This window comes from Heteronotia binoei, chromosome 10, assembly GCF_032191835.1.
Source record: "Heteronotia binoei isolate CCM8104 ecotype False Entrance Well chromosome 10, APGP_CSIRO_Hbin_v1, whole genome shotgun sequence".
In the NCBI taxonomy this organism is placed as follows: Eukaryota; Metazoa; Chordata; class Lepidosauria; order Squamata; family Gekkonidae; genus Heteronotia; species Heteronotia binoei.
This window is the reverse complement of record NC_083232.1, coordinates 9,298,623-9,370,711: the sequence shown is the minus strand read 5'-3', so window position 1 is coordinate 9,370,711 and position 72,089 is coordinate 9,298,623.

The window sequence follows — 72,089 nt, the reverse complement described above, 5'->3', positions numbered from 1 at the left end:
ATCTCCATAGGGAATAACAGAGCTCCCAGCAGACATTTCCCTCCCCTCCCCCTGCTTTCTGACGACCCTGAAGCGGGGGGAGGGCCTCCAAACCGGGGGATCCCCTGCCCCACCTGGGGATTGGCAACCCTACCCTATAAGAAGAGCCCAATAAGCTCTTGGAGGATTGGCTCCATCAGGGATGCGTGGCCTAATATGCAAAGGCGTTCCTGCTACAAAAAAAAGCCCTGCTGAGATGTGTTCGCAAAAGTCAAGGAACGACTTCCCCTTTCCCCAACTCTCTGCTAATCTGACATGCAAAACGTCACTGGAATGCACATTTTGTTCCGCTCCAGCTAGGTGCTCTGGGGTTGATTTTTGGCTAATTTTGTAATTAACTCCAGCGGATTTCTGCCACAGGTTTCTGCTTAAGAAGATGGATTGTGTTTGTTGACGGAAGCAGATTAATGGTGCTCTCTGAGCGCTGGCCGTTCATTTTCTGAGAGGACAATGTGAATGAAGGATCCCTCCCTTATGTTGCAAGCCTCCGTTAATCGGCTTAAACTCAGTTCCTTCAAGACGCGGTGGATGTTAAAGAGATTTAAATCTAAAGTGCACCAGAGAATCGTACTCATGCCTGCGCAAAGAAAGATGCTGATGTAAATGTTGAGCTATTTTGCTCCTGGGTCCTTCAGAAATGGCCTTTTCCTAATTTTTTTTTAGGATCTTCAGGCTTTAAAAAAAGCTACTATGTGTCGGCTGCTGTCAATCATGTCGTGTGGGGGTAGACTTGCCAACCTCCAGGTGGGACCTGGAGATATTCCAAAATTACAGTTGATCTCCAGTGGACAGAGGTCAGTTCCCCCTGAAGAAAATGGCTAGCTTTGGTGGAGAAATCTACAGACTGTACTCCGCTGACATCTCTCCCCTTCCCCACATTCTGCCTTTCCCAGGCTCCACCCACAAATCTCCAGGAATTTCCTAACCTAGACTTGGCAACCATAAGTCGTGCGGAGATCTGGATTCAAAACTCAGCTCAGCTGCGATGGCCACAGGAAAAAACAGCTTTAATTGGGGATTAGATTCTTGAAGGATAAGTCTGTAAATGGCTACTGGCCGTGGTGATTGAGGGGGGATCTCCAAATTCAGAGGCACTAATCGTCGGAATCCTCAGAGGCAACATCAGATGAAGCCCTCAGCCTCTCTGACCTGTCGTTGGTCATCCAGAGGAACTAGTTGGCCACTGTGTGAGATCGGATGCTGGACTAGATGGACCCTCACTGGTCTGATCCAGCAGGGCTCTTCTGAGGTTCTTCTCAGGGAAGGGCCTCAGCCTCTCTGTCCTGTTGTTAGCCTTCCAGAAGAACTGGTCAGCCACTGTATGAGACAGGACACTGGACTAAATGGACCACTGATCAGATTCAGAAGGGCTCTTCTGCTGTTCTTCTCAGGGGAAGACCTCGGCTTCTCTGCCCCGCTGGTGGCCATTGATAGGAACTGGTTGGTCTCTATGTGAGACAGGAGGCTGGACTAGATGGACCCTCTCTACTCTGATCCAGAAGGGCTCTTCTGATGTTCTTCTCAAGGGAAGGCCTTGGCCTCTCTGCCCTGTTGTTGGCCCTCCAGAGGAACTAATTGGCCACTGCATGAAACAAGATGCTGGACTAGATATAGCTATATAGCTTCCCCCATCAAGGAGGAAAATGGGGTAATTAATTGCCTAACCTGATCTTGTCAGAAGCTAAGCAAGGTTGGCCATGGTTGGTATATGGATGGGATAATCAACAAGGAAGTCCAGAGTTGTTAGAAGTCAGGGAATGGCCAACCCAGTCATAAGAACATAAGAGAAGTCATGTTGAATCAGGCCAATGGCCCATCCAGTCCGTGTCACACAGTGGCCAATATACACACACACACACACACACACACACACACACTGTGGCTAATAGCCACTGATGGACCTGTGCTCCATATTTTTATCCAATCCCCTCTTGAAGCTGGCTACGCTTGTAGCCGCCACCACCTCCTGTGGCAGTGAATTCCACATGTTAATCACCCTTTGGGTGAAGAAGGACTTCCTTTTATCAGCTTTAACCCGACTGCTCAGCAATTTCATTGAATGCCCACGAGTTCTTCTATTGTGAGAAAGGGAGAAAAGTACTTCTTTCTCTACTTTCTCCATCTCATGCATAATCATGTAAACCTCTATCATGTCACCCCGCAGTCGACGTTTCTCCAAGCTAAAGAGCCCCAAGCGTTTTAACCTTTCTTCATAGGGAAAGCGTTCCAAACCTTTAATAATTTTAGTTGCCCTTTTCTGGACTTTTTCCAATGCTATAATGTCCTAGAGAGCCAGTTTGGTGTAGTGGTTAAGTGTGCGGACTCTTATCTGGGAGAACTAGGTTTGATTCCCCGCTACTCCACTTGCACCTGCTAGCATGGCCTTGGGTCAGCCATAGCCCTGGCAGAGGTTGTCCTTGAAAGGGCAGCTGCTGTGAGAGCCCTCTCCAGCCCCACCCACCTCACAGGGTGTCTGTTGTGGGGAGGAAGGTAAAGGAGATTGTGAGCCGCTCTGAGACTCTTCGGAGTGGAGGGCGGGATATAAATTCAATATCATCATCTTCTTCTTCTTCTTCTTCTTCTTCTTCTTCTTCTTCTTCTTCTTCTTCTTCTTCTTCTTCTTCTTCTTCTTCTTCTTTTTGAGGTGCGGTGACCAGAATTGTACACAGTATTCCAAATGAGACCGCACCATCGATTTATACAGGGGCATTATGATACTGGCTGATTTGTTTTCAATTTCCTTCCGAATAATTCCCAGCATGGTGTTGGCCTTTTTTATTGCAATCGCACACTGTCTTGACATTTTCAGTGAGTTATCTACCACGACCCCAAGATTTCTCTCTTGGTCAGTCTCTGCCAGTTCACAATCCATCAACTTGTATTTGTAGCTGGCATTCTTGGCCCCAATCTGCATTACTTTGCACTTGGCCACACTGAACCTCATCTGCCATGTTGACGCCCACTCACATAGCCTCAACAGCTCCCTTTGGAATGCCTCACAATCCTCTCTGGTTCTCGCCACCCTGAACAATTTAGTGTCATCTGCAAACTTGGCCACTTCACAGCTTACTCCCAACTCCAAATCATTAACGAACAAGTTAAAGAGCATGGGACCCAAGTTAAAGCGCATGGGTCTCATCAGATCTCAAGAGCTAATCAAGATTAGCCCTGGTTAGTACTTGGAAGGGAGACCATCAAGGAAGATGAGGGTCACCACAAAGAGACTGGCAATGTTAAACCACCTCTGGATGTCTCTTGCCTTGTCTTGGGTAGCCCAGGAGAACCCAACTTCATCAAAACAGGAATAGCCCTGGTTACTACTTGGATTTGAGACCACCAAGGAAGTCCTGGGTCACTATTTCTGAACCATTTCTGAACATCTCTTGCCTTGAAAACCCTACAAGGTCACTATCAATCGTCTGCAACTAGACAGCGGCTTCCATCACCAAACAAGGACAAAAACATCCCAGCTCAGGGGTGGCCAAACTTGCTGTAATGCTGTAGACCAAATTAAAATGGCTCCTCTTAGTTTTAATTTGGGCAGGCTTGAGGCCTGCTTGTAAATTTTTAAACATTTTCTTCTGCAAGTAGGCTTCCCAATCCCCAGGTCCCAGAGGGGGATCCCCCGGTTTTACAGGCTTCCCCCCTCCCCCAGCCAGCTGGCTGGCAGGGGGAAGCCCCGCCCCGAGAGCCATCATGTACCTCCATGAACGATTCCCATAGGGAATGATGGGGAATTGATCCACGGGTATCGGGAGCTCTGGGGGGGCTGTTTTTTGAGATAAAGGCACCAAATTTTCAGTATAGCATCTAGTGCCTCTCCCCAAAATACCTCTAAAGTTTCAAAAAGATTGGACCAGGGGGTCCAATTCTATGAGCCCCAAAGGAAGGTGCCCCTACCCTTCATTATTTCCTATGGAAGGAAGGCATTTAAAAAATTGTGCAGTCCCTTTAAATGTGATGGCCAGAACTCCCTTGAAGTTCAATTATGCTTGTCACACCCTTGCTCTCGGCTCCGCCCCCAATGTCTCCTGGTTCCACCCCCAAAGACTCCTGGCTCCACCCCCAAAGTCCCCAGATATTTCTTAAATTGGACTTGGCAACCCTATCTGCAAGGCCCATAGAAAAGGTCAGGCCTATTAGTGTGGGCCTTGAGCTCAGTGCACCTGTGGATTTTTGCCTAGGAAACAAAAGGGAGTCACCTGTTGCTGCCTCCCTTATCTGTGTCTCATTAGTGCTATTCTGTTGAGTTTGGGTTTTGATTGGGTTATTTGAATTTACCCACGAGGGTTTCCTAGGAATAAAGGATTCCCTTTTTCTATTCTCTGAGCCCTCATTTTGGGACAACCTGACTGAACTCTGAGACCCACTCCACCCTGGGCTCTTCCTTTATGGACTGTTGATGGACTTTGTTGCTTTGATTACCTTGGAACTAATTAGTATGTTTAGATAAGTATATTTTACAACGTTCTTATTTTTGGTTCACAGCTCCTAATGTAAATTTTTATGCTTATTTCAAATAAACTCTTTTTGTTTTAAAAAGGAGATTTTTTTTGTTGCTTTGTTGGAGGGTCGTAACAACTGAATGCCAAAAGCTTATCTAATCGCCTCGAAGTTTGCCTAAACTACCATAAAGAAAAGTATTTTGTCCTGGGGAACTCCTGGCCACATCTGCTGTGGTTTGGCTTTCCCTGGTTTAGGATTAAAAAACCCTGAGGTTTAACTGGGGCCTCAGTGTGTGAAAGTATCCAGTCTGGTGGCAGCTCTACTCCAGGACCCTGTTTTGGGCCTGTTTTTTTGTGTTAGCCACCATCCTAACGGCCCGCCCAATCTCAGTCACAAGGCGACGGACCGTTACACTTGCTTAATGTAAGAGCCACATAGAATAAATGTCAGATATTTGAGAGTCGTAAGACATGAACATCAGATGTTTGAGAGCAGGAAGGAAGGAAGGAAGGAAGGAAGGAAGGAAGGAAGGAAGGAAGGAAGGAAGGAAGGAAGGAAGGAAGGAAGGAAGGAAGGAAGGAAGGAAGATGGGGAGGGAGGAGGGAGGAAGAGGTAGAAAGAAAACAACTTTAACTTTGAATTCATTCTTCAAGCTGCTGGCTGGCTTGGTTTGGAGAAATGATTGAAATACCTTCTCCAGGCTGGCTGACAAGGTGATTGGGGCTTTGCGATCCATACAATAACTGTGAAAGAGCCACAGAGCTCCCAAGCCACAGTTTGGCCACCCCTGTCCTGGTTTCACACCAACACGTTACTCTTGGTCTCCAAAACTTTCATGGTCAAGATGTTGCAAGGGTCCTTCAAGTTATTAAGCATTTAAGAGCTATAAAATTAGAGTGTTTTGTTGGGGAACGAGCCCTTGAGAATGCCAGCCTCCAATCCGTCTGGACCCTAATTCCATGAACAATTTGAGTCGGCTGTCCTCACCCTCCTACCCACCAGCCTCTAGGTTATCCAGCGTCCTTCTTTAGCCCTGTAGACACTTTGTGCATTCAGGGTAATCAAGCGAAGGCTAATGTTGAAAATTATAAAATTATAAAATTAGAGTGTTTTGTTGGGGAACAAGCCCTTGAAAATGCCAGCTTCCAATCCGTCTGGACCCTAATTCCATGAACAATTTGAGTCGGCTGTCCTCACCCTCCTACCCACCACCCTCTAGGTTATCCAGCGTCCTTCTTTAGCCCTGTAGACACTTTGTGCATTCAGGGTAATCAAGCGAAGGCTAATGTTGAAAATTTCATGAATGCCTTCCAGGTTCCTCAAAGCGGCCCTGCGCTGACTCACTGTAATCACATGTTCCTCTTGGGGCTATAAATAATGACTCAGCAAAGTGGGGCCAAAGGCTTCTGTTCTGTGCCTCTCTGGCCAATTTCGATAGCTTTGGACTCCCAGGAGGAGAAGAGTTGCTGTGCTGGAGAAGAAAAACCGCTGTGCCAAAAGATGAGCAAAAACAACAAGAAGACATGCACGTATCTTATGACAGAGAACTGCAAGAAGGTAGAACGGTATCATCGCAGTCACATCACAAAACCTTTGCCGGCATAACAAGACAATATTATATGGATAACAATAGAGTCTGTGGTCAAAAAAGGACATCGCGTCAAGTTTAAAAGAACCCGGTCTCTTATTTTAAATTATTTGACAAACAGAGAAATTACAAAAGAACTTTATACGTGTTATATTTGATTTAAGCTCCTTTTCTGCTTTATCGGTGTTGTCACACCACTGTTTTAATTTTTGAGCACATAAGAACATAAGAGAAGCCATGTTGGATCAGGCCAACGGCCCATCCAGTCCAATCCAAGTGCTTCGATTGTATAATTCAACCGTGTGCAAATAACAGAATGCCCAACAAACCCAGACCGGAAGGTGTCATATAAAGCAGACAAATGGAAATCCTCATGCCCCTGTGACCACACAGGAAAAAGTAATTTGAAAGGTCTGATGGGAGGAAGGTTTTATGATGACAATTAGAATTCAAGAAGCATTTGAAGGCGGATCCTGAGCTGATCTAATGGAATTCACCTTCTGGGGTGCAGATGCAAATGAGTTGTGCTAATGAGCTCCAGCAACTCTTTTTCTGCCAAATGACCCCTGAGTATAACTGCTCTCCGTGCAACAGAGGTCACTTCTCCTGGAGGAGATGGCAGCTTCGGTGGGTGAAGAAGACGACGACATTGGATTTATACTCTGCCCTCCACTCAGAGTCTCAGAGCGGATCGCAATCTCCTTTCCCTTCCGCCCCCACAACCATCACCCTGTGAGGTAGATGAAGATATCGGATTTATATCCTGCCCTCCACTCCGAAGAGTCTCAGAGTGGCTCACAGTCTCCTTTACCTTCCTCCCCCACTGTGAGGTGGGTGGAGCTAAGACGGCTCTCACAGCAGCCGCCCTTTTGAGGACAACTACTATGAAAGCTATGGCTGACCCAAGGCCATTCCAGAAGCTGCAAGTGGAAGAGTGGGGAATCCAACCCGGATCTCCCAGATAAGAGTCGGCACACATCACCACTATGGCTGACCCAAGGCCATTCCAGCAGATGCAAGTGGAGGAGTGGGGAATCCAAGCCGGTTCTCCCAGGTAAGAGTCCGCACACTTCACCACTATTGCTGACCCAAGGCCATTCCAGCAGCTGCAAGTGGAGGAGTGGGCAATCCAACTCGGTTCTCCCAGATAAGAGTCCACACACTTCACCACTATGTCTGACCCAAGGCTATTCCAGCAGCTGCAAGTGGAGGACTGGGGAATCCAACCCGGTTCTCCCAGATAAGAGTCCGCACACTTCACCACTATGGCTGACCCAAGGCCATTCCAGCAGTTGCAAGTGGAGGAGTGGGGAATCCAATTCGGTTCTCCCAGATAAGAGTCCGTGCACTTCACCACTATGGCTGACCCAAGGCCATTCCAGCAGCTGCAAGTGGGGAATCCAACCCGGTTCTCTTAGATAAGAGTCTGCACACTTAACCACTATGGCTGACATGAGGCCATTCCAGCAGCTGCAAGTGGAGGAGTGGGGAATCCAACCCGGTTCTCCCAGATAAGAGTCCGCACATTTCACCGCTATGACGCACCCAAGGCCATTCCAGCAGTTGTAAGTGGAGGAGTGGGGAATCCAATTCGGTTCTCCCAGATAAGAGTCCGTGCACTTCACCACTATGGCTGACCCAAGGCCATTCCAGCAGATGCAAGTGGAGGAGTGGGGAATCCAAGCCGGTTCTCCCAGGTAAGAGTCCGCACACTTCACCACTATTGCTGACCCAAGGCCATTCCAGCAGCTGCAAGTGGAGGAGTGGGCAATCCAACTCGGTTCTCCCAGATAAGAGTCCACACACTTCACCACTATGTCTGACCCAAGGCTATTCCAGCAGCTGCAAGTGGAGGACTGGGGAATCCAACCCGGTTCTCCCAGATAAGAGTCCGCACACTTCACCACTATGGCTGACCCAAGGCCATTCCAGCAGTTGCAAGTGGAGGAGTGGGGAATCCAATTCGGTTCTCCCAGATAAGAGTCCGTGCACTTCACCACTATGGCTGACCCAAGGCCATTCCAGCAGCTGCAAGTGGGGAATCCAACCCGGTTCTCTTAGATAAGAGTCTGCACACTTAACCACTATGGCTGACGTGAGGCCATTCCAGCAGCTGCAAGTGGAGGAGTGGGGAATCCAACCCGGTTCTCCCAGATAAGAGTCCGCACACTTCACCGCTATGACGCACCCAAGGCCATTCCAGAAGCTGCAAGTGTAGAAGTGGGAAATCCAATTCGGTTCTCCCCGATAAGAGTCCGCTCACTTAACCATTATGGCTGGCCCAAGGCCATTCCAGCAGCTGCAAGTGGAGGAATGGGGAATCCAACCCAGTTCTCCCAGATAAGAGTCCACACACTTCACCGCTATGGCTGACCCAAGCCATTCCAGCGGCTGCAAGTGGAGGAGTGGGGAATCCAACTCGGTTCTCCCAGATAAAAGTCCGCTCACTTAACCACTATGGCTGACCCAAGACCATTTCCAGCAGCTGCAAGTGGAGGAATGGAGAATCCAACTTGTTTCTTCCAGATAAGAGTCCGCTCACTTCACTACTATGGCTGACCCAAGACCATTCCAGCAGTTGCAAGTGTAGAAGTGGGAAATCCAACTCGGTTCTCCCCGATAAGAGTCCGCTCACTTAAACATTATGGCTGGCCCAAGGCCATTCTTGCAGCTGCAAGTGGAGGAGTGGGGGCATCCAACTCAGTTCTCCCAGATTAAGAGTCCGCTCACTTAACCATTATGGCTGGCCCAAGGCCATTCTAGCAGCTGCAAGTGGAGGAGTGGGGAATCCAACTTGGTTCTCCCCAGATAAGAATCCGCTCACTTCACTACTATGGCTGACCCGAGGCCATTCCAGCCTTTGCAAGTGGAGGAAGTTGGGGGAATCCAACTCGATTCTCCCAGATAAGAGTCCGCTCGCTTAACCACTATGGCTGACCCAAGGGCCATTCCAGCAGTTGCAAGTGGAGGAGTGGGGGAATCCCACCCGGTTCTCCCAGATAAGAGTACACACACTTAACCACTATGTCTGACCCAAGGCTATTCCAGCAGCTGCAAGTGGAGGAGTGGGGAATCCAACCGGTTCTCCCAGATAAGAGTCCGCACACTTCACCACTATGGCTGACCCAAGGCCATTCCAGCAGCTGCAAGTGGAGGAGTGGGGAATCCAACCCAGTTCTCTCAGATAAGATTCCACGCACTTTTCCGCGACGACCAAACTGGCTCAGAGTTCCACCATCCCCAAGCTCTTCTTGCAATATCTCCTGGAAATTTCTCACACCCCTGCTGGGAGCCGTAGCCCGTTGGTCTGCTCTTGCCAGGTTATTCAAGTTACACTTGCAATGAGTTTGTGAGATCCTTCAGCAAGGCCCATGCCTATTTGTTGTCAGTATCATGGACTAGTTAAAGAATAAAGCACTCTGAGAAACTCTGTCAAAAGAGCCATCCACTCTCCAGACGCAGCCCAGCTTCTTTACCATAAAAAGCTCTGCCATTAATACTCCTCCCTTAAGACCGTGGCCCATCACTTAGCCATTAGGCAAATCAGACGCCTTAATAGCTGCATAACTCACCCTGAAGAGTGCAAACAATGAGACCATAATCGCTGCCTTATTATGTTATTAAATTGCAATGCCTCTTTTATAGGACCATGAACCTTGCTGGCCCAGACAGCGCGCTCTGTTTCCCCGTGAGACAAATTGGAGCTCAGCCTGTCTCTTTTTTTTCCCAGCAGCATTTTTCTGGATTGCTCTGCGCCGAGACTGTGGTTGCCAGCATGGTTGCCTTCCTTTCCTCTCCCCGCAATAGACATCATCTGAGTAGGTGTAGCCAGGGTGCTTTTTTTGTAGCAGGAACTCCTTTGCATATTAGGCCACACACCCCTGATGTAGCCCATCCTCCTGGAGCTTGCACGGCTCTTCGTACGGGGGCTACCTGTAAGCTCCAGGAGGATTGGCTACTTCAGGGTGCAGCTGAGAGAGTTCTACAAGAATCACAAGGTATAGATCGAACACTGTCTGAGGCAATAGTGTTCTGTCTTCTTGGTGCTCGTGGGGCATTAGGTGGGAGGGCTTCTGAAGTTCTGGCCCTGCTGGTGGACCTCCTGATGGCACCTGAGGTTTTGGCCACTGTGTGACATAGAGAGTTGGACTGGATGAGCCATTCTCCTGATCCAACATGACTTCTCTTACATTCTTATGTCTGGGGGCAGTGATGTTCTGTATTCTAGGTGCTTTAGGGGCAAGTTTGGGGGAGGGCTTCTGGAGTTTTGGCCCCACTGGTGGACCTCCTGATGTCACCTGGGCTTTGTCACTTCACTATAAGTAATTAATTCCAAATATTATCCCTTAAATAGCATGAAAAAATATTTTTACAAATGTATAATTTTTCTCTTTTATATTACAGAAATTTCCTTGTGGTTCAGCATTGTTCTATTTTTTTATTCTGTTCTGTATGTGTCCTTAGCTTTCTGATCTCTGAAGAAGACCAATTTAGGTCGAAACGCGTCAGGTCAAGTTGAGTGGGTTCCCCATTGAGGTTTTATGATTTTTACATAGGAAAGAGGCTTATGATGGGCCCTTAAGTGGTTTTAGCTTTCAATAATAAATACATGTACGTTGATGATTTTTTTTTACACTTCAATCAGCTGGTTCTGGCCCCAGCTTTCTAGGGCAACAGAAAACAGTTCTGCTCTGTCCTCTATAAACATTTGAAGGTGGCAATCATATCACCTCTAAGTCATCTCCTCTCCAGGTTAAACATACCAGTGCCTTCAACCTTTCCTCATAGGACTTTGTCTCCAGACCTCTTACCAGAGCAAGCGATGCCCTCACTTTGCTTGATCTGGACACTATACTTCCATTGATGCAACCGAAAATCCTGTTGATGCAGCCGAAAATCTTCAGCTGGGTTTGCTGATCTCCAGATGCTAAAGACAGCACAGCTGAAGTTATAGTGACTGTGGAGAAACACCATCTTAGAGTGTTGGTGCTTCATTGGCAGGGATCAGTAAATTCCCCAGCAGGCTTTGTAGCCTCCCTCCAACCTCCCCTCCCTTCCAGAGCCAAACCCAACAACTCTAGGGGGAAAGCCTCCTAGAGAGGCAGGAAGTTCTTTTGTTCTCTGCATGTGAGTTAGGAGGAAGAGTTTTTCAGTTTGCAGCTTGCGCTCTGGAAGAGAGGTTGCTTGCCTGTGAGCTCCTGCCTGTGGGGGAGGCCTGCTCAGGAAAATGAGGCTCCAGGCAGTAAGACAAAGTAAGTCATCCAAAAGGGCAGGGCATGTTTAGATCAGGGCCAGCAGGATGCGTTTATAATCAACTTTTCTTTGTTATGCTGTGTGCTGTGCGGGTGCTGTGCTAACCTTTTAAATGCAACTGTTTTTGTTTTGTTTTTCTTTCCCTTTCTTTTTCTCTTTTAAATAAATATTTTTTTGCTGTTTTAAATGCTGGCAGTCAAACTCTGTACCACATAGATCCCCAAACCGCTTTAGACCACGCTGTGTTAAGAAGGGGGCCCCAGGTGAAGGGGGGAAGGCATGCAGTTGGATACGGTGCCAATCCTCCAGGGGTGCCCCAAAGAAGTGCTGAGGTCTCTGTGAAACCCAAGTGCAGGGTGGCAGAGGACCTTGAGGCTGGGCCTCATAGCTGGAGAGGGGGATTGGGAGTCCTGTTCCTCTCAATCTGAACCCCTAGACTGAGCAGGTGGTGGCAGCGAGCCCAAGGGGCAGGAGGAGAAATAGCTCCCTCCAGGAGTTGGCGACTCCATAGGGAGCAGACAGGACCGGGTCTGAAGGCAGAATCGGGCCGGTTCCGCCACAGTGACCAATTAACTTAAAATGTATTGAAACATAATCATACAAATATGTTCAATAGAAGACTAAATAGCAATAACAATTTCCCCAAAAGTTTCACAGGTTTGTTTCAATACATTTGTCGTTATTTGGTCACTATAACTTCGGTTGTGCCTTCTTGAGCCTACAAGTGACCTCTCTCCCTTTACCGATCTCCAGATGTTGCCTGGGGAATCTCCCGGAATTACAATTCATCTTCAGACTATGAAGTAAATGACTTCTTTGGAGGATACACAGTGGTATTATATCAGGAGCGGTTAAACTGTGGCTCTTTCACACATATTGTGTGGCTCTTGAAACTCCCATTGCCCTGTCAGTTGGCATTTCTCTCTTTAAATCAGCTGGTGGCTTGGAGAATGCATTTAAAATTAAAGTTGCCTTTCTTTCCACCCATCTATTTTCCTTCCTTCCCTTCCTTCCTTCCTTCCTTCCTTCCTTCCTTCCTTACTTCCTTCCTTCCTTCCTTCCTTCCTTCCTTCCTTCCTTCCTTCCTTCCTTCCTTCCTTCCTTCCTTCCTTCCTTCCTTCCTCTCAAACATCTGACATTCATGTCTTGCAGCTCTCAAACGTCTGATGTTCATTCTGTGTGGCTCTTACATTAAGCAAGTTTGGCCACCCCTGTTTTATAACCTTGCTGAGGTCTCATCCCTCTCTTAAGCCTTCCCTCTCCAGGTTCTGCTCCCCAAATCTCCAGCAATTTCCTAATCTGGAGTTGGCAACTCTACGGCTGATGCTTCGTTTCTTCTTCCTCGACAGAAGCGGCAGTTCCAAAAGACAAGAGACGGCTTTCATTTCATGTTCATTGTAGGCAGGCTGACTTATGCCAACTCGGGGGGTGGAAGGAAAAATAGAGCTACTTAGAACAAAATTACAGGTTATGAGCAGGATAATGAAAGCCTACAAAAAAGGAATTAATCTGGAGAAAAATGAAAACGGTTCAGCTGCGATTGGAACGGGAGACAGCAAAGGGAAAACCGCTTTTGGTATTACTGAAGGTCAATGCATTGTTTTCCTCTTTTTTATTCAGAGCATGACCTGGATTCTGAGCGCTTTTTGTAACGCCGTTGCCTTTTTATGTTTCAAACGAAAATAAGCAGGAAATGTCAACGGCAACACGATGCCCGTAAGCCATGTGGGAAATGTTTTTCTGTATACTAATCCCATACTACTGGTAGGACGGCCAATCTCCAGGGGGTTGCTGGAGATCTCCTGGTGGTGACTGGAGATCTTCAAGCAACAGAGATCAGTTTCTCATAGATAAAATCGCCACTTTGGGAGGTGGATGATCTCTCCCCGCTCTCAAGCACTGTTCCCTATAAGCTGAGTTAGCGTGAGCTAGCCCACAGGTTTTTTTTAGCCTCTGGCTCACACGTTTTTGTCTTAGCTCCAGAAAAATGGTCCCAGAGCAAGCTAATTAATGCAGTCGCTCACAACTTTAATGCCAGTAGCTCACAAAATAGAATTTTTGTTCACGAGACTCCATAACTTAGAGGGAATATTGGCCCCAACCCCATCTTCCTCAGCCTTCACCTCCCCACCCAGAACTCCAGGTATTTCCCAGATCTTCTCCTTCTCCTCCTTCTTCTCCTTCTCCTTCTCCTCCTTCTCCTCCTTCTCCTCCTTCTCCTTCTCCTCCTTCTCCTTCTCCTCCTTCTCCTCCTTCTTCTCCTTCTCCTCCTTCTCCTTCTCCTCCTTCTCCTCCTCCTTCTTCTCCTTCTCCTCCTTCTTCTCCTTCTCCTCCTCCTTCTCCTGCTCCTCCTTCTCCTCCTTCTCCTTCTCCTCCTCCTTCTCCTTCTCCTCCTTCTTCTCCTTCTCCTCCTCCTTCTCCTCCTCCTCCTTCTTCTCCTTCTTCTCCTTCTCCTCCTTCTCTTCCTTCTTCTCCTTCTCCTCCTTTTTCTCCTTCTCCTTCTCCTTCTTCTCCTTCTCCTCCTTCTCCTCCTTCTTCTTCTAGATGACCCTGGCAATCCCTTCCAACTCTATGATAGTAACTATGATTGTACCAGGCTGTGCATCATTTTGAAAAATGAGCAAGGGGGAACTGTCTTGACTTTTCACCTTAGGTACAAACGTTTCCAAGACTGTTGTGGTGCCTTGTGGCTTTGCATGGAAAACGAAGAACTTCGGAAGAAATGCACTACCAAATTTTGTTCAGTGTTTCCTTTGACAGGGGAAAGGAGGAAATGGGCTCCTTTTGGAGTTCCATTTGGAGAGTGCACCTTTTGATGAAGTATAGTCCCCGAAAGAGCCATCACAGTATATTTTAGCTATAAAACATCACTGAGTAAACGCCGCATGAAAATGTGTGTAGATCACAGAAAGCTCAGGCTTCTTTTTAAATAAAAGACACTGAGAGGTCCTGTAAACAGAATGTAATTTATAAATGTGAAGTGAAGTGGCAAGATTTCCTGCAAAGAAAAAAAAATGCTCAGAGGCTAAGGGCTGCAGGGAAGCCACACAGAGACCCAACGATTCACAGGGCTCATCCATCTCTTAAGGGGAAGGTTAGATGCAGAAGAGGCAAAAAGTAGGATTGCCAACTTCTGGTTAGGGACTCAAATGCTTTGGCTACCAAAGGAGAAGGGAGCACTTCCTGGAGAAGATCCCGATGCTGGGAAAGACAGAAGGCAAAAGAAAAAGGAGACGGCAAAAGATGAGACGGCTGGGACAGCGTTACTAGCTCCACCCCCGATGTCTCCCTGGCTCCACCCCCCAAAGTCTCCAGATATTTCTTGAATTGGATTTGGCAACCCTATTCCTCTCCCATATTGCCAGGAATTTCCCAACCTGGAGTTAGCAAATTTAAGGAAAACTCCACCATTCATACGCTGAGCATGGTGGGTAGCTCAATATGGTAGAGCTGAATGCCCTTTCTAGAATGTTTTTTAGTTTCAAATTGGCGGTCAGGAGAGGAGGTGCGGCAGATTTTCACAGGTCGTAGAACATAAGAGCTGGTCACCAGCAACACAGCTTACGGTTGCCAGGTCTGTGTTGAAAAAAGACCTGGAGACTTTGGGGGGTGGATCCAGGAGAGGGAAGAGCCCCGTGGCGCAGAGTGGTAAAGCTGCAGCACTGCAGTTGGAGCCCTCTGCTCACGACCTGAGTTCGATCCCAGAGGAAGCTGGGTTCAGGTCGCCGGTGCCAGGTCGACTCAGCCTTCCATCCTTCCGAGGTCGGAAAAATGAGTCCCCAGCTTGCTGGGGGAGAAGTGTAGATGACTGGGGAAGGCAATGGCAAAGCACCCCGTAAAAAGTCTGCCGTGAAAATATGAAAGCAACGTCACCCCAGAGTCGAAAACGACTGGTGCTTGCACAGGGGACTACCTTGACCTTTACCGGGAGAGGATGGCTTTGGGGAGGGGAGGGGCCTCAGCATAACACATGGCCATAGAGTCTACTCTTTTAAGCAGCTGTTTTCTCCAGGGGAGCGGATCTTTGCCAGCTGGAGATCAGTTGTGACAGGCCCCACCTGGAGAGTGGGAACCGTAACAAAGCTTTATCCTTAAGAATCTTTTTGGTTCCTTCATAGCTGCCCCCCCCCCCCCCGGTTTCCATCTTCTGATTTCTTGTGTGCATTCTCCCTTTGGGCTGATGACAGAGCCAAGGAATAGAAAACTGTGAACCATGTGAATGTCTCAAATTGTTAATATTCCTTCCACTGGTTTCCACTCCACCTTCATCTAAATCTAATCCAGTTTTCCTCATGATGTGAAAATGATTCAACTGATACAAGTCTGGCAAGACTCTGACTCTCTCTCTCTCCCCCCCCCCTCTCTCTCTGTGTCTCTTTCTCTCTGTCTCTCTTTCTCTCAGTCTCTGTCTCTCTCTTTCTCTCTGTCTCTCACTTTCTCTCTCTGTCTCCTTGTCTCTCTTTCTCTGTCTCTCTCTTGGTCTCTCTCTCTGTCTCTCTTTCTCTGTCTCCTTGTCTCTCTTTCTCTCTCTCTCTCTTGGTCTCTCTCTCTGTCTCTCGCTTTCTCTCTCTGTCTCCTTGTCTCTCTTTCTCTGTCTCTCTCTTGGTCTCTCTCTCTGTCTCTCTTTCTCTTTCTCTGTCTCCTTGTCTCTCTTTCTCTCTCTCTCTCTTGGTCTCTCTCTCTGTCTCTCTTTCTCTTTCTCTGTCTCCTTGTCTCTCTTTCTCTCTCTCTCTCTTGGTCTCTCTCTCTGTCTCTCACTTTCTCTCTCTGTCTCCTTGTCTCTCTTTCTCTGTCTCTCTCTTGGTCTCTCTCTCTGTCTCTCTTTCTCTTTCTCTGTCTCCTTGTCTCTCTTTCTCTCTCTCTCTCTTGGTCTCTCTCTCTGTCTCTCGCTTTCTCTCTCTGTCTCCTTGTCTCTCTTTCTCTGTCTCTCTCTCGGTTTCTCTCTTGGTCTCTCTCTCTGTCTCTCTCTGTGTCTCTGTCTCCCCCCCCCCCATTCATTCTACCAAACTGTTGGCTACAAATACCAAGGACTTTATCATGGTAGATGAAGCTTTCATAACATGTTTGGGTCCAAGGTGAATTTCTTTGCAATGGTGCTTGAATTGTGGGCGCCACAAATTCCTTGGCACGCATAGTCATCCTTGCAAGTGCGTTATTTTAAACCTGGTTCTAAATCTGCTGTAATTCATACATTTTTTTTTTTACTGTCAAGTTTCAGTCAACTTATAACAACCCTGTAGGGCAGGGGTGTCGAACTCATTTGTTATGAGGGCCGTGTGTGTCATGAAATGTAACGCCAGGTAGCAGAGATATAAACTTTATAAAGGACACAGACAAACACAATTGAAGGTTTTTCAAAACTTAAAATATTTGCACCCTTGCACTATTTCGTATCTCTGATAACTGACACCTCTTGCTCTGAATTATTGCATCAGAATCTGGAGACCATGTCTGTGCTGTAGCAATCTTGAGCATGCTGTTCAGGGGTATTATCTGTAAGTTGAAAACTTACTTTTGATTTACTGATGTTCATTACAGAAATATCAGGGTCAATGCTTTGAGCCTAAGACCTAGGGGGAAACATGAAATGGCTGGGCACTGCGAGTTTTTGTCCGTGGGTTGCTTCATGAGCTGGCCAGCTGAGGGAGAAAATAGAGGCTTTGCTCTGTAGCTCCTGTGCGATTGGGCAAGCCTGACAAAGCAAGCTGTGATGCAGAAGGAAGCAAGATGGAAAGATGGAAGCAGATGACAGTGAGTTGCTTGTAGGCCTGATAGGAGCCCTCTGGGGGTCTGTCCGGCCCTCAGGCCACATGTTTGACACCTTTGCCCTATGAGGTCACCATAAGCCAGCTTTCAAACCACTACACCAAACAGGAAGGGTGGATGTAATTCTCATTATGAATCAGCCCCAATGAAATGAATGCCCTACATTCAGAGAGGCCAATTTAGGATATGCAGGTCTGTGTTGGAAAATACCTGAAGACTTTGGGGGTGGATATGAGAGAGGGTGGGGTTTGGCGAGGGGAGGGGAGGGGTCTCAGCATGGCACAATACCCTAGAGTCCACTCTTCCAATCAGCCATTTTCTCCAGGGGATGTGTACACCAAAAGGGAAGAACACCAGAAAGTTACAAGCCAAGAGACAACGTGTTCTTGAAATACTGTAAGATTAATCAAAACCTCTTCAAGGAAATTTACAAACATTCATTATTTTTACAGAATGAATTTACTTAGAAACTAACCCACATTCTCAGTGGAGCACTGAGAGTTTTTAAACTCGCAAATAAAAATAACATTGCTAACAAAGACAAACTAACAAATAGTAAACCAATGTAGAAGAAGAAGAAGATGAAGATATTGGATTTATATCCCGCCCTCCACTCCGAAGAGTCTCAGAGCGGCTCACAATCTCCTTTACCTTCCTCCCCCACAACAGACACCCTGTGAGGTGGGTGGGGCTGGAGAGGGCTCTCACAGCAGCTGCCCTTTCAAGGACAACCTCTGCCAGAGCTATGGCTGACCCAAGGCCATTCCAGCAGGTGCAAGTGGAGGAGTGGGGAATCAAACCCGGTTCTCCCAGATAAGAGTCCGCACACTTAACCACTACACCAAACTGGCTCTCTCTCTCTGTCTCTCTCTGTGTCTCTGTAAGGTTTGAGAGTCCCATCACATAAGAGTCCACAAGTGTCAGAACTTGTAACTGTGATCTCTTAGCTTAGCCGAACTGTCTCCATGTTGTAACTCAGGATATTGATAGCGGTCATTGACCCAAGCCTCTTTGCTATGCTAAATATTTAGGGCGGTAAGACAGGCGGCAGAAAGTCTCTGCTTAACATCCACAGGTGCTCTTTGAAGCCGGGCCGTTTGGCCTTCACAATAGGGGGGCATCCCTCTTAGCTGATAACGAAGGCTGGGAAAGAGACAACCGCTCGAAACCGTGTGAATCACTGTGACTTATTGTTTTATTATGCTTTGCTGTGGGCATAAAATGTAACCAACTGCCCAGAATCGCCATTACTGTTATTTCGTTTCTATAGTACTGAAGTTCTTCCAATAAAGATTCCTAACTTGCTACAAGTATTGGACTCTGTTGAAGTTCATCCAAGTTCTGACAACAAGGACGTGCTACTCAAGTGTAGCAATGTTTGTGTAAAAACAATTTTATTGTGCTGTAATATGCTGTATCCACATATCAACATTTATCATTAAACGTTAGTACACATATACAACTTTTTCGCCACCCCACCCCCTCCCCTTTTGTGACCCCCAGCAGCGCACACCTCTTAATAATCGTCCCCATATTATTATTTAATCTTATTGGTTATAAGGTAATAAACTCTATCTATTAAAGAATCTTTTTTCCAAAAAATCTAAAAGTTATAATAATAATCCATCATCATGTTATTTCTTCTTAATTGTTAGGAAGTAAGAAAAATATATATATAAAAAACCAGTTATTATCCATTAATCCAATAATCCAAAAAACTGTAATCCATATATTGTTTCTTTAAAAGTTAACCATTGTCGAAGATCACCAGATGTCCTTTAGCATTCCATTGTTTTTCAATATATTTTTTGAAATTTTCTCCAGTCATTCTTAAAATTCTCTAAATCTTATTCTTTAAAGATTCTTGTAAGTTTGTCCATTTCATTCCAATGCATAACTTTCGGAGTCCATTCCCATACTTCTGGTATTTTATCTTGTTTCCACATTTGTGCATATAAAGTCCGTGCAGCTGAAAGCATGTACCACATTATTGTTCTATCTTTCTTCTGGAATTTTTCCATTTGTAATCCCAACAGGAAAATATCTGGTGCCTTCTGGATATCATATCCCAAGGCTTTCGAAATCTCCTGCTTGATCATTTGCCAAAATTGTTTCGCCTTTTCACAAGTCCACCACATATGGTCGAAAGATCAAGTGTAGCGATGTCGACACGCAGACCTCTTCGTGAGGGAACAAGGTAAATGATGAAGAAAAATTTCAAAAATGATTTGAAGGATGGATTTAGATGCTGAAGAGAAGTACAATTGACAAGACGGGTCCCAGGTGAAATCACATGCTTCGATTCAAACGTCCTCTGATCAATTTACTTCCATCGTCTGGAACCGATGCTCAAAAGCAATTTATATGCAGTTAGTCCATTTCTTCAAGCGGCATTAGCGCTTCTCAGGCTTCCTATTTGTCAGTTTGTCTTTGTTAGCAGCATTCTTTTTGAGTGTTTAAAAACTCTGCGCTCCATTGAGAGTGTGGATTAACTTCTTAGTAAATTAGTTCTGCGAAGAGCCCCGTGGTGCAGAGTGCTAAAGCTGCAGTACTGCAGTCTGAGCTCTCTGCTCACAACCTGAGTTCGATCCCAGCAGAAGCTGGTTCAGGTAGCCAGCTCCAGGTTGACTCAGCCTTCCATCCTTCCGAGGTTGGTCAAATGAGTCCCCAGCTTGCTGGGGGGGAAGTGGAGATGACTGGGGAAGGCAATGGCAAACCACCCCGTCAAAAGTCTGCCGTGAAAACGTTGTGAAACGTCACCCCAGAGTCGGAAGCGACTGGTGCTTACACAGGGGACTCCCTTGACCTTTTTAAATTCATTCTGTAAAAATAATGAATGTTTGTAAATTTCCTTGAAGAGGTTTTGATTAATCTTAAAGTATTTCAAGAACACGTTGTCTCTTGGCTTGTAACTTTCTCCAGGGGAGCTGATCTCTGCCAGTAGGAGATCAGTTGCAAAAATGGGAGATCTCCAGGTCTCACCTGGGGGCTGGCAACCCTAGGGGGTTCCTCTCAGTCTCCACAGCTACTAGCCATTGATAGACTTATCCTCTGACCTCGTGAATCTATCTGATCCCCTTGGAAATCGGATTATTCTGGTGGCCATCGCCACATCCTCTGCCAGCAAATTCCACTTTTTAATCACTCTCTGTGTAAAGCAGGATTTCCTTTTGTCCGTCCTGAACCTACTGCGCATCGGCTTCATGGGATGCCCTGGAGATCTAGTCTTTTGGGAGAGGGAGAAAAGTTTTTCTTGGTCAACTGTGTCCATCCCATGCATCATTTTATAAACTTCTATCAATCCCCCCCAACCCCGAAGGAAACGCCCAGGGATGTCAGTGAGTTAATGCATAGCATGATAAGCTGCAGTCCCGCAGTCCAAGCTCTGCTCACGACCTGTTCGATCCCTACGGAAGCTGGGTTCAGGTAGCCGGCTCCAGGTTGACTCAGCCTTCCATCCTTCCACGGTCGGTCAAACGAAGACCCAGCTTGCTGGGGGGGAAAGTGTCGATAACTGGGGAAGACAATGGCAAACCATCTCATAAAAAGTCTGCCGTGAAAACGCTCCGATGCGACATCATCCCTGTGGGTTGGTAACGACTTGGTGTTTGCACAGAGGGCTACCTTGATCCTTTTTTACTGATAATATACTTCTCTATGTTGGCCCAGGAAGTTATTTCCTGCCCTGAGAATCTCAATGAAATAAAGTGACTTTAAAACGACTCTGGTTGTAATAGCTAGTAATTGAAAATCAGCCAGTATCATAATGCCCCTGTATAAATCGATGGTGCGGTCTCATTTGGAGTACTGTGTGCAGTTCTGGTCACCGCACCTCAAAAAGGATATTATAGCACTGGAAAAAGTGCAGAAAAGGGCAACTAGAATGATTACAGGTTTGGAACACTTTCCCTATGAAGAAAGGTTAAAACGCTTGGGGCTCTTTAGCTTGGAGAAACGTCGACTGTGGGGTGACATGATAGAGGTTTACAAGATTATGCCTGGGATGGAGAAGTCCTTTTCTCCCTTTCTCACAATACAAGAACTCGTGGGCATTCAATGAAATTGCTGAGCAGTCGGGTTAGAACGGATAAAAGGAGGTACTTCTTCACCCAACGGGTGATTAACATGTGGAATTCACTGCCACAGGAGGTGGTGGTGGCTACAAGCCTAGCCAGCTTCAAGAGGGTGTTAGATAAAAATAGGTCCATCAGTAGCTATTAGCCACAGTGTGTGTGTGTGTATATATATATATACATTTTTGGCCACTGTGTGATACAGAGTGTTGGACTGGATGGGCCCATTGGCCTGATCCAACATGGCTTCTCTTATGTTCTTAAAGTGTAGCGGCCTTCCATAACTGGTATGGTAGTTAATTGAATTGACTGAGAAATTCATTTACTTCTGAGCAGCCTCATGAATATTGATGACTAAGGAGGGGGAAAAAAATTAAAAGCGCTCTGAGGAACTGCAAACATTTTAATGTTCATTATCACCTGAGAACAACCCTTCAAAGCTTTTACAAATTTTGGGTACCCCAAAAAATCTTATGTACACAGGTTAATATATTTCTTTTGCTTTGTCGAAATCAAAACGCAAGTTGTACTAGATCTGTACATTTTGGCTTAGTTATCAGCAAGGGTGGAATTCTAGCAGGAGCTCCTTTGCATATTAGGCCACACGCCCCCTGATGTAGCCAATCCTCCGAGAGCTTACAAGGCTCTTTTTTGTAAGCTCTCAGAGGATTGGCTACATCAGGGGTGTGTGGCCTAATATGCAAAGGAGCTCCTGCTAGAATTCCACCCCTGGTTGTCAGCTCTCTCTGGCATGTAAATATGGTTGCCAGCTCCAGGTTGGGAAATTCTTGAAGATTTGTGGGGCGGGGGGGGGGGGGGGGGGTGGGTGGAGATTTGGGAGGACAAAGTTTGGCCGGGGTAGGGACCTCAGTTCAAATGTAACATCCTAGAGCTACCCTCCACTACTACCGTTTTCTCTGGAGGAGCTCATCTGGAGATGAGTTGTAATTCCCAGAGATCTCCAGGCCCCACCTGGAGAATGGCATGCTAGTACGGTAGCCAGACCCCCGTAGGAATGGGGGGGGAGACCCCATTGTCAGCTCCTGCACCTCAGCTGCTGACCAGCTGGCTAGTGGGGGGGGGACTTACCAGTAGAAAGGAGAAGGTTTAGACCACATTTCTGGTATTGCACCGGAAGTGACATCATCACGACAGCATCTTCTGGGTGACACTCTGGTATTTGGGCAAAAGTTCTGTGGTAGAAGCCAGTTTTTACTGTCGAGTTTTTGCCCAAATACCAGAGGGTCATCAGAAGTTGCTGACATGCTAACGTAATTTCCTATGTGACCCTGGCGATACAGCCCCTAGGGCCTTCTTCTTTGTACTGGTAAGTCTCACTGTCACCCACTAGTGGCCAGGAGGGGCCTGACAACTCTACATATAAGCACCAAACAGAAAGGCTTGAAAGCAAAACTAGTTGAGTTGATTATAGGGCTGTCAAGCTCCCGCTGAGGTTGGGGGATCCCCCCGGTTTGGGGGGCCACAACCCACCAGCACGGAGCAGAACACCAGGGGATCACCACTCCCCAAAGAGCCCCATTGTCGTATGACGTGTCCTGCATTACAAGGTCACCTGGAAGTGATGTCATCATGCTGGGCACATCACACTGGGGATGCTCTAGAAGAAGAAGAAGATATTGGATTTACATCCCGCCCTCCACTCCGAAGAGTCTCAGAGCGGCTCACAATCTCCTTTCCCTTCCTCCCCCACAACAGACACCCTGTGAGGTAGATGAAGATATTGGATTTACATCCCGCCCCTCCACTCCGAAGAGTCTCAGAGCGGCTCACAATCTCCTTTCCCTTCCTCCTCCACAACGGACACCCTGTGAGGTAGATGAAGATATTGGATTTATATCCCGCCCTCCACTCCAAAGAGTCTCAGAGCGGCTCACAATCTCCTTTCCCTTCCTCCCCCGCAACAGACACCCTGTGAGGTGGGTGGGGCTGGAGAGGACTCTCCCAGCAGCTGCCCTTTCAAGGACAACCTCTGCCAGAGCTATGACAGACCCAAGGCCATTCCAGCAGCTGCAAGTGGAGGAGTGGGGAATCAAACCCGGTTTCTCCCAGATAAGAGTCCGCTCACTTAACCACTGTGGCTGACCCAAGGCCATGCCAGCAGGTGCAAGTGGAGGAGTGGGGAATCAAACCCGGTTCTCCCAGATAAGAGTCCGCTCACTTAACCACTGTGGCTGACCCAAGGCCATGCCAGCAGGTGCAAGTGGAGGAGTGGGGATCAAACCCGGTTCTCCCAGATAAGAGTCCGCTCACTTAACCACTGTGGCTGACCCAAGGCCATGCCAGCAGGTGCAAGTGGAGGAGTGGGGAATCAAACCCGGTTCTCCCAGATAAGAGTCTGCACACTTAACAACTACACCAAACTGGCTCTCTAGAGCAGAGGTGGCCAACGGTAGCTCTCCGGATGTTTATTGCCTACAACTCCCATCAGCCCCAGCCAGCATGGCCAATGGCTGGGGCTGACGGGAGTTGTAGCCAAAAAACGTCTGGAGAGCTACCGTTGGTGTCAAACTTATTTGTTATGAGGGGCCAGATCTGACCTAAATGAGAATTTGCTGGCTGGCCATGTTGGGCTGTGCCATGTTTGTACGTATTTAAGATTAGGAAGCAGAGATATACACTTTTTAAAGGACACAGACAAACATGACTAAAGATTTTTTTTATTATTTTTTTAAAAACACACCTTAAAATAAAGCATGCTTAAAACCTTAGCGCTTGTTGGTCTTAAAGGTGCTTTCTTTGTATCTCTCCCATGGGATCCAGGGAACTGGGCAAAGGAAGCTCCGGCTCTTTCCTTCCTTCCCCAGGGGACCAGGAGGGGAGGAGATTCAGCCGATTGAAGGAAGAGAGGCTTGGCTCGGTAGCTCTGCTGTGCAACTGAGAGAACCTGGCAAAGCAAGTTATTCCTCTCCCACTTCCTCCCCAAGGGAGGAGCCTCAGCCAATGGTGAAAATAGAGGTTTTGTTCTGTAGCTCCTGTGCAATTGAGCAAGCCTGGCAAAGCAAGCTGTGATGCAGAAGGAAGCAAGAGAGAGGGAGAAGGAAGCAGATGACAGCCAGCTGATCGAGGGGCCTGATGGGAGCTCTGGCTCTTTCCCTTCCTCCCCAGGGAACAGGAGGGGGAGGAGCCTCAGCCAATGGAGAAAATTGAGGTTTTGCTCTGTAGCTTGCCTTGCAAAGCAAGCTGAGATGCGGAAGGAAGGAAGCAGACAAGAGCCAGTTGTGCAGGGGCCCGATAGGAGCCTTCCGGGGGCCTGATTCAGCCCCCCCGGCTGCATGTTTGACATCCCCTGCTCTAGAGTCCATAGAGTCCACCCACCAAAGCAGCCATTTTCTCCAGTATAACTGATATATGTAGCATGGAGATGTTGCAATTCCAGGAGATCTGCAGGCCTCACCTAGAGCAGGGTTGTAAACTTTGGGTTGGGAAATACCTGGAGGTTTGGGGGACAGAGCCTGAGGAGGCCGGGGCTTGGTATGGGGAGGAACTTCAGTGGGGTATAATGCTATTGAGTTTACCATTTTCTCCAGGGGAGATTTCCTGCTCATGCCCTGAGAAATTTCTGCACATGCCCTGAGAATTGACTGCACTATGAAGCATTCTTGCCATGTTTTGAATGGATGAACGTTAAGGAGACCGTAGATTTAGACCCCGCCCATCTCTCTGAATCAGAGTCTCAGAGCGGCTCACGATCTCCTTTATCTTCTTCCTCCACAACAGATGCCCTGTGAGGTGGGTGGGGCTGAGCGAGCTCTCCCAGAAGGTGCCCTTTCAAGGACAACTCCTACAAGAGCTACAAGGCCATTCCCGCAGGTGCAAGTGGAAGAGTGGGGAATCAAACCAGTTCTCCCAGATAAGAGTCCGCGCACTTAACCACTACGCCAAACTTCAAAGCTAGATAAAGCTTCTGTGTGAAATAGTAGTAATAATAATAATAATAATAATAATAATAATAATAATAATAATAATAATAATAATAATAATAATAATAAATTTTATTTATACCCCGCCCTCCCCACCAAGGGCAGGCTCAGGGCAGCTTACAAGACATGGCAAAAGCCATATTAGAACAATAAAACAAGATTATACAGTTCAATACAGTTAACAATTAAATATTAAATAATCTAAAAACAGTCTAAAAAATATAATCTAATAGTGCTACTATCTCAGTTATGTTAATGATGGCGTGATGTTTATTTCAAGGTCCATCTTAGTAGGCTAGCCGGAAGAGGGCGGTTTTGCAGGCCCTACGGAATTGGCCAAGATCCTGCAGGGCCCGCACCTCTTCCGGCAGCTGGTTCCACCATTGGGGTGCTTTTATAGAGAAGGCCTGTTCTCTAGTTGTTTTTAATTTGGCCTCTTTTGGCCCAGGTACTTCCAGAAGGTTTTGTGAACTGGATCGTAGTGCTCTCTGGGGAACATATGGAGAGAGGCGGTCCCTAAGGTAGGCAGGTCCTCGGCCATATAGGGCTTTAAAGGTAATAACCAGCACCTTGTAACGAACTCGGTAAACAATTGGCAGCCAATACAGCTTCTGCAGCCTAGGCTGCACATGTTCCCACCAAGGTAGGGCCCAATAGCAGTCTGGCTGCTGCATTCTGCACTAGCTGCAGTTTCCGAGTTCAGCACAGGGGCAGCCCCATGTAGAGGGCATTACAGTAATCCAGCCTCGAGGTGACCGTTGCATGGATCACTGTTGCCAGGTCATTGCGTTCCAGGAAGGGAGCCAACTGCCTCGCCCGCCTAAGATGAAAGAAGGCGGATTTGGCAGTGGCTGCTATCTGGGCCTCCATTGTCAAGGAAGACTCCAGTAGCACTCCCAAGCTCCTGACCCTGCGCACTGGTACCAGTGATGCACCGTCAAAAGCTGGAAGGGAGATCCCTCCCTCCGGACCACCGCGCCCTAGGCAAAGGACCTCTGTCTTCGCTGGATTCAATTTCAGCCCACTCGACCTAATCCAATCTGCCACAGCTTGCAACGCCCGGTCCAAGTTTATAGGGATATCAGCAGCCCGGCCGCCAATCAGTAGATAGAGCTGGGTGTCATCCGCATACTGGTGACAACCCAGCCCTTATCTCCGGGCAATCTGGGCAAGGGGGCGCATGTAGATGTTAAATAACGTCGGGGAGAGAACTGCCCCCTGAGGCACCCCACAGTTAAGTAGGTGTCTCCGGGACAGCTCTCCCCCAATTGCCACCCTTTGTCCCCGACCCTCCAGCAAAGAGGAAAGCCACTGCAAGGCTAGTCCCTGAATCCCAGCGTTGGCGAGGCGGCCATATCGAACGCGGCCGAAAGGTCTAACAACAGCAATACCGCTGCACCGCCTCGGTCCAGATGTCGCCGGAGATCATCCAAGAGGGCGACCAATACTGTCTCTGTCCCATGGCCCAGGCGGAAGCCGGACTGGAATGGATCTAAATGAGGACAAGTGAGTATTACCTCATCGCACCAAGACATTATTCGTGCATAGCTCCATGCCAAGAAGTTGTGCTTTGCTTTGTGTCTGAAGAATCAGAAGAACTGGACTGGATTTACTTAATGCGTATTTATTGACTTATGACATTTCTGTTTGGTATTTGAATGCGAAATGGGTTTTTGACCCATCGTCTGGAACCCTTGCTCACTTTGAACCTATTGTTGTTATTTAATTATATTTGATTGTATTTTTGGCTTTAGGAATTATATCCACGTTTCCAGTATCTTTGAGTGTGCATGAGGCTGGTCACCACAGAACCTTGGGGTTACCTAATTACTACCTTGAGTTCGACTACCCTAACCTGGAGCCCAGCAACGACACCTTTACTAGCAAAACCTAACAGCAAAATGTCCTGTTCTTTCAGGAAAGGATATTGGAAATAAGATGCGGCTAGGGTTGCCAATCCCCAGGTGGGGGCAGGGGATCCCCGGTTTGGAGGCCCTGCCCCCCACTTCAGGGTCATCGGAAAGCGGGGGGAGGGGAGGGAAATGTCTGCTGGGAACTCTATTATTCCCTATGGAGACTTATTCCCATAGGAAATCATGGAGAATTGATTCGTGGGTATTTGGGGCTCTGGGGGGGGCTGTTTTTTGAGGTAGAAAGACCAAATTATCAGTATAGCATCCAGTGCCTCCCCCCAAATACCCCCCCCCCCCCCAGGTTTCAAAAAGATTGGACCAGGAGGTCCAATTCTATGAGCCCCAAAGGAAGGTGCCCATCTTCATTATTTCCTATGGAAAGAAGGCATTTAAAAAGGTGTGCCGTCCCTTTAAATGTGATGGCCAGAACTCCCTTGGGAGTTCAATGATGCTTGTCACACCCTTGCTCCTGACTCCACCCTCAATGTCTCCCGGTTCCACCCCCAAAGTCTCCTGGCTCCATCCCCAAATATTTCTAGAATTGGACTCGCCAACCCTAGATGTGGCCTGAATAAGAACTGTACAATTCAGACTGGAAGGAGAAGAAGAAGATAGAAGAAGATATTGGATTTATATCCCGCCCTCCACTCCGAAGAGTCTCAGAGCGGCTCACAATCTCCTTTACCTTCCTCCCCCACAACAGTCACCCTGTGAGGTGGGTAGGGCTGGAGAGGGCTCTCACAGCAGCTGCCCTTTCAAGGACAACCTCTGCCAGAGCTATGGCTGACCCAAGGCCATGCTAGCAGGTGCAAGTGGAGGAGTGGGGAATCAAACCCGGCTCTCCCAGATAAGAGTCCGCACACTTAACCACTACACCAAACCACTACACCAAACCAGCTCTCCAGAAGAAAGCAAGAGTCTGTTTCTCGGCAATCATCCTCTGCGGAGAAGGCCGAAGCAGGTCTGCAATGCTTCACCCCCAGGCAAAAGGCGTGAGAACGGCTGAATGCCTGAAGAGAGTAAAATATTAACTCCGACTTGCACGATTTCTGCCGCTGGAAGCAGGGCCAAGTCAACGCAGCCAATCAGGGGAGGGCAATTAATAAATTCTCCAGGATGGAAAGATTTTCAAGGATTAAGCCAGAAAAAAATTGTGCTGTTATCAACGCAATTAGTTCCGGCAGGCGATTGCCAACTCAGTAATTAGCTGGGTGTCTCTTTGCTTGGCCACACTTAATTGGACAACGCTCTCTGTCTGTGACCTCCTCCCTTCCCTCCCTTCGGTTGTTTGAAGAAATATTGACATCTAGATTTCCCCCCAAGAGACTGGAGAAATCACTGTTGGGGTCCCTTTCTGACTGAATTCAAGCCTATTGAAGAAGAAGATATTGGATTTATATCCCGCCCTCCATTCCGAAGAGTCTCAGAGCGGCTCACAATCTCCTTTACCTTCCTCCCCGACAACAGACACCCTGTGAGGTAGATGAAGATATTGGATTTATATCCCGCCCTCCACTCCGAAGAGTCTCAGAGCAGCTCACAATCTCCTTTACCTTCGTCCCCCACAACAGACACCCTGTGAGGTAGATGATGATATTGGATTTATATCCCACCCTCCACTCTGAAGAGTCTCAGAGAGGCTCACAATCTCCTTTACCTTCCCCCCTTCCCCACAACAGACACCCTGTGAGGTAGATGAAGATATTGGATTTATATCCCGCCCTCCACTCTGAAGAGTCTAAGAGGGGCTCACAATCTCCTTTACCTCCCCCCCACACACACAACAGACACCCTGTGAGGTAGATGAAGACATTGGATTTATATCCCTCCACTCCGAAGTGTCTCAGAGCGGCTCACAATCTCCTTTACCTTCCTCCCCCACTACAGACACCCTGTGAGGTGGGTGGGGCTGGAGAGGGCTCTCACAGCAGCCGCCCTTTCAAGGACAACCTCTGCCAGAGCTATGGCTGACCCAAGGCCATGCTAACAGGTGCAAGTGGAGGAGTGGGGAATCAAACCCATTTCTCCCAGATAAGAGTCCACGCAGTTAACCACTACACCAAACAGACTGATGAAACCATCTGTTTGTCCCCCCCACAGTGACTATCATTTTACCATTCTGACTATCACATCTTGGGCCGATAGATACGTTTTAATCTGTGAAACATGCCCCCACCACCTAGGCTTTGTTCTTATCTTATTGGCTTTGTTTTGATGTTGTTTTATTATTGTTGTATTGTTGGGTTTTAATTGTTATCTATTTATATCTGTAAGAGCCCTGTGCACAGAGTGGTAAAGCTGCAGTACTGCAGTCGGAGCCCTCTGCTCACGACCTGAGTTCGATCCCAGAGGAAGCTGGTTCAGGTAGCCGGCTCCAGGTTGACTGCCTTCCATCCTTCCGAGGTCGGTAAAATGAGCACCCAGCTTGCTGGGGGGAAAGCGTAGATGACTGGGGAAGGCAATGGCAAACCACCCTGTAAAAAGGTCTGCTGTGAAAACATTGTGAAAGCAATGTCACCCAGAGTCAAAAATTACTGGTGCTTGCACAGGGGACTACTTTTACTTTTTTTATTTATATCTGTAATCCATCCTGAGACCTTTCATGGGAAAGGGCAGAATATAAATCTACTAAATAATTAAATAACCTTCCTTCAGTCCTCTGGGTTTCTCTGTCCTATATTTCCCCGGAATATCTATCAAGTTCTCAAAATGACGTCTTTGTTCCTAGGGTGTTCAGTTCCGCTTATTATTACAGTCATTAACCAGGACATGTAAGTCCTTTAGAACAACCTGAAAAGTACCTTATAAAAAGTCCCACAAAGAGTCTACATATTAAGATTTGATGACTTGGGGGTTATAACAGCAAAAAAATATATAAAAGATTACTATTTAACCCTTTAAACCTTGTAAAAGGTCACTTTAAAATTTGTTAAAATATTTTGTTTGGCCTATTTGTCTCGCTTTTTGCATTCTTTATAAACCTGGGAGCAGAACCTAGCCCACCTGTCTGGTGGTTCCTATCTGACAGAAGATAATCTAATTTGAGTTTATTTGATCGGCCAAGGAACCCTTCCAACAGTGGGCTGATAATTTCTATGGTGTCCTTCCTAGCCAAACTGATGACTCCCCACTTCCCTCATTGCAACGTCTTTGTCTTTCATCCTGAAACACTTGTACCGTTTGTGAACATTCTGTGCCAGTGCCTGATTAAATCCTGTGGAGACCCTTAGACAGTCGAAATCTTGGTGGGCCCCTTCCAAATTATCTCCTAATATCTCTTGCAGGCACCTTCTCAAAAGTCCCTTTGACAAAGCTGCAGGGGAGAGGCAGAGAGAGGCAAACTGGCCCGGGTGGCGTAGGGGCCCATAGGCCGTTGCCTACTCAGCTTATTTGTTAATCCGGCCCTGTTCCGTGCCGTAGCAGCAGCCCGGCCAGACGGTTTCAAAGGCTACTGTGCCGCACACACATTATAGATTCTTCTACAGCTCCCTGCGTGTAGGCTCGCATTCTAATAAGGCCGGAACAAAAGGAGCAGGTTGAGGAAGGGATTAACAACCAGGCTGTGTCAATACTGGGAAACAAAGGTGAAAAGTTGAAAGAAAGAAGGAGCTGAGAGATCAGTAACGGTACAAGAACGATCATGCTGGGAAAAGCAGTGGGGAGGAGAAGGTGGGTTTGTAAAATCTTTCAGAGAACAAGTGTTAGCTGGCACTGAGTCCCTCGCGATGGTGTAGTCAGAGACAGAGGCCGGACTAAGCTCCGGTTTGTCACAAGTAGGGTTACCGGGTGGCAGGGGGCGTCCCACCAATTTGCTGCTAAGAAAGCTAAGCTAAGCTTAGCTAAGAAAATGAACAATAAAAACACTGCCAGCCTCTGTGTAGGTACATTATTTCTGGTTGCTATCTGGAAGTGACGATGAGTAGCTCTAGGAATCACTGGAAACTTCAGTTTTATCACAGTGTTTCCAGCAATTCCTAACGTCACCCATTGACACGTCCTGGTTGTACCTGGAAGTGACATAGCAGTGTTGGTGATGTCACTGACATCACATCCTCCTCTCCCACACCATGTCCCATGCAACCTGAAGGGACATAAAAATGGTTTATGGTGAGTGCTGCCCTCCCCCCAAGTGGACAGATACAACCAGAAGACCATGCAATTCACAACAAGCATATATACAGCCCATGAGTGGTGGAAAACCTTTGCAGACCAAAAACAGGTGTTCTACAAACATAGTGCCATAGATAGCGCTTTCCTCCTTTCCTCCGCTAGCCAACAGACCTTCTCTCGAACAAGAGACAAGCTTCCAAATAGGAGATATTGGTGAAGCTTACACTCTATGTGATTGCTGGAGGCGACTGTGTTCCATTTGAAAGAAAATTGGTTGAGACACTAATTGAGAAAGGACAAAGCTCTTGAGAAAGACACGAAACTGCTTATATTTGAATAGCAAGTTGGGTTCAGGGATCCTTCTCTCCTGTTTGGAAGAATGCCTATATTTGTAGAACACCTGTTTTTGGACTGAAAACGTTTTCCACCATTCATGGACTGTAACTTTATCAAAACTGTCTTATTGTTCTACTCTGGAAGATGATAGATAGATAGATAGATAGATAGATAGATAGATAGATAGATAGATAGATAGATAGATAGATAGATAGACAGACAGACAGACAGACAGACAGACAGACAGACAGACAGACAGACAGACAGACAGACAGACAGACAGACAGACAGACATAGATGATAGACAGACAGATAGATGATGGATAGATGGATAGATAGATAGATAGATAGATAGATAGATAGATAGATAGATAGATAGATAGATAGATAGATAGATAGATAGACAGACAGACAGACAGACAGATAGACAGATGGACGGACGGACTGAAAGATGTTTGTCTATAAGTTTGAATGGTTTTCTTCCATTTCCTTGTATCTGAAGAAGTGTGCATGTACATGAAAGCTCACGCCTTGAATAAAACTCTGTTGGTCTTGAAAGTGCTCCTGGGCTCCAACTCCATTCTATTGCTTCAAACCAACATGGCTGCCCACCTGGATCTATCCCCATTCCAGCCATTGGCTGGCTGCTTCCAGAGCATCACAATCTGCTATGGTTGGCAGGACGGCTTTGTATACAAGAGATTCTTGCTTAACGTGCTCTGCCGCACAGCTAGTGGCCCCTTTTATCATCAGTTGGCCAAGCGAATCAGGGGAAGTTGAGCGGAAATCCAGGTTAAGTGCTGTCTATGAATGGGAACTGGCACAACAGCTGCTTATAACACGTAGAAGAAAGAGATTCAATTAGTGAGACCGAAGTGGCAACATCTCCAGCAACACCTATTGATTTTTGGAGCAGATGCACGAGACGTGGGTTTCCCGGAAAGACAATAAAATGTGGTGCAATGCAAAATGATACAGAACATATACAGAGGCGGCCTTGGATGGGGTAACAGAATCGAGTCTTCTGAAAGCAAAGACACTGGAGGTCCTGAATTGTGAATTCTGTCTCTCGGACATAGGTATTTTACGAGCTGAGTAATAAACTCACCCTTCCAGCCCGATCAGATTATGCACTCCAGATAAATTAGATGCTACGAGTGGAAGGAACAAGACATTAGCACCAAATTGTTTTAATTGTGTAAATTGTTTTAATTGTTTAAGCGTTGAACTGATGGATTGTTTTAAATGTTTAGTTAATATTTGATGGAATTGAATTGTTTTGTTGTGATTGTGATTGTTTTTACTGTTGTGAGCCACCCTGAGCCTGCTACGGCGGGGAGGGCGGGATATAAATCTAATAAATCAAATCAAATCATATCAAGGATTGTACAACACATGGCCATGTAGCTGGTAGGATACCAGAGCACAGTAAGCATAGATGTGGGAGACTTGTTTCATGTATATTCTATAGTCTCAGCTTTATCAGGTGACTTCCAGACTTTCAATCTTTAGGGCAGGGGTGTCAAACGTGTGGTGCAAGGGCTGAATCAGGCTCCTAGAGATCTCCCATCAGCCAGTTCGGTGTAGTGGTTAAGTGTGCGGACTCTTATCTTGGAGAACCGGGTTTGATTCCCTACTCCTCCACTTGCACCTGCTGGAATAGCCTTGGGTCAGCCATAGCCCTGGCAGAGGTTGTCCTTGAAAGCGCAGCTGCTGTGAGAGCCCTCTCCAGCCCCACCCACCTCACAGGGTGTCTGTTGTGGGGGAGGAAGGTAAAGGAGATTGTGAGCCGCTCTGAGACTCTTCGGAGTGGAGGGCGGGATATAAATCCAATATCTTCATCTACCTCACAGGGTGTCTGTTGTGGGGGAGGAAGGGAAAGGGGATTGTGAGCCACTCTGAGACTCTTCGGAGCGGAGGGCGGGATATAAATCCAATATCTTCATCTACCTCACAGGGTGTCTGTTGTAGGGGAGAAAGGTAAAGGAGATTGTGAGCCACTCTGAGACTCTTCGGAGTGGAGGGCGGAATATAAATCCAATATCTTCATATGATCTGAGAAGATGCCCACCAGTGTTTAATTTAATTTAATTTTTCAATTTATACCCTGCCCTATCCTGCAAGCGGGCTCAGGGCAACTTGCAACATTAAAACAACATTAAAATAAATCACTTCAAAAACATCATAACCACAGATACGTCGATCAGATTCAATAGCACTTATCAGTACAACAAACAACACGCCATCGCGTAGGTTGGGAGCTTTCGACACAGCTTGAGGACCCTGATGGTAGGGTGCTGGGGGAGCAATGACTTCATAGGATGCCCGCTGGATCAGTTGAAAGCCTGGCAGAAGAGATCCATCTTGCAGGCCCTGCGGAAGTTAGATAGGTCCTGCAGGGCCCAAATCTCCAATGGGAGCTCATTCCACCAGGTGGGGGCCTGGACCAAAAAGGCCCTGACCATTGTCGAAGCCAGATGGGCATCCTTAGGCCCACGGATCACAAGAAGATGCTGTGTAACTGATCATAGTGCCCTGGGCGGCTCGTATGGGGAGGAAAAAGGAAAGGTCCCCTGTGCAAGCACCAGTCGTTTCCGACTGCTTCCACAACGTTTTTACGGCAGACTTTTTACGGGGTGGTTTGCCGTTGCCTTCCCCAGTCATCTACACTTTCCCCCCAGCAAGCTGGGTACTCATTTGACCGACCTCAGAAGGATGGAAGGCTGAGTCGACCTTGGGCTCGCTACCTGAACCAGCTTCCGCTGGGATAGAACTCAGGTAGTGAGCAGAGAGTTCAGACCACTGTACTGCTCTCTTTACCACTCTGAGCCACGCGGCCACTTATGGGGAGAGGCAGTCCCAAAGATATGCAGGCCTAGGGTTGCCAAGTCCAATTCAAGAAATATCTGGGGACTTTGGGGGTGGAGCCAGGAGACGTCGGGGTGGAGCCAGGAACAAGGGTGTGACAAGCATAATTGAACTCCAAGGGAGCTCTGGCCATCACATTTAAAGGGACCGCACACCTTTTTAAATGTCTTCCTTCCATAGGAAATAATGAAGGATAGGGGCACCTTCTTTTGGGGCTCATAGAATTGGACCCCATGGTCTAATCATTTTGAAACTTGGGGGATGCTTTGGGGAGAGTCACTAGATACTATACTGAAAATTTGGTGCCTCTACCTCAAAAAACAGCGCCCCCAGAGCCCCCGAAACCTCCAGACCAATTCCCCATCATACCCTTTGAGAATCGATCTCCACATAGAGAATAATGAAGTACTCAGCAGACTCCCCCCCCCCCCCGCACATTTCTGGCAACACTGAAGGGGGATCGGCCTCTCTACTCACGAGTTGCTGCCAACTTTTTCAAAGTAACACAGACACCCCATCCCAAGAGGAAGCCTTTCAATCAGCGACTGAAGCCTCCAGAGGTAAAAACGCACATGGTGCTCTGAGGGCAGAGCTCCCCCCCCCCCCCCGCCGGCCAGACTCCCCGAGGAGACGCCTGTAGCAGCCGGAGAGGACGCAAGGACTACGAGTCCCAGCATGCACCTCGCGAAGGGAGGCCATGCCGTTTCCCCACCCCCACCACTCCACCCCCGCTTCCACGTTTTTGGAGAGCGGGGGGAAAGGCTGCTAACCAGGGGTCCCCCGACAGGGTGGGGCATTTGTGAAGCCTATGCAGGCCCCAGGCTGTAAAGGGAATAAAGGTAAGGACCAACACCTTGAAATGGATCTGGTACTCGATGGGTAGCCAGTGCAGGTCGTGCAGCACCAGATGCATCCATTCCTGGATAGGCCTCGATGCTAACAACCAGGCTGCTGCATTCTGCCCTCGCTAGAGTTTCTGGAGCAGGACCAAGGGTAGCTATGCTGCCACCACGACGCAAGGGATCTTCACTGTGGGACTGCAACGAAGCAATGGCAGCCATTTTGTAGCTGCATCCCCCATACCGTGTCAGAATTCCCAAAGTGCCCACAGGCTCAAAAAAGTTGGAGACCCCTGACCTAGAATCTACTCATGGGGCCACATGTCATATGGGAAGACTGTTAAGAGTTGTGCAACTGGTCATTTGGAGGAGCCTGTCCACAGCTACTGCGTAGGTGACCAGGTCTGTGTTAGAAAACACCTGGAGACTTTGGGGGTGAAGCCAGGAAAGGGCAGGGTTTGGAGAGGGGAGGGGCCTCAGCATGGTACAATGCCATAGGCTCCATCCCTGGACCAAAGGAGGCTAGGTTGCATTCGACGCGAGCTAGGGCCTTCTCGATGGTAGCACCAGAATTGTGGAATGCTCTCCCAGAGGCCATAAAAGCCCTGCGGGATCTCTCTGCTTTCCGCAGGGTCTGTAAGACCAAATTGTTTCGACAGGCCTTTGATATCTAACAGGGAGAGAGCTGCCACCCGACATCACATAGAGTGCTAGGTGATCACCGTCTGAAAAGAAGAACTCGCCCACGATGTATATTGCAGCGATACATCACCACGGAATGGTTTTTTTAGGAAATTTAAAAAATTGTAATTATATTTTTTTTTGTTTTTTATTAGTTTCTAACTTGTGAAAATGAATGTTGTTAGCCGCCCTGAGTCCGCTTGCGGAGAGGGCGGGATAGAAATTAAAAGTCATAAATAAATAATAACGAAACAAAGCAGCCATTTTCTGCAGGGGAGCTGATCTCTGCCAACTGGAGATCGGTTGGAAAAGCAGGAGATCTCCAGGCCCCACCTGGAGGCTGGCAACCCTACTCAGGGGTGGAATTCTAGCAGGCGCTTCTTTGCATATTAGGCCACACACCCCTGATGTAGCCAATCCTCTAAGAGCTTATAAAAAAGAGCCTTGTAAGCTCTTGGAGGATTGGCTACATCAGGGAGGTGTGGCCTAATATGCAAAGGAGCTCCTGCTAGAATTCCACCCCTGACCCTACTACTACCATGCCTGTCAGTGAAGGAATTCCTGATAAACTTCTAAGGAACCTCCAGTTTCCCTCCAAGTGCAGTTGGTAATGCATTTCACCAGCTAGGAAACACAAGAAGAGAATATAAAAGAATTCAATTTGTTGAGCGTGAAAAGGGATTCTCGGGGGCTGCCACGCAACTAATTGCTGATCAGTTTGTTTTGTTGTCGCTGGCTGTGTGAAATGAGTTCTTCCTGTTTGCTTTCTTTCCCTCAATTTTAATTAATTCTTTCGTCTCAAAGGCTCTCAGAACAGACACAGTGGAGATAAGAGAAGGAGTCTAATCCAGAGAGGCAGCGTTGAACTTTCCATCTTGTGGAGAAGATGGGAGGATGATACCCAATTCCTGGTGGTATGGTTGCCAATCCCCAGGTGGGGCAGGAAAAAAGCCCAAAGGCATCCACGAACAACCCACCTTACTATGAAAAACTTTCTATAAATAAATACTTGTTAAAGAGACAATAGATTGTAATGCATAATTGCAAAACCATAAACAAAGGCCAGAATATAATCCCCCGAAGACAGAGAGCGTTTTCCCACATAGGTTACCTCGGAGCGACGTCCCTCTTCACCGCGCAGCAACTGCTCCGCATAACCAGGAAGAGCCGCGGCTTTTGCGTCGTAGATGTAAACTGGTTTTTAGCGGAGCAGTTGGTGCGAAATCCGCGCAGACACTGCGCGGTGAAGAGGGACGTCGCTCCGAGGTAAGCTATGTGGGAAAACGCTCAGAGTCTTATCTTTCAAACAAAAGTTCCTTTCTTGTTGATAGAAGTCCGGGGAAAGCCTTGAAAAGCCGTGAAGTACAATTCCAGGAGGATAACAATCCTTACAGCCAGGAAGGTGTGTGTAGAAAAATTCACAGCGTTATTCCGCTAAGGCGACACAGCGCAACTTCGCAATTTTTCAAGATGTACAGGCAAAAAGCAGTAAATTGCTATTTCACATGAGAAGCAGAGCGCAATTCAGCAACAGGGAAGAAGAAGATATTGGATTTATATCCCACCCTCCACTCCGAAGAGTCTCAAAGCGGCTCACAATCTCCTTTCCCTTCCTCCCCCACAACAGACACCCTGTGAGGTAGATGAAGATATTGGATTTATATCCCACCCTCCACTCCGAAGAGCCTCAGAGCGGCTCACAATCTCCTTTACCTTGCCCCTCCCCACAACAGACACCCTGTGAGGTAGATGAAGATATTGGATTTATATCCCACCCTCCACTCCGAAGAGTCTCAGAGAGGCTCACAATCTCCTTTACCTTCCCCCCCCCCACCACAAGAGACATCCTGTGAGGTAGATGAAGATATTGGATTTATATTCCGCCCTCCACTCCGAAGAGTCTCAGACCGGCTCACAATCTCCTTTACCTCCCCCCCACACACAACAGACACCCTGTGAGGTGGGTGGGCTGGAGAGGGCTCTCACAGCAGCTGCCCTTTCAAGGACAACCTCTGCCAGAGCTATGGCTGACCCAAGGCCATCCCAGCAGGTGCAAGTGGAGGAGTGGAGAATCAAACCCAGTTGTCCCAGATAAGAGTCTGCACACTTAACCACTACATCAAACTGGCTTCTATCAACACCAACTGGGAAGCACATATAGCCCTGTTTCACCTGAGGCTTTAACAAGCTGCACAAGAAATAACATATGCACAATTCCTGGTAGTAGGGTTGCCAATCCCCAGGTGGGGGCAGGAAATCCCCGGGTTTGGAGGCCCTTCCCCCGCTTCAGGGTCATCAGAAAGCAGGGGTGGGATTGGGGAGGGAATATGTCTGCTGGGCACTTCATTATTTCCTATGAAGATTGATTCCCATAGGGTATAACGGAGAATTGATCTGCGGCTGGGGAGGCTGGGGCTCTGGGGAGGCTGTTTTTTGAGATAAAGGCACAACATTTGCGGCATAGTATCCAGTGGCTCTTCCCAAAATACCCTCCAGGTTTCAAAAGGATTGGACTAGAAGGTCCAATTCTATGAGCCCCCAAAGAAGGTCCCCCTATCCTTCTTTATTTCCAACAATGGGAAAGCATTTAAAAGGTGTGCGGTCTTTTGAAATGTGAGGGCCAGAACTCCCTTTGGAGTTCAATTATGCTTGTCACAACCTTTCTCCTGGCTCCACCCCCAAATTCCCCAGATATTTCTCGAATTGGACTTGGCAACCCTAAGGCCCTCCCCCTCCCCGCTTCAGGGTAATTAGAAAGGGGGGTGGGGGAGGGAAAAGTCTGCTGGGCACTCCATTATTCCCTATGGAGACCAATTCCCATAAGTGATAATGGAGAATTGATCTGTGAGTATCTGGGGCTCTGGGGGGGGGGTTGTTTTTTTGAGGTAGATTTGGTCAGGGAAGGAATCAGGAAATGCTACTGAACAATACTTCCCTTTCAAGGACAACTCTGCGAGAGCTATGGCTGACCCAAGGCCATTCCAGCAGCTGCAGGTGGAGGAGTGGGGAATCAAACCCGGTTTTTCCAGATAAGAGTCCGCGCACTTAACCACTACGGCAAACTGGCTCACATTTATGACTAACATCTTGCTTCCAGTCTCCTGTGAGCTGCTGAAATAACATGGAATCTTCACAAACATTCTAATTTTAGTAAGGAAATGGTCAATCACAAACTGCTGAAAAGTAAGGTGGCGGTTGACAGAGAAGCCAAATATTGGTTCATTTGGACAAAGGGATTTAAGCCTGGCAGAGGGTTGCCACGTCACCCCCGACCATCAGCAGAGGATGGAGGTTAGTGTTACCAAATCCAGGTTGGGAAAGTCCTGGAGATTTCAAGATCGAGTCTGGGGAGAACAGAGACTTCCATGGAGCACAATGGCAAAGAGTCCACTAAGGTCTGGAGATGAGCTGTGGTTTCTCCATCCATCCATCCATCCATCCATCCATCCATCCATCCATCCATCCATCCATCCATCCGTCGGTCCATCTGTCTGTCTGTCATGAGCCCTGAAGAGGAGGAGCTGGAAGGGTTAACAGACCTGGAAGAGTTGCCAGCCAGTTCCTCAGCTGAACAAACAGCAGCTGGCCCATCAACCACTCTCCAGGCACCAGTGTCAGCTGTTGATCATCAATCTCCTCCAAGCTCTCCTCCTCTCATCTCAAGAGTTCGAAGCAGGCTCTGGAAAGAACTTTCAGAGCAAAGACATGAGGCACGCCGAGGCTTCAGGTCTCTCAGCCCTGAGTTCTAGCAGAGTCACTGCCACCCAGGGAGCAGGCTGATTGAGACTCCCATATAGCTCCCACCCAGGCCCTGGTAACTGAGTGGAAGCAACAAGTCTATTCTCTGGCTTTGCATCCCCGCTCCTTCCTGACCCTGACCTGCTTGATTTCCTTGGCACCCTGACCTTTTGGCTTTTGGACATTGACTTCCGATTCCGGTTTGTGATTCTGCATTAGTGATTTGACTCCTGCTTGACTTCCTGGACTTTGACCTTGGACTGGCTTTGGACTCCTGCCTGCCTGCCTCCACCCTGAGAGCGTGACGCTGTCTGTCTGTCTTCCATCTGTCCATCCGTCCGTCTATCTATCTTTCTGTCTCTGTCTGTCTGTCATCCATCTATCTGTCTGTCTGACCGTCCGTCTGACTGTCTGCCTGTCCATCTGTGGGATCCCCAGCTCCCACCTGGAGACTGACAGCTAACGAAACAGTGCAGCAAAAAGTAAAAAATTAGCTCTTTTCCTGCCGTATCTTCTGAGAGTCAGTCTGACCCAACAGCAGTGCAATCTTAGCAGTGTTTTATCTCTCAAACCCATATCGGCTTCAAAAGACTTAGAAGGGTATAAGTCTGTTTAGGATTGCACTGTAAAGCATCTCAAACCGTAAACTACATGCAATACCTTCTGCCTTGTGAAGATCGGCACAGTGTGTTAAGAAAAAAAATATGGCGTGGGAGTTTTCCGCACAAGCTCTTGCCTTGGTTTTTCATTAGTTTGTTGTCTCCTGTTTCAGAGCAACACACGCTATATTCATCTTGGGATAGATTGGGACCTTAGCGCAATCTGTTATACAAGCTTGCAGTAAGTAATACAGATGCCATAAAACCTCACAGCATGGCTTCATCCGTCAGCCCCTGGAGGAGACGATATTTAATTTAAGCAAACAGGGGGAAAAATGACTTTGATGTAGCCTAAACTAGATGATTACAACGGTTGCATCGTTGGATGTTAATTTGGGTGGGAAAGAAAAAAACCAAAGCGGGGTTAGGAAGAAACGCAACCACGGAAACAGCGTGGGTACTCAGAAGGTTGAGTGTAACAAAATTAAAACTATAACCAAGTAACTAACAATTAACAGTTAAAAACAAGACAGACACGTAGAAAGGATAAGTATACATCATCTCCATGTGGCCAGAGACAGAATCATTGGAGAGAGACACTATCCTCTTTATGGGTTGATTCAGAATCATAGAATCAAAGAACAGAATCATAGAATCCCAGATTTGGCAGGGGCCATAGAGGCCATCTAGTCCAACCCTCTTACTCAATGCTGCATCAGTCGAGAGCATCCCAGACAAGTGTTTGTTCAGCCGCTGCTAGAAGAAGAAGACGAAGAAGAAGAAGACTGCTGATGTATACCCCGCTCTTCTCTCTGAATCAGAGACTCAGAGCGGCATACAATCTCCTATATCTTCTCCCCCCACAACAGACACCCTGTGAGGTGGGTGGGGCTGAGAGGGCTCTCCCAGAAGCTGCCCTTTCAAGAACAACTCCTGTGATCGCTATGGCTAACCCAAGGCCATGCCAGCAGGTGCAAGTGGAGGAGTGGGGAATCAAACCCAGTTCTCCCAGATAAGAGTCCATGCACTTAACCACTACACCAAACTGGCTCTCTGTTAGAGCTATGGCTGACCCAAGGCCATTCCAGCAGCTGCAAGTGGAGGAGTAGGGAATCAAACCCAGTTCTCCCAGATAAGATTCTGCGCACTTAATCACTACACCAAACTGGCTAAAGACTTCCAGTTCACCATCTCTCTAGGTAGCTGATTCCACTGTTGAACAACTCTTACTTGGGAGGGGGAGAAGGTTTTCCTAATATCCAACCAGTACCTTCCTATCCTTAATTTAAACCCATTCTTGTGAGTCCTCCCCTCTGCTACCAATCGGAACAGCTTCCTGCCATCCTGTAAGTGACAGTCCCTTTAAGAAAGCAATCCTGTGCCCCCCACCACCACCTCCATCTCCTCTTCTCCAGACTGAACATTCCCAGGGCTCTCAGCATTTTCTCAAGGGTATATACACACATGTGAAGCTGCCTTATACTGAATCAGACCTTCGGTCCATCATAATCAGTCTGGTCTACTCAGACTGGCAGCAGCTCTCCAGGGTCTCAAGCAGAAGTTTTTCATACCTACTTGCTGGGGATTGAACCTGGGACGTTCTGCTTACCAAGCAGATGCTCTACTGCTGAGCCACCGTCCCTCCCTCCCCTGTCTGCATCCATTTTGAAGTGAGTCCTCCATTACTCCACACAATATCCCACACAGTCAGAGACATATTTCTGATCACACGTACAGAGCAAGCACATGTATGAGTTCGTGTTAGGACTGAGCAAATTTTCTCAGTTCTACCGTTTCCACTTGAAAAGTCCCGTTTCAATTTTGTATCTCCCTTGGGTGAATCAAATCAGACTGCTTATGCCATTTCTTGCACTGAATTCCCAGTACAAAATCATCATGATGCATATTATTACCTATACATATCAGCGGCATTCACTGGTACCTGTAAAAATGTGGACAACATCTGAGCATCTCTCTTTCACACACACACACACGCACACAGAGTAGCAGGGCTCTTCTGATGCTCTTACCAGGGGAAGGCCTCAAACTCTGTGCCCTATTGTTGGCCCTCCAGAGGAACTAGTTGGCCATTATGTGAGACAGGAAGCTGGACCAGATGGACCCTTACTGGTCTGATCCAGCAGGGCTCTTTTGATGTTCTTCTCAGGGGAAGGCCTCAGCCTCTCTGCCCTGATGTGGGCCCTCCAGAGGAACTGGGTGGCTACTGTGTGAGACAGGAGGCTGGACTAGATGGACCCTCACTGGTCTGATCCAGCAGGGCTCTTCTGATGTTCTTCTCAGGAAAAGGCCTCGGCCTCTCTGCCCTGTTGTTGGCCCTCCAGAGGAACTGGTTGGCCACTGTATGAGACAGGAGGCTGGACTAGATGGACCCTCACTGGTCTGATCCAGCAGGGCTCTTCTGATGTTCTTCTCAGGAAAAGGCCTCGGCCTCTCTGCCCTGTTGTTGGCTCTCCAGAGGAACTAGTTGGCCACTGTGTGAGACAGGAGGCTGGACTACATGGACCCTCACTGGTCTGATCCAGCAGGGCTCTTCTGATGTTCTTCTCAGGAAAAGGCCTCTGCCTCTCTGCCCTGTTATTGGCCCTCCAGAGGAACTGGTTGGCCATTATGTGAGACAGGAAGCTGGACCTGATGGACTCTTCCAATGTTCTTCTCAGGAGAAGGCCTTGGCCTCTCTGCCCTATTGTTGGCCCTCCAGAGGAACTAGTTGGCCATTATGTGAGACAGGAAGCTGGACCAGATGGACCCTCCCTGATCTGATCCAGCAGGGCTCTTCTGATGTTCTTCTCAGGGGAAGGCCTCGGCCTCTCTGCCCTGTTGTTGGCCCTCCAGAGGAACTGGGTGGCCACTGTGTGAGACAGGAGGCTGGACTAGATGGACCCTCACTGGTGTGATCCAGCAGGACTCTTCCCATGTTCTTCTCAGGAAAAGGCCTCGGCCTCTCTGCCCTGTTGTTGGCCCTCCAGAGGAACTGATTGGCTACTGTGTCAGACAGGATGCTGAACTATATGAACCATTGGTCTGATCCAGCAGGGTTCTGATGTTCTCCTCAGGAGAAGGCCTCGATCTCTGTGCCCTATTGTTGGTCCTCCAGAGAAACTGGTTGGCCTCTGTGTGAGACAGGATGCTGGACTAGATAGACCACTGGTCTGCCCCAGCAGGGCTCTACATACGTTCCATTGATGGTTCAGCCATTGGCTGAAGAGTGAATACTGAGATCGGTAAAAAGATAAGAACTTCCTTTTGTCTTTCCTAAAGAGCTATCCCATCTGTTTCATTGGGTGAGCTTGAGTTCTAGCATTACCAGCACAACTATATCTTATTTTGCAATTTTCCTGTTTTATTATTAAGTCGCTTCTAGCTGCCTTGCAAATGGAGCGTATGACGGCCGTCACCTTCCAGTTGTGGAAAAGTTTAACAGCAGTTGATTTAGCCCTTGGGCTTGCTGCAAAAACAGAGCGGGACATGCAAAGAAATTCCTTTCAAATCACAACTCCTTCCAGAGCTGCCTGGTTAATATACCGCCGCTGCTCTGAAATGTATAATTGGCAATTGGGAGTCATCGGAGAGGTGGCGGCCGCAGATAAGGCCTGCTGAATATTCATAAAGACAACTGGTTATCATGCATGGGCATCGTTGCTCCAATTTGCAAGCACAGAGGGACAATTTTCATTCGTTTCGTGCAGCCGCAGATATTTGCTATCCCAGCAGGGTTATGTGTGGTCTTGTAGGCACAGGAACGGCTCTGCATCGAATAGGCTTACTTTTTTTATACAACGTATCTGCCTTTTTTCAGATCAATATAATAATAAAACGATTGACACAGCAATTAATCTAGAAGAAGAAGAAGATATAGGATTTATATCCCGCCCTCCACTCCAAAGAGTCTCAGAGCGGCTCACAATCTCCTTTCCCTTCCTCCCCCACAACAGACACCCTGTGAGGTAGATGAAGATATTGGATTTATATCCTGCCCTCCACTCCGAAGAGTCTCAGAGCGGCTCACAATCTCCTTTCCCTTCCTCCCCCACAACAGACACTCTGTGAGGTAGATGAAGATATTGGATTTATATCCCACCCTCCACTCCGAAGAGTCTCAGAGCGGCTCACAATCTCCTTTACCTTCCTCCCCCACAACAGACACTCTGTGAGGTAGATGAAGATATTGGATCTATATCCCACCCTCCACTCCGAAGAGTCTCAGAGGGACTCACAATCTTCTTTCCCTTCCTCCCCCACAACAGACACTCTGTGAGGTAGATGAAGATATTGGATTTATATCCCGCCCTCCACTCCGAAGAGTCTCAGAGCGGCTCACAATCTCCTTTCCCTTCCTCCCCCACAACAGACACCCTGTGAGGTAGATGAAGATACTGGATTTATATCCCACCCTCCACTCCGAAGTCTCTCAGAGCGGCTCACAATCTCCTTTCCCTTCCTCCCCCACAACAGACACCCTGTGAGGTAGATGAAGATATTGGATTTATATCCCACCCTCCACCCCGAAGAGTTTAAGAGCGGCTCCTTTCCCTTCCACCCCCACAACAGACACCCTGTGAGGTGGGTGGGGCTGGAGAAGACTCTCACAGCAGCTGCCCTTTCAAGGACAACCTTTGCCAGAGCTATGGCTGCCCCAAGGCCATTCCAGCAGGTGCAAGTGGAGGAGTGGGGAATCAAACCCGGTTCTCCCAGATAAGAGTCTGTGCACCTAACCACTACACCCAACTGGCTCTCTATTAGAGCTATGGCTGACCCAAGGCCATTCCAGCAGGTGCAAGTGGAGGAGTGGGGAATCAAACCTGGTTCTCCCAGATAAGAGTCCGCACACTTAACCACTACACCAAACTGGCTCTAAGACGACGCATGCACAGGTACATCTGTAGATCACATCAAAAGGACCTATTATTTGTCGCTCTTTTTTTGCTGACGAAAACAAAAATAGGAAAGCTGCCTGTGGGGTTGGCTCTTCTGTATTTTTTTTTTTTTGGCATTCCTCCACCAAAATTGCTGCCTTCCTATGCTTTTTAACTAACTACCCCAAATTCTTTTAGAACTTTCCTATTATTTTGATTGAACACCCAGCCTGCTCTGGTTACGGAGGGAAGGTTAAGAAAGAAAGCCAGTTTGGTGTGGTGAAGCACACAGACTCTTATCTGGAACAACCGGGTTTGATTCCCCACTCCTCCGCTTGCACCTTCTGATGTGACCTTGAGTCAGTCACAGTTTCTCGCAGAGCTGTTCCTCTCAAGAGAAGTTTCTGTCAGAGCTCTCTCAGCTCCACTTACCTCACAGGGTGCTTGTTGTGGGGAGGGGAAGGGAACGGAGATTGTAAGCTGCTCTGCAACTTCTTCAGGTAATGAACTGCAGGGTAGAAATCAAAGCTCTCTGTTATGAAGAGAGTTCAGTCAGTTCTTAGTGAAGCAAGAATGCTTTATTCAGAAGAAAACAATCACAAGAAACACAGGGAACATGGCAAACTGTATACAGTCTGGCAGAGGCAGACCACACTTCCCTTAGCCTGCAACAGTTACTCTCATTGGTCTCTCCAGGATCCTTCATTTGCAGTTCCTGGAGAAATGTCTCGTGTCCTGATTGGCCAGTTCCAAGAGAATGGCCAATCAGAATGTAAGCATCAGCTTCCTGGAGAGTAATGGAAGCATGCTTCAAGCTCAAACCTTCCAACACCAAGAACTAAATTCATAACACTGCTCCTTGTCCTCCTCTTGGGACAGCCAGTTTGGTGTAGTGGTGAAGTGCGCGGACTCTTATCTGGGAGAATTGGGTTTGAATCCCCACTCCTCCACTTGCACCTGCTGGAATGGCCTTGGGTCAGCCATAGCTCTCGCAGGAGTTGTCCTTGAAAGGGCAGCTGCTGTGAGAGCCCTCTCAGCCCTACCCACCTCACAGGGTGTCTGTTGTGGGGGGGAGAAGATCTAGGAGATTGTAGGCTGCTCTGAGTCTCTGATTCAGAGAGAAGGGCGGGGTATAAACCTGCAATTCTTCTTCAATTCTTCTGCTTCTCTTCAGAAAGCAATTCCAACAAATCAAGATAAAAACTTGTTAGGTGATTCTAAATGTAAATGCTAAACGGCTTCCTAGTGGAGGTAGTTTAGCATTATTGGGATTTGACCATCCATGACTAGTTCTTTGGTACACATGAAGCTGACTCATACGGAATTAGACATCAATGAAGAAGGAGAAGAAGAAGATGGTGATATTGGATTTATATCCCACCCTATACTCTGAATCTCAGTGTGGTGACAATCTCCTTTATCTTCCTCCCCCATAACAGACACCCTGTGAGTTAGGTAGGGCTGAGAGAGCTCTTGCAGCAGCTACCCTTTCAAGGACAACTCTGCAAGAGCTATGGCTGACCCAAGGCCATTCCAGCAGGGCCAAGTGGAGGAGTGGGGAATCAAACCCGGTTCTCCCAGATAAGAGTCCGCACACTTAACCACTACACCAAACTATCGCAAGTATTCCAGCAATGCAAACAAAGTCAATTGCAAACTACTTATAGAAATCTTGAAGGGTCCTTGCCCTTCATGTGACTTGTCGTTTCCAAGCCAGCCCAGTGAACTCTTAAACTGCAGAAGGCTTCATGTTGAGGAGACTCTTTGCGTCATGGGCAGGAGAGATTCACATGGAAGGACCCTTCAGATTTCTTCCAGTCGTTTGGAATGGACTTTGCTGCATTGCTGAAATACTTGGACATGGATGTGTAACTGGGCGCTTTTTTTTAAATAGCAAGAGTGCAGTTCCAGCTGGCTTGGCATCAGGGGTGTGGTCTAATATGCAAATGAGTTCCTCCTGGGCTTTTTCTACAAAACCCCTGCGTGAACCAATGATGGTGTCAGTGGGTGTGGCCTAATATGCAAATGAGTTCCTCCTGGGCTTTTTCTACAAAACCCCTGCATGAACCAATGATGGTGTCAGCTGGTGTGGCCTAATATGAAAATGAGTTTCTCCTGGACATTTTCTACAAAACCCCTGTGCGAACCAATGATGGTGTCAGGGGGTGTGGCCTAATATGCAAATAAGTTCCTCCTGGGATTTTTCTACAACCCTCTGTATAAACCAACGATGGTGTCAGGGGGTGTGGCCCAATATGCAAATGAGTTCCTCCTGGGCTTTTTCTACAAAATCCCAGTGTGAACCGATGGTGTCAGCGGGTGTGGCCTAATATACAAATGAGTTCCTCCTCGGATTTTCCTACAAAACCCCTGTATAAACCAATGATGGTGTCAGGGGGTGTGGCCCAACATGCAAATGAGTTTCTCCTGGGCTTTTACTAAAAAAAGCCCTGAAGTGTAATATTTGTGATTTGTATGGAATTAACCATAGGTATAGACCATCCTTGTGTGTGTGTGTGTGTGTGTTCATTCATAATATAGCATATTTTCAAGGTAGTGACCTTTGTTCTAGGCTTTGCTATTTACCATGTTCTATATTTTGTCCCTTGATCTTCCTTGGGACTGCAAGAAGATCCAATCAGTCAGTCCTAAGGGAAATCAACCCGGAGTGTTCCCTGAAAAGTCAGATGCTGAAGCTGTAGCTCTAATACTTTGGCCACCCAATGAGAAGGGAGCACTCCCTGGAGAAGACCCTGATGCTGGGAAAGACAGAAGGCAAAAGAAGAAGGGGGCAGCAAAAGATGAGATGGCTGGACAGCATTACTGATGTGACAAACACGAATTTGAGCAGACTTTGGAGGATGGTGGAAGACAGGAGGGCCTGGCGTGACTTGGTCCACGGGGTCGCAAAGAGTCGGACTCGACTGTGCGACTGAACAACAGCAACAACAAATGATATTTTATACTGAATCAGACCATCAGTCCATCAAAGTCAGACTTGTGTACTCAGACTGGCAGCTGCCCTCCAGGGCCTTTCGTATCACCTGCCGCCTGGTCCTTTACTGGAGATGTCCGGAATTGAACCTGGGAGCATCTTGAAGGCTAACAAACCTTTGTGGTAGGGCAGGAGCTCTCATGAACCACCGCTCACTTCTTCAGATGTTTCTGAAGATGTATCTGAGCAGTGACTCACGAAAGCTCTTCTCCTGCCACAAACGTTGTTGGTCTTCAGGGTGCTCCTGGACTCTTTTCTACTGCTCCAGACAAACATGGCTACCCATCTTGATCTAAGCCTCAATTGGTGGGCTAGAACAGGCCCCTTGATCCCCCAGCTTTGGAGCCCTTTATGTAGCCTTCCCAAGTGCCTGCTAACTCTTGGTAATTGTTGCCGATGACCACTGATGCTCATCTGTTCAGCGGGTGGAAATAGACCAACCAAAAGGTTGGCGGCATTGTTTTCTTTGGCCCCAGAAGGTCGGACCAGAACCAACGGGTTGAAATTAAATCAGAAGAGTTTCCAGCTCAACATTAGGAAGAACTTCCCGACTGTTAAGAGCAGTTCCTCAGTGGAACAAGCTTCCTCAGGAGGTGGTGGGCTCTCTTTTTTTGGAGGTTATAAACAGAGGCTGGATGGCCATCTGACAGCAATGCGTATCCTGTGAATTTAGGGGGAGGTGTTTGTGAGTTTCCTGCATTGTGCAGGGAGTTGGACTAGATGACCCTGGAGGTCCCTTCCAATTCTATGATTCTATGGCGATCTTCATCACCACATGATGACATCACTTCCGGTATGACCGGGAAGCACTGCCATTGCTCTAGCACTCACCCAGAAACACCACAGAGATCGGGGGCAGATGCTAGAGAGTTGCCCCAGTGCAATGCTGACATTTTCAGGTCGTGCCAGATGTTGTTGATGTTGTTGTAAGGCTTAACAAGTACCAACCTCTCCCCATTTTGTGCTGGTTGCGTAGCTGGCATGAGATGGGGGAGAGGCAGGTATTTCTTGCTGGCGAGCAGCAATCTTTGTTGCCCGGCAACCCTATCTCGATACCAGGGGAAGGCAACACGATTTCTTGCTCCCGTCTTCACTCTGAGGGCGATGCTAATGAGGCAGGAGGTGAAGTTCAGCCCACTCATGAAGGACTTGACTGCTTTACCAAGCAGTTCTGGATTATTCTGGGTCCTTCTTGAGTACCATAGAATGGAAGGTTATTGTCCCATGTACACCATTCCTGTTGAGCTGGTGGTGGAGACCCACGGAATCATAGAATTCCGCAATAAGTCCTTGATGAAGGAGTGTAAGAGTTCTCCATGGCAACCTGACTGCCTCATTATGAGCTGGCATTCCGCTGCACTTGTTTTCTGTTGCGATTCTCTGGTTTCATTCAAGAGTCGATAGACCTTTGTCTTCATCTTTCCTGGTAACAGAGGGCTTCTGGGAGGAGATGCTCAAACGCTCACCTTTTGATTCCCCGGTAGTGATCCAGGATCCAGGACGATCCTGAGAGCCAGTTTGGAGTAGTGGTTAAGTGCATGGACTCCTATCTGGAAGAACCGGGTTTGATTCCCCACTCCTCCACTTGCACCTGCTGGATTGGCCTTGAGTTCACCATTAGCTCTGGCAGAGGTTGTCCTTGAAAGGGCAGCTGCTGTGAGAGCCCTCTCAGCCCCATCCACCTCACAGGATGTCTGTTGTGGGGGGAGAAGATACAGGAGATTGTAAGCCGCTTTGAGTCTCTGATTCAGAGAGAAGGGCGGGGTATAAATCTGCAATTATTCTTCTTCTTCCTGACAGGCTGGAAACCGGGCTAAAACAAAAACAACAGCAAAAAAATGAATTTTTCAATAACACAATCATTTTACACTCAAAGGGAGATGGGAAGGGGAAACGGGAAGGGGACGGAGAAATTTGCATGCCGCAGTTTCGCAATTATAACGTGAAAATCTTCTATATTAGTCGTGTCCGGTTCATATTCCAAGCCGATCTTGAATTAATCACCTCTTGTCATCGAGCTGTAAAATGGTTGCCAAAATTCTTTTTTAAGTCCCGCTTCCCATTTCCCTTCATTAATGTTAATGGGCATAAATGTCAAGTTCTGCATTTAAGTGGATAAAATCTAATGCATAATTCTAGGATGGAGGAGACTTGTCTTGGCAGTAGTCTGTGCAAAAAAGGATCTAGGGGCAGGACGTTTTTTGAGCAGGAAGGCAGAGGAACACAGTTCCGGATGGCTTGGTCTCAGGGGTGTGGCCTAATATACAAATGAGTTCCTGCTGGGGGATTTCCTTGCAAAAAACCTGCGTGAAACAATGGTAACATCAGGGGGTTTGACCTATTTATTATTTATTGTTTTATTTATTTAATTTATATCCCACCCACGAGGGTCAGCAATAGCATGCCCAACCATTTAACAGTAAATATAAACAATATTATTTTCTTGAAGAAAATATTTCCTTGAAGAAATCCCTTGGCACCTGTCACATCAGCCATCACCAGTGGCCTGACCTAGCCTCAGATCGCAAAGCATGGAGGCACACCATCCACCAGGCTGTCTCTTCCTTTGAGAACGCACGCATAGCTGGTCTTGAGGACAAAAGGAGATTGAGGAAGAATCGCACTGCTACAGCACCAACCCTGAATCAGACTTTTCCCTGCAGCCACTGTGGCCAGACCTGCCTGTCCCGCATTGGTCTTGTCAGCCACCAGCGAGCCTGCAGCAGACGTGGACTATTGCACCCTTCTTAAATCTTCGTTCGCGAAGTCAAGCCGAGAGAGCTAAACAATATTCAATATAAAAACATTAAAACATTTAAAACCTCTGGTGCTGGTTCGATGTATCCGAACAACGAGATATTAGTGGTGGTAATCAGACTGGTCGGTTTTTAAACTTCCGGAGTTCCCAGACAAGCCACTGGTGGCGTTTCTGGGCCCAATCCATCGCTGTAGATGTCATTATGAAAAAGCGCGGTGGAAGAGCGCCGTTTTGCAGGCCCTGCGGAACCGTGTGAGCTCTCGCAGGGCCCTCGCCTCCTCTGGCAACTCATTCCACCAGCTAGGAGCAGCGATGGAAAAGGCCCTGGCTCTTGTTGACGCAAGCCTAGCTTCTTTGATACTGAGGACCATCAACCAGTTTTGGGTTCTGGACCCAAGTGCTCACTGGGGCATATATGGGGAAAGGCAGTCCCTAAGGTATACAGGACCCTGGCCATATAGGGCTTTAAAGAAGATAACCAGCACCTTGAAGCGAATCCAGTACACTATCGGTAGCCAGTGCAGCGCTTTCAGCACAGGCAGAATGTGCTCCTGTAAAGGAACTCCTTTAACAACCTGGTTGCAGCATTCTGCATTAGCTGGAGTCGCCGGATTTGGTAATAAGAACATAAGAGAAGCCATGTTGGGTCAGGCCAATGGCCCCTCCAGTCCAACACTCTGTGTCACATAAGAACATAAGAGAAGCCATGTTGGGTCAGGCCAATGGCCCCTCCAGTCCAACACTCTGTGTCACATAAGAACATAAGAGAAGCCATGTTGGATCAGGCCAATGGCCCATCCAGTCCAACACTGAGTCACATAAGAACATAAGAGAAGCCATGTTGGGTCAGGCCAATGGCCCCTCCAGTCCAACACTCTGTGTCACATAAGAACATAAGAGAAGCCATGTTGGGTCAGGCCAATGGCCCCTCCAGTCCAACACTCTGTGTCACATAAGAACATAAGAGAAGCCATGTTGGATCAGGCCAATGGCCCATCCAGTCCAACACTCTGTGTCACAGAAGAACATAAGAGAAGCCATGTTGGGTCAGGCCAATGGCCCATCCAGTCCAACACTCTGTGTCACAGAAGAACATAAGAGAAGCCATGTTGGATCAGGCCAATGGCCCATCCAGTCCAACACTCTGTGTCACAGAAGAACATAAGAGAAGCCAGAAAGCTTGAGAATCATGGAGTAAAAGGACAGGTCCTCTTGTGGATCAAAAACTGGCTGAGTAATAGGAAGCAGAGAGTGAGTATAAATGGGCAGTCTTCGCAGTGGAGGACGGTAAGCAGTGGGGTGCCGCAGGGCTCGGTACTGGGTCCCATGCTTTTTAACTTGTTCATAAATGATTTAGAGTTCGGAGTGAGCAGTGAAGTGGCCAAGTTTGCGGATGACACTAAATTGTTCAGGGTGGTGAGAACCAGAGAGGATTGTGAGGAACTCCAAAGGGATCTGTTGAGGCTGGGTGAGTGGGCGTCAACGTGGCAGATGCGGTTCAATGTGGCCAAGTGCAAAGTAATGCACATTGGGGCTAAGAATCCCAGCTACAAATACAAGTTGATGGGGTGTGAACTGGCAGAGACTGATCAAGAGAGAGATCTTGGGGTCATGATAGATAACTCACTGAAAGTGTCAAGACAGTGTGCGTTTGCAATAAAAAAGGCCAATGCCATGCTGGGAATTATTAGGAAGGGAATTGAAAACAAATCAGCCAGTATCATAATGCCCCTGTATAAATCGATGGTGCGGTCTCATTTGGAGTACTGTGTGCAGTTCTGGTCGCCGCACCTCAAAAAGGATATTATAGCTTTAGAGAAGGTGCAGAGAAGGGCAACTAGAATGATTAAAGGGCTGGAGCACTTTCCCTATGAAGAAAGGTTGAAACACTTGGGACTCTTTAGCTTGGAGAAACGTCGACTGCGGGGTGACATGATAGAGGTTTACAAGATAATGCATGGAATGGAGAAAGTAGAGAAAGAAGTACTTTTCTCCCTTTCTCACAATACAAGAACTCGTGGGCATTCGATGAAATTGCTGAGCAGACAGGTTAAGACGGATAAAAGGAAGTACTTCTTCACCCAAAGGGTGATTAACATGTGGAATTCACTGCCACAGGAGGTGGTGGCGGCCACAAGTATAGCCACCTTCAAGAGGGGTTTAGATAAAAATATGGAGCACAGGTCCATCAGTGGCTATTAGCCACAGTGTATGGAGCACAGGTCCATCAGTGGCTATTAGCCACAGTGTATGGAGCACAGGTCCATCAGTGGCTATTAGCCACAGTGTATGTGTGTATATAACATTTTTTGCCACTGTGTGACACAGAGTGTTGGACTTGATGGGCCGTTGGCCTGATCCAACATGGCTTCTCTTATGTTCTTATGTTCTAACACTCTGTGTCACATAGGAACATAAGAGAAGCCATATTGGATCAGGCCAGTGACCCATCCACTCCAACACTCTGTGTCACATAAGAACATAAGAGAAGCCATGTTGGATCAGGCCAATGGCCCATCCAGTCCAACACTCTGTGTCACATAAGAACATGAGAGAAGCCATGTTGGATCAGGCCAATGGCCCATCCAGTCCAACACTCTGTGTCACACAGTGGCCAATATATGTGTGGTACAAGGTACAAGGGCAGCCCCATGTAGAGGGCATTGCAGTAATCTAATCTTGAGGTGACCGTAGCATGGATCACAGTAGCTAAGTCGTCATGATCAAGAAAGGGAACCAACTGCCTTACCATCCGCAGATGGTAGAAAGCTGACCTGGCAGTGGCAGCTACTTGGGCCTCCGTCGTTAAGGAGGCATCCAAGAGCACTTCTAAGCTTTTAACCTTGGGTGCCGGCATAAGCTGCATCCCATCGAAGGTTGGTAAACGGACCTCTGGTCCCAGACCGCAGCAACTTAGATGCAAGACCTCCGTCTTTGTCGGATTTAATTTCAGTCCACTCAGCCTGAGATCTTCCATGGTGCGAATGAGTTCCTGCTGGGCTTTTTCTATGAAAAATGCCCTGTCTAGGGGTTGTGGTGAACCTTACGCTGAACATAAGTCAGCAGTGTGATGAGGCAGCTAAAAAGGCCAATGCAATTTTGGGTTGTGTCGACATAAGAATTTTAGATTGCATCAACATAATTTTGAGTTGTATCAAAAGCAGAAGCAGATCACCGATTAGACCTCAGCTAGAGTTTTGCGTTCAGTTTTGGCCACCATAATTTAAGAAGGATATAGACAGGCTGGATCATGTCCAGAGGAGGGCAATGAAGATGGTGAGGGATCTGGAGACCAAGTCCTATGAGGAAAGGCAGAAGGAGCTGGGCATGTTTAGCCTGGAGAGGAGACAACTGAGAGGTGATAGGATCACCATCTTCAAGAACTTAAAGGGCTGTGGTGGCCAATGGTAGCTCTCCAGATGTTTTTTGCCTACAACTCCCATCAGCCCCAGCCATTGGCCATGCTGCCTGGGGCTGATGGGAGTTGTAGGCCAAAAAACATCTGGAGAGCTACCGTTGACCACCCCTGATATAGATGATGGCGCAGAGTTGTTTTCTGTATCCCCAGAAGGTTGGACCAAAAACGACAGGTTGAAATGAAGAGTTTTTGACTAAACATTAGGAAGAACTTCCTGAGAGTTAGAGCGGTTCCTCAGTGGAACAGGCTTCCTAGGGAGGTGGTGGGCTCTTCTCATCGGGAGGTTTTTAAACCAAGGCTAGATGGCCATCTGTTAGCCACGCCGATTCTGCGAGCTTAGGCAGATCATGAGTTGGAGGGCAAGAGAGGTTGCATCAGTACTTGGTTCCGATGGCCCTTTTTTACAAGCCCAGGGAAATGCTTGAAAACAAATCAGCCAGTATCATAATGCCCCTGTATAAATCGATGGTGCGGTCTCATTTGGAGTACTGTGTGCAGTTCTGGTCCCTGCACCTCAAAAAGGATATTGTAGCATTGGAGAAAGTCCAGAAAAGGGCAACTAGAATGATTAAAGGGCTGGAACACTTTCCCTATGAAGAAAGGTTGAAACGCTTGGGGCTCTTTAGCTTGGAGAAACGTCGACTGCCGGGTGACATGATAGAGGTTGACAAGATAATGCATGGGATGGAGAAAGTAGAGAAAGAAGTCCTTTTCTCCCTTTCTCACAATACAAGAACTCGTGGGCATTCGATGAAATTGCTGAGCAGTCAGGTTAAAACGGATAAAAGGAAGTACTTCTTCACCCAAAGGGTGATTAACATGTGGAATTCCCTGCCACAGGAGGTGGTGGCGGCCACAAGCATAGCCACCTTCAAGAGGGGGTTAGATAAAAATATGGAGCAGAGGTCCATCAGTGGCTATTAGCCACAGTGTGTGTGTGTGTGTGTGTATATATATATATTTGGCCGCTGTGTGACACAGAATGTTGGACTGGATGGGCCATTGGCCCGATCTAACATGGCTTCTCTCATGTTCTTATGCTGATTGCCACTTTGGGGTCACGCAGCAATTTTTCTCCAGGCCAGTTTGGCCAGGGATCCTGGAGTGTTCTCTCCACATCTTCTGGGCATGGATCAGGTATCACTGGTGGTGTGGGGGGGGGCAATGTATTTGTGGGTTTCCTGCTTTGTGCAGGGGGTTGGACTCGGTGACCCTGGAGGTCAGCGCCTTCCAGCTCTATGATTCTATTAAAAGGTCCTTGGTGCCAAAACAGCCATCATTAAAAGCTAGAAACAGATTTCTATCTTATCCTTCAAAACAATCTCTCCGAACATTCTGACAATACCTTTCAATCAAAGGAGTCAACGAGAACAGCTTTTAGCACTCCCTGGAAAGTCTCTGAATAGCCTGTATCGGGAAAACGGTAACCTATATTTTCCCGGGTTGTTTTGAGATATGACGGAAATAAAGTGGATGCTAGTTTTATGGGAAGAAATGACATCTTTATGGTTGATTGAGCTAAAAATGCACAGGCAGTGCTGCATCTTAAGTTGTCTTATCGCCAGAAGCAAAGAGGGTGAAGTCAAGAGGAGACTGGATAAACAAATGGAGCAGAGGTCCATCAGTGGCTATTAGCCACAGCATATTGTTGGAACTTTCTGTTTGAGTCAGTGATGCTCTGTATTCTTGGTGCTTGGGGGGGGGGGGGCAACAGTGGGAGGACTTCTAGTGTCCTGGCCCCACTGGTGGACCTCATAATGGCACCTGGTTTTTTGGCCACTGTGTGACACAGAGTGTTGGACTGGATGGGCCATTGGCCTGATCCATTATGGCTTCTCTTATGTTCTTATGTGAGACAGAGTGTTGGACTGGATGGGCCATTGGCCTGATCCAACATGGCTTCTCTTATATTCTTATGTGACACAGAGTGTTGGACTGGAGGGGCCATTGGCCTGATCCAACATGGCTTCTCTTATGTTGTTATGTGACACAGAGTGTTGGACTGGATGGGCCATTGGCCTGATCCAACATGGCTTCTCTTATGTTCTTATGTGACACAGAGTGTTGGACTGGAGGGGCCATTGGCCTGATCCAACATGGCTTCTCTTATGTTCTTATGTGAGACAGAGTGTTGGACTGGATGGGCCATTGGCCTGATCCAACATGGCTTCTCTTATATTCTTATGTGACACAGAGTGTTGGACTGGAGGGGCCATTGGCCTGATCCAACATGGCTTCTCTTATGTTCTTATGTGACACAGAGTGTTGGACTGGATGGGCCATTGGCCTGATCCAACATGACTTCTCTTATGTTCTTATGTGAGACAGAGTGTTGGACTGGATGGGCCACTGGCCTGATCCAACATGGCTTCTCTTATATTCTTATGTGACACAGAGTGTTGGACTGGAGGGGCCATTGGCCTGATCCAACATGGCTTCTCTTATGTTCTTATGTGACACAGAGTGTTGGACTGGATGGGCCATTGGCCTGATCCAACATGGCTTCTCTTATGTTCTTATGTGACACAGAGTGTTGGACTGGATGGGCCATTGGCCTGATCCAATATGGCTTCTCTTATATTCTTATGTGGCACAGAGTGTTGGACTGGATGGGCCATTGGCCTGATCCAACATGGCTTCTCTTATGTTCTTATGTGACACAGAGTGTTGGACTGGATGGGCCATTGGCCTGATCCAACATGGCTTCTCTTATGTTCTTATGTGACACAGAGTGTTGGACTGGATGGGCCATTGGCCTGATCCAATATGGCTTCTCTTATATTCTTATGTGGCACAGAGTGTTGGACTGGATGGGCCATTGGCCTGATCCAACATGACTTCTCTTATGTTCTTATGTGACACAGAGTGTTGGACTGGAGGGGCCATTGGCCTGATCCAACATGGCTTCTCTTATGTTCTTATGTGACATAGAGTGTTGGACTGGATGGGCCATTGGCCTGATCCAACATGGCTTCTCTTATGTTCTTCTGTGACACAGAGTGTTGGACTGGAGGGGCCATTGGCCTGATCCAACATGGCTTCTCTTATGTTGTTATGTGACACAGAGTGTTGGACTGGATGGGCCATTGGCCTGATCCAACATGGCTTCTCTTATGTTCTTATGTGACACAGAGTGTTGGACTGGAGGGGCCATTGGCCTGATCCAACATGGCTTCTCTTATGTTCTTATGTGAGACAGAGTGTTGGACTGGATGGGCCATTGGCCTGATCCAACATGGCTTCTCTTATATTCTTATGTGACACAGAGTGTTGGACTGGAGGGGCCATTGGCCTGATCCAACATGGCTTCTCTTATGTTCTTATGTGACACAGAGTGTTGGACTGGATGGGCCATTGGCCTGATCCAACATGACTTCTCTTATGTTCTTATGTGAGACAGAGTGTTGGACTGGATGGGCCACTGGCCTGATCCAACATGGCTTCTCTTATATTCTTATGTGACACAGAGTGTTGGACTGGAGGGGCCATTGGCCTGATCCAACATGGCTTCTCTTATGTTCTTATGTGACACAGAGTGTTGGACTGGATGGGCCATTGGCCTGATCCAACATGGCTTCTCTTATGTTCTTATGTGACACAGAGTGTTGGACTGGATGGGCCATTGGCCTGATCCAATATGGCTTCTCTTATATTCTTATGTGGCACAGAGTGTTGGACTGGATGGGCCATTGGCCTGATCCAACATGGCTTCTCTTATGTTCTTATGTGACACAGAGTGTTGGACTGGATGGGCCATTGGCCTGATCCAACATGGCTTCTCTTATGTTCTTATGTGACACAGAGTGTTGGACTGGATGGGCCATTGGCCTGATCCAATATGGCTTCTCTTATATTCTTATGTGGCACAGAGTGTTGGACTGGATGGGCCATTGGCCTGATCCAACATGACTTCTCTTATGTTCTTATGTGACACAGAGTGTTGGACTGGAGGGGCCATTGGCCTGATCCAACATGGCTTCTCTTATGTTCTTATGTGACATAGAGTGTTGGACTGGATGGGCCATTGGCCTGATCCAACATGGCTTCTCTTATGTTCTTCTGTGACACAGAGTGTTGGACTGGATGGGCCATTGGCCTGATCCAACATAGCTTCTCTTATGTTCTGTCACATCAAGATTATTGACAAGAATCTGAAATGGAGAGGTAAACAGTCCACGTGAGGAGCCTGCAATCTTATCCGGAAGATGATGGTTTACCGCAAGAATTACAATCTCCCAAGGAACAATGGAGGAATGCAAAATATAGACCAAACGTAATTGTATTTATGAGCTGGAAGACAGGACATTCCCCAATTAGCATTCTAGCTTTCCTCAGTGCGGTAAGATGTGTCAAGGAGGAGGAACGGCCTCATTTGTATTCCTTTTCTGCTGAGACAGATAAGATTCATCTCTCCTGTTCCAGGAGGTCCCTTTTACAAAGAGGCAGGCGTGCAAATTTTATGTTTATTCAACAGTGACTGGAAGTTTTCCTCTCTGGAAAAAAATTAACTCTTTTCTGCAAACATTTTGGGCCACAGTATTCAGTTCTGTCTTCCCTGGCATTTGCTGTTAATACCACGATATTAGAGTAATCCAGATTCTCCTACTCGGAAACAAATAAGAAGAGAAAGAAAAGAACAGAAGAACACGGGAGGAGGAAATCAACAGTGTTTCGTTTTATTATTTAAAAGATTTAGAGGCGATCTGCTACCACCTTTCTGCACAACGGCATACAGCATTCGAAAGAACGAGACACAATCTTATCGGGAGCAAATACAATCGAGCAAAAAAAAGAAAGAAAGAGAAAACGGCTAAACCAGACTGCAAAACAGACAAGCAGCAGCTTATAACCGAGAAAGAGAAAAAGAAGGAAACTTAACAATGAGAACCGGCAGCAACACAATTAACTGAAAGCAAGGTGGAGCAAAACAAAACAAAAGTCTTAGAGCTGGCACAGAGAAGGAGAAGGTCTCCTGTCTTTTTCGATCCATCCAATGCAAATTGCAACTACTTGCAACCTCAATTTGACTTGGGGCTGTGCAAAGAAGCGAGGTTAACCCTTAAATATCCAGTTGTCTTTAGTATTCAGGATCAGCTATCCTGCTCTGTTATTAGCATTAGGGGTGGGAATATGTCATTTAAAAACATAAGGATGTCTTGGGTTTTTTTGTCCCTTAAAATGCTGGTAACAAATCAGCAAGATCCCTGTTCTTCTGCTGCATATCACTGAGCCACTAGCCCAGGGGTGGCCAAACTGTGGCTCCTTCACACATATTGTAAGAACATAAGAGAAGCCATAAGAGAAGCCAATGGCCCCTCCAGTCCAACACTCTGTGTCACAAAGCGGCCAATATATGTGGCCAATATATGTGTGTGTGTGTACACACATACACACACACATATGTATATACACACTGTGGCACCATCGATTTATACAGGGGCATTGTGATTTATAAAGGGGCTGATTTGTTTTCAGTTCCCTTTCTAATAATTCCCAGCATGGCGTTGGCCTTTTTTATTGCATTCGCACACTGTCTTGACATTTTCAGTGAGTTCTCTACCACCACCCCAAGATCTCTCTCTTGGTCAGTCTCTGCCAGTTCACAACCCATCAACCCATCAATTGTGTGGCTCTCAAAGCCTCCACTGCCCCATTGGCCAGCTTGGAGAAGGCATTTAAAGTTAAAGTTGCTTTCTTCTCACCTCTCCCTCCCTCCCCTTTTCCCCATCTATTTCCTTCCTTCCTTCCTTCCTTCCTTCCTTCCTTCCTTCCTTCCTTCCTTCCTTCCTTCCTTCCTTCCTTCCTTCCTTCCTTCCTTCCTTCCTCCCTCCCTCCCTCCCTTCCTCCCTTCCTTCCTTCCTTCCTTCCTTCCTTCCTTCCTTCCTCCCTCCCTCCCTCCCTCCCTTCCTGCCTGCTTTCCTTCTTTCCTTCTTTCCTTCTTTCCTTCCTTCCTTCCTTCCTTCCTTCCTTCCTTCCTTCCTTCCTTCCTTCCTTCCTTCCTTCCTTCCTTCCTTCCTTCCTTCCTTCCTTCCTTCCTTCCTTCCTTCCTTCTTGTCTTGCAGCTGTCAAACATCTGACATTCATGCCTTGCAGCTATCATGCCTCAGAAGAGATGGGTTTTGGTACGGTAGTCCAGTTTGTGCATTTTGTTTGTCCCGCGTAGAACTGGTTCTCACCAAAGAGCTAATCATCTCGCACGTAGCCTATGGGAAGTGGGGGGGATTTCCAGAAATCCCCAGAGTGTGGGATTTCTTTAATGATGCTGCACGGCAACACTCCACCTGCTTGGTCCCAGCCTTGCCGGGAATTAACAAGGAGGCTGTCCTGCTAGTAGAAAGGAAATTGCAACACATTCAGCATCTGCTGCTCTGGCACAGATAAACAACACATTGTTGGAAGCTGAAGACTTCGTTAGTCATTGCACCTCCACAAAGACTTTGGAATTGTTAAAATGACATCTCGAACATCCGGTCCCCAACTGTAGGGCTATGTTTGGTGGGGCCAGTAGGGCCAGTTTGGTGTAGTGGTTAAGTGTGCGGACTCTTATCTGGGAGAACCGGGTTGGATTCCCCCACTCCTCCACTTGCACCTGCTAGCATGGCCTTGGGTCAGCCATAGCTCTGGCAGGGGTTGTCCTTCAAAGGGCAGCTGCTGTGAGAGCCCTCTCCAGCCCCACCCACCTCTCAGGGTGTCTGTTGTGGGGGAGGAAGGGAAAGGAGATTGTGAGCCGCTCTGAGACTCTTCGGAGTGGAGGGAGGGATATAAATCCAATATCTTCATCTACCTCACAGGGTGTCTGTTGGGGGGGAGGAAGGGAAAGGAGATTGTGAGCCGATCTGAGATTCTTCAGAGTGGAGGGCGAGATATAAATCCAATATCTTCATCTACCTCACAGGGTGTCTGTTGTGAGGGGAGGAAGGTAAAGGAGATTGTGAGCCGCTCTGAGACTCTTCGGAGTGGAGGGTGGGATATAAATCCAATATCTTCATCTACCTCACAGGGTGTCTGTTGTGGGGGGGGGGGAGGAAGGTAAAGGAGATTGTGAGCCGCTCTGAGACTCTTCTGAGACTCTGAGACAGGAACATATTTCCAGCTGGCTTGGTGTCTGGGATGTGTGGCCTAAGAGGCAAAATGAATTCCTGCGGGGCTTTTTCTACAAAAAATGCCCTGCAAGTGAGGATTGGGAAATTCCTGAAGATTTTAGGCCAAAATCTGGGGAAGGGAGGGAGGTTAGCAGGGGCGGGGTGCCGATGCCATAAGAGTCCACCCTCCAAAGCAGCATTTTTCAGCAGGGGGACGAATCATTGTAATATGGAGACGAATTATAATTCCGTCTCCTCTCCAGATCTACCTGAAGGATGGGACCCTATTAATGGCACGCTGCCATCTCACTGCCAGGTGAGTCCTCATCACCCTTTTAAAATTCAGATTGAAGAGTCGCTGTTAGCGTTCATCTCATTTGGAAAGGAAAGGTCCCCTGTGCCATCACCAGTTGTTTCTGACTCTGGGGTGACGTTGCTTTCACAGCGTTTTCACAGCAAACTTTTTACGGGGTGGTTTGCCATTGCCTTCTCTGGTCATTTATACTTTCCCCCTAGCAGGGTGTGAACTGGCAGAGACTGAGCAAGAGAGAGATCTTGGGGTTGTGGTAGATAACTCACTGAAAATGTGAAGACAGTGTGCGATTGCAATAAAAAAGGCCAACGCCATGCTGGGAATTATTAGGAAGGGAATTGAAAACAAATCAGCCCCTTTATAAATCACAATGCCCCTGTATAAATCGATGGTGCGGTCTCATTTGGAATACTGTGTACAAATCTGGTCACCGCACCTCGAAAAGGATATTATAGCACTGGAAAAAGTGCAGAAAAGGGCAACGAGAATGATTCAAGGTTTGGAACACTTTCCCTATGAAGAAAGGTTAAAACACTTGGGGCTCTTTAGCTTGGAGAAACGTCGACTGCGAGGTGAGGATAGAGGTTTACAAGATTATGCCTGGGATGGAGAAAGTAGAGAAAGAAGTCCTTTTCTCCCTTTCTCACAATCCAAGAACTCGTGGGCATTCGATTAAATTGCTGAGCAGTCCGGTTAAAACGGATAAAAGGAAGTCCTTCTTCACCCAAAGGATGATTAACATGTGGAATTCACTGCCACAGGAGGTAGTGGCAGCTACGAGCATAGCCAGCTTTAAGAGGAGATTGGATAAAAATATGGAGCAGAGGTCCATCAGTGGCTATTAGCCACAGTGTGTGTGTGTGTGTATTTGGCCACTGTGTGACACAGAATGTTGAACTGGATGGGCCATTGGCCTGATCCAACATGGCTTCTCTCATGTTCTTATGTTCAGGCTGGGTACTCATTTGATGACCTCAGAATGATGGAAGGCTGAGTCGACCTCGAGCCGGCTAACTGAAAACCCAGCTTCCGCCGGGGATCGGACTCGGGTCGTGAGCAGAGCTTAGGACTGCAGGACTGCAGCTTTTGCCTTCCTTTATTTGCCTTAATTTATTTCACTGGCTGATCAGATGCTGCACTCCAGAGGGCGTTGCAACCCTTGAGGGTTCCTGGCCATCTATTTCTCCCAGCCTCTTCTTCTAACAGCGCATGAATTTAGCAAGAGAAGGGGGGTGGCGGGCGCTAACGTGCCTTTTTTTTTTCTTTGCAGGGGTGGATCACTTCACACTGAATGCTCAGTTCAAGAAAGGTCGCCTTGAAGCTTCTTTGTCAGTTCTGAAGCCAGGTGTGATTAATAAGAAACTGCCCAGAAGCCAAACAAGGAGGGTCAGAAGGGAATCTTCACCCTGCCTGTTAAATGCCTCCCCCTCCATTGGAAATAATGTAGGAGAGGGGCACCTTCTTTTGAGGCTCATAGAATTAGACCCCCTGGTCCAATACTAGAAATATCTGGGGACTTTGGGTGTGGAGCCAGGAGACTTTGGGGGTGGAGCCAGGAGGCTTTGGGGGGCGGAGCCAGGAGCAAGGGTGTGACAAGCATAATTGAACTCCAAAGGGAGTTCTGGCCATCACATTTAAAGGGCCCGCACACCTTTTCAATGCCTTCCTTCCGTAGGAAATAATGAAGGATAGGGGCACCTTCTTTTGGGGCTCATAGAATTGGACCCCCTGGTCCAATACTAGAAATATCTGGGGACTTTGGGGGTGGAGCCAGGAGACTTTGGGGGTGGAGCCAGGAGACTTTGGGGGGCAGAGCCAGGAGCAAGAGTGTGACAAGCATAATTGAACTCCAAAGGGAGTTCTGGCCATCACATTTAAAGGGACGGCACACCTTCTCAATGCCTTCCTTCCATAGGAAATAATGGAGAGGGGCACCTTCTTTTGGGGCTCATAGAATTGGACCCCCGGGTCCAATGTTTTTGAAAATTGGAGGGTGTTTTGAGGAGAGGCAACAGATGCTATGCCAAGTCCAATTCAAGAAATAGCTAGGCACTTTGGGGGTGGAGCTAGGAGACTTTGAGGGTGGAGCCAGGAGACTTTCGGGGTGGAATGTGTTTTTTGTTACTTTGTAACCTTGTGTTTATTATTATAAATGGCTCGCATTTAATATATTATTGCATAAGTTTTCCAGAGTTGTTGGTTGTTGCTTTTGTGCTTTCCCCTTGCCCCACCTGGGAATAGGCAACCCTATCCGCAACCTGAAACTTTGTGAGCATGCATTGGTCTATTTGCGAGCCTCTCTATATTTAACCTGGCAAATTACAGAACACCAAGATATCAGGGCGGGGAAATGAGCAGGCCGGCCATATCGATGCTTGAATTATGGCATGTCAAGCGTCCTTTTCATTATTTTAACTCCCAAACGAGGAGTCAGAAAACACACCGCAGATATCGAGGGGACCCATGATTAAGAAGGCGCTGCAGCGATTTTCCTTTTTCCCCAGACTGGATAAGAGGAAAAATTCTAGGCAGCCTCTCATCTGAAGCTGTCAATGCAAGCTTTAATTGATTTATGGAGTGAGTGATTAAAATGGGGCATGAGTTTTAAATTAACGGAGGCAAATTGTCATCAGCAGAGATGCAAGCGATGGACTGGCTTGGTATTTTATGCCAGTCTAAGAGTCCCTTGGACTGCAAGAAGATCCAATCAGTCAGTCCTAAGGGAAATCAACCCAGGCTGTTCCCTGGAAGGTCAGATGCTGAAGCTCAAATACTTTGGCCACCCAATGGGAAGGGAGCACTCACTGGAGAAGACTCTCGAGAGTCCCTTGGACTGCAAGAAGATCCGATCAGTCAGTCCTAAGGGAAATCAACCCAGACTGTTCCCTGCAAGGTCAGATGCTGAAGCTGAAGCGCAAATCATTTGGCCACCCAATGAGAAGGGAGCACTCACTGGAGAAGACTCTTGAGAGTCCCTTGGACTGCAAGAAGAACAAATCAGTCAGTCCTGAGGGAAATCAAGCCAGACTGTTCCCTGGAAGGTCAGATGCTGAAGCTGAAGCTCAAATACTTTGGCCACCCAATGAGAAGGGAGCACTCCCTGGAGAAGATCCTGATGCTGGGAAAGACAGAAGGCGAAAGAAGAAGGGGACAGCAAAAGATGAGATGGCTGGACAGCATTACTGATGCGACTAACATGAATTTGTGCTGTGGTGCTGGAGAAGACTCTTGAGACTCCCTTGGACTGCAAGAAGATCAAATCGGTCAGTCCTAAGGGAAATCAACCCAGACTGTTCCCTGGAAAGTCAGATGCTGAAGCTGAAGCTCAGATACTTTGGCCACCAAATGAGAAGGGAGCAGTCCCTGGAGAAGAATCTTGAGGGTCCCTTGGACTGCAAGAAGATCAAGTCAGTCAGTCCTAAGGGAAATCAACCCTGACTGTTCCCTGGAAGGCCAGATGCTGAAGCTGAAGCTCAAATACTTTGGCCTCCCAATGAGAAGGGAGCACTCCCTGGAGAAGACCTTGATGCTGGGAAAGACAGAAGGCAAAAGAAGAAGGGGATGGCAAAAGAGGAGATGGCTGGACAGCGTTACTGATGTGACTAACATGAATTTGTGCTGTGGTGCTGGAGAAGTCCCTTGGACTGCAAGAAGATCAAATCAGTCAGTCCTAAGGGAAATCAACCGAGACTGTTCCCTGGAAGATGCTGAAGCTGAAGCTCAAATACTTAGGTCACCCAGTGAGAAAGGAGCCCTCCCTGGAGAAGACCTTGATGCTGGGAAAGACAGAAGGCGAAAGAAGAAGGGGACGGCAAAAGAGGAGATGGCTGGACAGCGTTACTGATGTGACTAACATGAATTTGTGCTGTGGTGCTGGAGAAGACTCTTGAGAGTCCCTTGGACTGCAAGAAGATCAAATCGGTCAGTCCTAAGGGATATCAACCCAGACTGTTCCCTGGAAGATGCTGAAGCTGAAGCTCAAATACTTAGGTCACCCAATGAGAAAGGAGCCCTCCCTGGAGAAGACCTTGATGCTGGGAAAGACAGAAGGCGAAAGAAGAAGGGGACGGCAAAAGAGGAGATGACTGGACAGCATTACTGATGTGACTAACATGAATTTGTGCTGTGGTGCTGGAGAAGACTCTTGAGAGTCCCTTGGACTGAAAGAAGATCAAATCGGTCAGTCCTAAGGGATATCAACCCAGACTGTTCCCTGGAAGGTCAGAAGCTGAAGCTCAAATACTTTGGCCACCCAATGAGAAGGCAGCACTCCCTGGAGAAGACCCTGATGCTGGGAAAGACAGAAGGCAAAAGAAGGGGAGGGCAAAAGAGGAGATGGCTGGACAGCGTCTCTGATGTAACAAACATGAATTTGAGCAGACTTCAGAGGATGGCAGAAGACAGGAGGGCCTGGCGTGACTTGGTCCATGGACTCGACTGTGCGACTGAACAACAAGAAGTAGACCGAGGGTAGTCAAACTGTGGTTCAGGAGCCACATGTAGCTCTTTCACACCTATTGTGTGGCTCTTCAAGCCCCCACTGTCCCATCGGCCAGCTTGGAGAAGGCATTTCTCTCTTGAAATCGCCTGCGTGCTTGACACCCTTGGGTTAGCTGCTTTAAGTTGGAGGCGTTAGCAGAAGAAGCAGGGGTGGGTGGAGGACGGTGCGGTGAAATCAGGGTGGCCCATTCAGGCCGGAAAATTCTTAGAATCTGGAGAGGGGAGGCAATTAGCAGAGACAAGATGCCACACCATAGAGTCCACCCTCTCAAGCGGCATTTCTGTAGATCAGGCATAATTCAGGAAGTGCACGCTTGCATCTTAAAGCGAAGAATCAATTCATATCCTTTTATTTATCAGCTTTGTCCTTTCAATGACTAACGTTGGCTAGATTTCATTACACCAAACTGGCCCAAGGTCGACTCAGCCTTCCATCCTTCCGAGGTTGGTAAAAGGTGTCCCCAGCTTGCTGGGGGGAAAGCATCAATCAATCAATCAATCAATCAAATTTTTATTTATATCCCGCCCTCCCCGCTGAAGCAGGCTCAGGGCGGCTAACAACACAGTCGATACAATAGTTTACAAAGTATTTAAACATAACTAATTAACACATTAATTAATTTCTACTAAAACTCTAAAATCAATAAAATCATTAAAATTAACATATTGGTGCTATTATATAGATTCCACTAGCAGTTTCCCTTTAGTCGGTGAAGGCCAGTTGAAAAAGGGTGGTCTTGCAGGCCCTGCGGAACTGTTCAAATTCCCGCAAGGCCCGCAGATCCCTCCGAAGCTGGTTCCATAGGCGTGGAGCCATGACCGAGAAAGCCCGATCACGGGTACTCTGAAGCTTTACCTCTCTCGGCCCGAGGAAGCATAGACGCCCGGGGAAGGCAACGGCAAACCACCCCGTCAAAAGCGTGCCGTGAAAACGTTGTGAAAGCGACGTCACCCCAGAGTCGGAAACGACTGGTGCTTGCACAGGGGACAACGAGGAATACATATTTGAGAAGTGATAGCAAGTAAGCGATAGCGAGATTAGTTGGGTTCATGGGCAGGCCACAAAGGTGCACTGGGAGTTTAAGTAGTGAGTCTCAATTTAAAACTTCCCTTCTTCTTTTACTGTTTTAAAATGGAGGTGGCACCGTGAGACGGATGATTGCATAGGGTGGCAGTTGTGAGAAAGCAGACTAACTGTGCAAATCAGACACATCCACATATGGTCAGACACATTCAGAAAGCTCCTCAAATGGCCAGCTCCCTGTTCACCGCCGAAAAGCAGGCCACGAGCTGAATTTGCAAGCAGCTCCGATATGAATGCTTCCTTTGAGTGAAATGATAGCTTTTTATTAGAGATTTGGAATTGACCCAGAAAAGCAAGCTAGGATTAAAAAATCTATAACCATGACACAAAGACACATAAACACTTGCATTTCAGCCCAAATTTTTCATAGCAGTGCTGGCTAAATTCCAAAAATAAGACAAGCCAATGAATAAACAAGCCTCATCAAGACACCGTGAGAAAGAGATTTAAGTGGTCTTAAGTGAGCTATCAAAAAGAAGCCATGTACAAAGAATGAGATGTCCTTAGCTCTTTCTTTGTGTGGATCAACACCTATATTTTTTGTTTGCTCATCTACTATAAATCAGAAGGAGAAGGAGGAGGAGGAGGAGAAGGAGGAGGAGGACGAGAAGAAGAAGAAAGGAGAAGGAGGAGGAGGAGAAGAAGGAGGAGAAGAAGGAGAAGAAGGAGGAGAAGAAGGAGGAGAAGAAGAAGGAGAAAAAGAAGGAGGAGGAGAAGAAGAAGGAGGAGGAGGAGGAGAAGAAGAAGAAGAAGAAGAAGAAGAATGAGGAGGAGGAAGAAGAGAAGGAGAAGAAGAAGGAGGAGGAGGAGGAGAAGAGTTGGTTTTATCCCCGCCCTTCACTTGGAATCTCAGAGCAGTTTACAATCTCCTTCAAGCTTTTTTTGTAGAAAAAGCCCAGGAGGAATTCATTTACATATTAGGCCACACCCATTGATGTCACCATTGGTTTCTATTTAAAAAGCCCAGCATATTAGGCTATACCCCCAACACCAAGGCAGCCAGAACTGCATTCCTGTGTGTTCCTGCTCAAAAAAAATCCCTGATCTCCTTCCCTTCCTCTCCCCACAACAGACACCCTGTGAGGTAGGTAGGGCTGAGAGAGCTCTGAGAGAACTGTTCTTGAGAGGAATAGCTCTGCAAGAGCTATGGCTGACCCAAGGCCATCCCAGCAGCTGCAAGTGGAGGAGTGGGGAATCAAACCCGATTCTCCCAGATTAGAATCCGTGCACTTAACCTCTACACCGAATTGGCTCTCTGTAGAACTGCAAATGTAATGTGTGACTATGGCAGAGACACTCTTTTAAAATGTATGTACCATGGAGGGACATGCATCAGGGATGGGCTTCCCAATCCCCAGGTCCCAGAGGGGGATCCCCCAGTTTTACAGGCTTCTCGCCTCCCCCAGCCAGCTGGCCGGCGGGGGAAGCCCCACCCCCACAGCCATTATGCACCTCTATGAACGATTCCCATAGGGAATGATGGGGAATTGATCCGCGGGTATCGGGGGCTCTGGGGTGGCTGTTTTTTTGAGATAAAGGCACCAAATTTTCAGTATAGCATCTAGTGCCTCTCCCCAAAATGCCTCCCAAGTTTCAAAAAGATTGGACCAGGGGGTCCAATTCTATGAGCCCCAAAAGAAGGTGCCCCTATCCTTCATTATTTCCTATGGAAGGAAGGCATTTAAAAATTTGTGCAGTCCCTTTAAATGTGATGGCCAGAACTCCCTTGGAGTTCAATTATGCTTGTCACACTCTTGCTCTCGGCTCCGCCCCCAATGTCTCCTGGCTCCACCCCCAAAGATTCCTGGCTCCACCCCCAAAGTCCCCAGATATTTCTTAAATTGGACTTGGCAACCCTAATCAGGGACTGTTAATAACTCCCTGTTTGAAATCTGCGGAATCATAACCCCATTTTTGTTTCTTGGTAATGAGTGAGAATAGACAACACAGTGTGTTGTCATGGGCCGCTCAGCCTTGAAATCCATTGGCTGAAAATGGGCCAATCTCCAGGGCTTTTTTTTTTGCAGCAGGAACTCCTTTGCATATTAGGCCACACCTCCCTTATGCAGCCAATCCTCCTGGAGCTTAGAGTAAGTCCTGTACAAAGAGCCCTGTGAGAGGACTGGCTACATCAGGGGGGAGTGGCCTAACAGGCAAAGGAGTTCCTGCCACACAAAAAAAAGCCCTGCCGATCTCTAATGGTCAACTTAATCTACCTCTCAGGGTTGTTGTAAGGGTAACATGGAGGACTGGAAGGCCACGTACCCTAACTTGAAGTGGGATAAAAGTATGACAGAGGCTAGCAAACCACAACATTATCTCAATTATTCTGCATTCAGACTGGGGTTGCCAATCCCCAGATGGGGGCAGGGGATCCCCCGATTTGGAGGCCCTCCCCCTGCTTCAGGGTCGTCAGAAAGCAGGGGGAGGGGAGGGAAATGTCTGCTGGGAACTCTTGTTATTCCCTATGGAGATTTATTCCCATAGAAAATCATGGGGAATTGATCTGCGGGTATCTGGGGCTCTGGGGGGGCTGTTTTTTGGGGTAGAGGCACCAAATTTTCAGTACAGCATCTAGTGCCTCTCCCCAAAATACCCCCCAAGTTTCAAAAAGATTGGACCAGGGGGTCCAATTCTATGAGCCCCAAAAGAAGGTGCCCCTATCCTTCATTATTTCCTATGGAAGGAAGGAATTGAAAAGGTGTGCCGCCCCTTTAAATGTGAGGGCCAGAACTCCCTTTGGAGTTCAATGATGCTTATCACAGCCTTGATCTTGGCTCCACCCCTAATGTCTCCTGGCTCCACCCCAAAGTCTCCTGGCTCCACCCCCAAAGTCCCCAGATATTTCTTGAATTGGACTTGGCAACCCTAATTCAGACATAAATTGAACAGCACAATAAAGATCCCTCTACGGGAGACTTCCTATTTGTTTGTTTTTAGCCATCAAATCACAGCTGACGTATGGCAACGCATAAGAGAGGAACAGAGATGGTTTCTCATTGCCTTCCTCTGCGTAGCAACCTTGGACTTCCTTGGTGGTCTCCCATCCAATTACCAACCAGGGTTGACCCTGCTTAGCTTCCAGAATCTGAGTAGATCCGGCTTGCCTGAGCCATCCAGGTGAAGGCGAGAGACATTCAGAGGTGGTTTCTCGTTGCCTGCCTCTGCGAAGCAACCTTGGACGTCCTTGGTGATTTCCCATCCAAATATTAGCCAGGGCTAGCATTAGCTTCCAAGATCTAGCCTGGGCCATGAAGGTAAAGGCAAAAGACATACGGAGGTGGCTTGCCATCTCCTGCCGCTGCAGGGCAACCCTGAACTTCCTTGGTGGTCTCCCATCCAACTACTAAGCAGGGCTGACCCTGCTTAACTTCCAAGACATTGGGCTAGCCTGGGCCATCCAGGTCAGGAGGACACCCATTTGCTAGACCTTCAGATAAATATCGAAGCAGAAAGTATTGGCCAGTTTTCTATTTAGCATAAGAAGAAGAAGAAGATATTGGATTTATATCCCGCCCTCCACTCCGAAGAGTCTCAGAGCGGCTCACAATCTCCTTTCCCTTCCTCCCCCACAACAGACACCCTGTGAGGTAGATGAAGATATTGGATTTATATCCCGCCCTCCACTCCGAAGAGTCTCAGAGCGGCTCACAATCTCCTTTCCCTTCCTCCCCCACAACAGACACCCTGTGAGGTAGATGAAGATATGGCATTTATATCCCGCCCTCCTTTCTGAAGAGGCTCAGAGGGGCTCACAATCTCCTTTCCCTTCCTCCCCCAGAACAGACACCCTGTGAGGTAGATGAAGATATTGGATTTATATCCCACCCTCCACTCCAAAGAGTCTCAGAGGGGCTCACAATCACCTTTACCTTCCTCCCCCACAACAGACACCCTGAGAGGTGAGTGGGGCTGAGAGGACTCTCACAGCAGCTGCCCTTTCAAGGACAACCTCTGCCAGAGCTATGGCTGACCCAAGGCCATGCCAGCAGCTGCAAGTGGAGGAGTGGGGAATCAAACCCGGTTCTCCCAGATAAGAGCCCGCACACTTAACCACGACACCAAACTGGCTTTCCAGCTTCTTCTCTTAATTGCCTTTAAGAGCCATCTTGGCTTTGTAATAGTTGCTGCTATTTTGCTTTGTTCCTGTTTTCATTTTTCTAAATGTGTATCTGTAGGCTGACCCCCCGGTCTTGTATCATAGAAAGCCAAAACCATATACACTCTCTGCAAGCCAGTCACATTTGCAGAATGCCCGTCCTTGTAATAAATTAAATTGAAGTTGCTTTCTTGAAGTTATGCCGGCATTAACTGTCCCCTTTTCTAGGATGCTGATGGAAAGACAAGTGCTTTGAAGGGGGAAAAAAATCCCAACTTTGAAAACCCCAGTTTTGAAATTAACGGCTGGAGAATTCAATTCCTTTTATTAAAAAAAAAATGCAGATTCAAAGATAGGTCCATGCATCTGCATTTTGCATTTCTAATTTGTTTCGCTCGTGCTCGGCAAATATATTTCGTTCAGCCCCCAAGAAACGTTGAAGGCTGTGCCTTGTATAAAAATGATTTAAATTGAGCAAATTTTTAATTTCTGCACGTTCTCATCCTTTTTTTCTCATGAGGAGGAGGCACAGCGGAGCTGAACTCAGATTCTACAGAGCCAAAGGGAGGGTTCCCACCCTGGTAGGAGCTGGAGATTTCCTGGATTTACACAGAGCTTTTAATGTAGCAGCGGCCCCATGGCGCAGAGTGGTAAAGCAGCAGTACTGCAGTACTGTGATCTGAACTCTCTGCTCACGACCTGAGTTCTATCCCGGCGAAAGCTGGTTCAGGTAGCCGGCCCAAGGTTGACTCAGCCTTCCATCCTTCCGAGGCCGG